Genomic DNA, 57633 nt, shown 5'->3' with positions numbered 1-57633 from the left:
CCCCCCCCCCCCCCCCCCCCCCCCCCGAGCAGCGATTTCAGGAGTTTGTTTTTGCACTAAATTACAAAGACGAGAGCAGCTCAGGTCTCATCAGATTTTACATCTTAGCTCTTTATGGAAATGACTTTTTATGAAATATTTAAAAATATATATAGATAGGAGACGATTTTTTTTATCATCCAAGGGAACATTAATTCATTTTTCCTTTTTCGTCTGAAATTTTAATCTCCCAGCATTGATTTCAATCCAGTTTTTTCCTCTTTGCTCAGCTGAACGGTGTCCATGTAATTAACACGGACTGTTTGTCCAGTCTGGGTTTCTGCATGTCAGGTTGTGTTTCTATGTGCATCCTGGCCAGGTTTCTGCTCTGATGAAGGTCCAGCTGCTCTTCATCTCTGCCAAATGGAGCCAGACCAAGTCTGCTCCTGGACACAGAGATTTGAGAAGAATAGGCCGATAACAGGAGGCCAGAGGCGTTCAGGGAGAAACGCACAATTGTAACTTCAGAGAAGACAAAGAGGCTTGAAGAGAAAATGAGGAGAAAAGAGGAGGTGTAGGTATGGAACAGAAGTTCTGGAGGAGAGGTGGAGATGGACCAGGAGAGCAAAGCAGCACAGGACTCCAGGGTTTTCCAGGCTTGGTTGCACAAAACATTTCCTCTTTCCCTTCGCTGCATGTACAGACTTTTAGCAGCAGCACAGCAGGTTTTAGGAGGAAGAAAGACGTCTGACTGACCAAAGCACAGACTGACAAACGTAAGTAAGTTTCATTTATATCGCGCCTTTCCCAGATAAAATCCCAAAGCGCTGACCAATAGAAATACAATAAAAACACAATCAATTAAATATGATGTAAAACAAAACTAAATAGAAGTAATAAACATGGAATAGAAATAATGAAACCGGTCAGCAAAAAGTATTTTCAAATAGAATTGTCTTTGGTTGACTTTTAAAAGAATCGACAGTCGGCCACACGATGGGACAGAAGGGGGGCATCCCAGAGTCTGGGGGGCTATTGCCTGGTTTTATATTTGGTCTTAAAAATGTTTAAATTCAAATTCAAATTAATTTTATTTTCTATAGCACCTTTCATGTACAAAACAGTTCAAGGTGCTGTACATAAAAACAAGCAAAAATCCCTGTCCATGCAATAAAATAATTAAATAAGACCTGCCCAATAAAATACACAAAAACAAACACAAGTAAAAGAGAAATGACTACGGAAAAAAAAAGCTAAAGAAGAGAAAACCCAGAAGGCGCCGTCCGCCCTGTCCTCCTATTGGCCGGGGTGTCAGCATAGACACAAGCACCCCAGCTAAGGGTGAGAAAACACTCGTAAACAGTCTAACTTGGCTAAAAGACATGAAACAAGTATGTGCTATAATATCATACAAAATATAAGAGCAAACATTTCTAGATTAAACAAAAAAAAACGATGAAATGATGTGATAAAACTTTGTAAAACATAAAAAGAATTAAAAAAAAGATATGACATGAAATCTTATTAAAAAGCTGATTTAAAAAGATGTTTCTTTAATTTCATTTTAAAAACCTCCACAGTGGAAGAGGCCCTCTCATCGTCAGGTAGGCTGTTCCACAGACGAGGCCCGTAGTGTCTAAACGAGGCTCGCCGTGGTTTTTTGTCCTGACCCTGGGGACCTTCAGCAGGCCTGCACCTGAGGACCTAAGGCCTCTGGGAGGTTTATGCGTTAAAAGCAAGTCGGATATAAAAGAAGGACAAAGACCATGGACACTCTTAAAAACTATTTTAAAAAATTGAAAATCAACCCTGAAGCTGACAGGGACCCTCCAACCATTCAGCGTTGTGGTAAGTTGGATTTCCATGCACTTATTTTGAAGGCATGTTTAAACGTTACCATAGCGACCAGAGAGTGTTGTGGGCAGAGAGGATGTTGCTCTTGTCCTAATTCATGTTTATTGTTATGTTTAGAAAATACCACAGTTTTCATGCAGGTCATATCATCTTATTTTGTTGAATTGTGTCGGTCACGCGCACGTTTGGTCTGCTGTCGGACTCAGAGTTCCACAGGCTGAGGAACTCAGCTCAAATAGGGTTGAGCACGGGTCTTTCTTTTTGCCCATGGGTCCTTTCATCTGGCAGTTATGTTGTTTCGCCCTTAGTTGTTTCTTACTGTTGTGTTTACTTCTTTTTAGCACCATGAGTGTGGGAATGGGGGGGATGATGACACCTGTGCGATGTACGATGTTTAGCGTAAGTGCAGAGTACGTCTTATCACGTGTCTGTGCCTTTATTGCAGCGTGTTTCCGCCACACATACGTGTTTTTTTTCCTACGGGACGGGGGAAGACATGAAATCAATCCATCTCTATTATTGTGCGGGAATACATTTTCAGAGTTTTGCAAGTGCGGGCGGGAGTGTAACGGATACGTTGCGCGAGCGGGCGGTAATGGTCAGAAATTTGGCGGGCGTGGGCAGGAGCGGGATGAAGAAAACAGTCGCGTGCAGGGCTCTAGTAGGCAGAACACGTCAATGTAAGGGTGGGGGTCATCTAAGATAGCACAAGGGTTAAACTTGCAATCCCTTTGTCTCACTCTTACCATTTCCTCTTGAGCGCCCCCAGCGGCCGTTAGGAAAAATGCATAAATTAGCCGCATCATTGAATAAGCTGCAGGGTTGAAAGCGTGTGACAAAAGTAAGGGTTTATAATCCGGAAATTACGGTAGAATTTAAACGAGATCACAAACAAGCAACAATATTCACCCTAAAACACGCACACACACACACACACACACACACACACAAAAGGAAGGAGGGACCTCTGATCTTTTGTCCCCTGCCCCATCCCTGGCAGGAGGAACCAGGCTCTCGGCAACGGTGGCCGTGTCCCTTGGGTGCTGGCTTCCTGGGCCCAGCGGCACTCTTCCATGCCGAAAAGTCCAGAAAATTTACGAGATGATCGATAAAAATCCCAACGACAAGTTTACGTTTGTATCGGGTGGTAAAGGTGCTTTTTATGAAAGATTCCAGATGGCAGCCTCTTGCTGAAGTCAAAGGTCGACGAAACTCCAGAGGAGGTTGTAGACTTAGGCCAGTCACATGTGCCTGAAATTTCGTGAAAATTGATAGAAAAAAAGTTAATTTTTCCATATTGTATAAAAACGCAAAAATAGATATTTACGATATACTGGCCTTGTCTTTTTGGGGCTTATACCTTTCCCTTCAGGGCTTTTTGAGGCTTTTTGTTTTTTATGTTGTCATTTTTGCTATAACAATTTGTATGTTTCTGTTGTGATGTTGTGTGTATGTTGTGTATTTTTTTTTAAACTTTTTTACCGTTTTGAGTGTTTGAGCTTCGTTGCGAAAACACTCAAAACAATATGGTCCTTGCAGTCAGTGACTGCTGCTGCAGGCCATACAAATTCTAACAAAATGGTTATTATGCTGACCAAAACATTATATGACAAATGAAGGTGGCATATTTTTTACACTAACAGTAAAGTGAATACCATTTTTTTCAGGGGAAAAAATTAGTTGCTAGAGGACAGAATGTTTGCTTGAGGGTGCCAGTTATTTTTGATTTATTAGTTTGAGATGCTTGATTGTTTAGATCCATTTAACAATGATGAGTAAGGAGAGTTTTCAAGGTTCTACTGAGATTTGAACTCAGACTACTGGATTCAGAGTCCAGAGTGCTAACCATTACACCATAGAACCCTATGTATACTCACATTTCACAGGTTAAAAATCCCAACGACGAGTTTTCATTAAATCCAATACTAATGGTGCTTTTTTTTAAATTCAACATGGCGGCCTCTTCCAGAGGTCAAATAAAACGGATGAGAGCTGAAAGCCTCTCATGCTGGACATATTTTAAACGTTTAGCCTATTTATTTTAGTCATTACCTTTTGAATTGATGCCATAATTTATTTGGTGTAATTAGAAAATGGTCTGAACCGCTCTTAGTCTGGCTCGTCACCTAGGACCTGTCTGGCACGGGAGACCCTACCAGGGCCGTTGGTCCCAGACAGCTTAGGTCCTCAGATCACTCGAGCCCTCAAACCCCCCCACCACGATAAGGTGGCGGTTCACGGAGGGGAAAAATTTGGCCCCTTTTTTTGTAAAGGGGTTTGATCAGTCACTATAAAATATTCCCTGATGTGACTTTATGTGAATTTAAAGTTCTTTTCTTGGTTTGTAAATGTTTTTATGGTCTTGGGCCTTCATGTTTATCTGATATGATTTTAAAGTAGGAGCCCTCGCAGACCCTGAGGTCCTCTGGTACCGGCCTTTAAGTTTACCCAAAAGTAACGGCGAGTCTTGATTCAGTTTTTCTGGACCTCGCCAGTGGAACAGCCTCCCAGCATGCCTCAGGATCACAGAAACTGTTTATGAGTTTAATGGAAGGCTCAAGACCTTTTTAATCTGCTTTTAGTTGAAATTTAGGAATTTATTTGATATCTTAATTATGTATGTTCTCTTTTTACTCATTTGATATGTGTTTATGTATATAAGTACATATATATTTATATTTATGTATATACATATTTTTCTTAAATACATATTTACTGTTTAATATCTGTCTATTTAGGTTCATTTATGTATTTATTTGGTTATTGATCTATTTTAATTTATATTTGTAACTCCAGTGTTTTCCTCAGAGGGATCCTCCACATCAGTGACCGACCCTTCTCAGTGAACGGGGTCACTGCAGTCTGATCTCCCAGGTCTGGCTCTTAAACTTACATCTGGGGGGTCCTGTGTAGTGTATTGTGTGAACTTAAATAATAATAATTTAAATAATAAAAATAGTAGTAAAATAATTAAATAAAATGAAAATAAATAAATTAAGCCATGTGCCCCAATTTATTGGGGCACATGGCCCCCCCAGAAGGCGCCTACCCTGGAACCCTGCCTCAATGCTGGCCTTGTCCAAATGTCTGCTAACAATCTCAAACTAAAGTTTTCTTTTTGCCTCCAATCAGTTTTTGGATGAATTTAATTTGTAAATCTTGAACTAAATGATCAGTAATTCTTGGTTGGGTGGGGGAAACTGAAGCACTCAGAGAAAACCCACACGAGCACGCTAATGTGAGGCTGTAGCTGACCGTCACATTAGCGTGTCGCCCTTTTTTTTATGTTTGGCCTAATTTGGGGGAAAAGTATAAAAGGGGATGTTGGAGGAGTTTCAGTTAATTAGTGACTAATCCAGAAGGTGTGGAAGAACAGCTAGCAGTCAAACAAAGATACAATACTGTTGGTCTTGTCCAAATGTCTGCTAACAATCCCTAACTGAAGTTTTTTTTGTGCCTCCAATCAGTTTTTTTGGGGCAAATTTAATTGTAAATAATGAAATAACAGTCAGTAGTTCTTGGTTGGGCGGGGGAAACTGAAGCACTCAGAGAAAAACCCACACGAGCACGCTAATGTGGCAGTGACATTAGCGTGTCGCCCTTTTTTTTATGTTTGGCCTAATTTGGGGGAATACTATAGAAAGTGGATTTTGGAGGAGTTTCAGTTAATTAGTGACTAATCCAGAAGGTGAGGAAGAACAGCTAGCAGTCAAACAAAGTTACAATACTGTTGGTCTTGTCCAAATGTCTGCTAACAATCTCTAACTGAAGTTTTTTTTTGTGCCTCCAATCAGTTTTTTTTTGGTAAATTTAATTATAAATAATGAAATAACAGTCAGTAGTTCTTGGTTGGGCGGGGGAAACTGAAGCACTCAGAGAAAAACCCACACGAGCACGCTAATGTGGCAGTGACATTAGCGTGTCGCCCTTTTTTATGTCTGATAAAATGTAGGAGATAATGACTACCGTCCAGCTGCCCTCACTCCGGTTATAATGAAACGTTTGAGAGGATCATTTTAGAACATATCAAAGACAACATCCCCACAAACTTTGACAACCATCAGTTTAATTACCGGACAGATAGATCTACAGAGGACGCCATTTCCACCACACTTCACACAACCCTGACCCACTTGGAGCAGCCAAACTCCTACGTCAGGATGCTCTTTGTTTGGAACACCGTGATCCCCATAAACTGGTCCACAAACTCTCCAATCTGGGCCTCTCATCCACGCTCTGTTCATGGATTATGGTCTTCCTGAACGACAGACCTCAGAATGTCAGCATGGGGGGCCTGACATCTGACACCATAATCCTGAGCACAGACACACCACAGGCCTTTGTGCTCAGTCCAGCATCTTCCCACTTTTCACACAGGATTGACCCCTCCCACCACCCCCCACCCCCGCTTTCTACCTCCCCCTAACTCTAATGTCATCTCAGACTTCCCTCAGAATAACTCACCATTGAATGTGCAACAACACTGTTTATATAATATGACATTTTTTTTATTTTGGTTTTTATTCTTTTTATGTCTACTGAATTGCATTTTTTAAGGTAACACTTTTTAGATGTTTTTATTGATTAAATGAAGCCAAAAAGTTTTTTTGCTGGTTATGCATCAACCCAATACCAATGGCATTCTTTGTTCTGTCCTCGCAGGTTATTTTCCAGCTCTCTCTTCAGGTTTTCCAGTCTGGATTTTTCCTTTAATTTCTTCAGATAGTTTTCTTTCATGTTCTGGCGTTCAGTAACTTCCTGCTGTAAAGCTCCAGTTTGCTGTCGTAGAGTCTGAACCTGAACATCCAAATCACTCATTTTTTCCAGTATATCAGGACTTCCCCCCTTTTGGGTCCAATTCACCTCCTTCACAGCACAGATGTTTTCCTGCACGTCGACTAACTGAAGGACTTGGTCTTGCAGCTTTAGGACTTCATTGCCGAGCTCCAAGTTTGTCTTGGTCTGATTCTCTGTCTTTGTTTCTAGTTCCTCACATTCTGAAACCTCTTCTTTCAGATCTTGGATCATTTCTGTCAAATTGTTCTTTTCTTCTTTCAGCTCCTCAGTTTCCTGCTTCAGGTGATCCAAATGTTCTTTTTGCTTTTTGTGTTTGAGAGTGAGGCCCTTGGTTTTGGCAAACTGCTGTCGTTTGGATAGAACCTCAGTTTCAAGCTCTCCCTTTTGCTTCTGTAGGTCACGGCTTTCTTCCAGAATTGTAGTCAATGTTTTCTTCATTTTGTCTGTTTCCTGGTGTTGGTCTTGGAGTTCATGAAGCTCCTGCTGGTAAGCTCTAGTTTGCCGCTGCAGAGTCTGAACCTGAACATTTAGATTTGTGATTTTGTCCTGTAGAACAGAACTTTCTTTTCTTGCATTCAGATTCGCCTCCTTCACAGCACGGATTCTTTCTTCCACATCGCCAAACTGCAGGACTTGGTCTTGCAGCTTTAAGACTTGATCGCTGAGCTCCAAGTTTCTCTTCATTCGACTGGCTGTTTTTGCTTTGACTTCCTCATATTGGGAATCTTCTTCTTTTAGACTTTGGATCATGTCTGTCAAGTTTTTCTTTTCTTTTTCCAGGTCTTCCGTCTCCTGTTCCAGTGAATCTAATTGTTCCTGGTTCAATTGGATTCCCAGCTCTTTGTCCCTCTGCTGCTGCCCCTTTTGTTTCTCCTGGAGAGCTTTAACTTGTTTCTCCAAGTTTCTGATCTCTTTCCTCAAAGTCTCATCTTCCTTCTTCACAGCTTGAAGCTTTTTCTCCACATGGCCTGAATCCTCGCGTTGCAGTTTTTCCACTTCCAGGATCAGATCTGTCTTGATTTGGTTCAAGGTGACGGTTTCTGCTTTAATTTCATAGTGTTCGGATTCCAACGTTTCTCGCTGTTTAAGAAGATCCATCAGTTTGTTTCTCTTCACTGTGAGATTTGTGGTTTCTTCTCTGAGAGAATCCATTTCATCCTTTAGACCCTTAAAGTAAGAAAGCAGCTGTCCTGCTTCGTCTTCCTGCAGTCTAAGTTGTGAAATCTCCTCCTCCAGTCTCTTCTTCTGCTGTTCTAGCAGGCATCTTTGTGCCATCATTTTGGGATAAATTTTCCTCATGTTCTCATGTTCATTTACTTGTTTCAGTAGCTCTTCACGGCATTGCCTAAGTGCAGCAGTTTCCTTGTCCAGAGTGTGGAACTGATCAAATCCATGTTTGTACATCTTTGCCATCTGTTCGTTGCGGTCCATTTTCTTCTGGAGTTTGGGGAGTTCTGCTTTCAGAGCTGCGTTCTCTGATTCCAAGCTCCTTCTTTCAAACTTCATGTCAGAAAGTTCTGCTTCTACCTCTTTGAGTGGCCTTAGTTTGGACTGCAGAGCTGTCATTTCTTCTTTCAAAGTCCTGAAGCTTTCAAAGGCCTCTCGGATTTTTTGTTTTTCTCCCTCACACTCCTCTTCCACCAGCATTTGCTTCTTCATGGCTTTTCTAATCTGTTCTACCTTCTTCATCAGTCTAACCTTTTCCTCAGAAGCAGCTTTTTGTACGTTTTTCAGTTGTTTGCGTTGGTTTTTCAAGGTTTTCATGGTTGGTAAATCCTTGCAGAGTTCTTCCAAGTGTTTGGTGGAAGCAGAATTTTGCTCAAGAATTCCCGCCAAAACCTTGTTGATTTTGTTGAAAGAATTGTTTTGAACTTTCATCTCAGTAAAACTCACGCTGTCTGACATTTTAAAGTGAATTGTTGCTTTAAAATCTCAATCCGTCAGTCAGAATTCAGTTAGGTCTCGATCGTGTGTCTCAATCCCGTTGGCTTAGCTCACCAGCTTTGCTCAAAAGATCTGAAGTTAGTGAGAACGGGGTGTATTCATAAAGATTATTTGATGACCTCAAACGACATCAAACGACATCAAATGACATCATATGACATCATCAATATCATTGTGTCATGGGCCTAAGCTGATGAAATGAGTTAACATCTTTGGTGATGTCATCGTTAGCATCAGGTGGGTGGTGATGACATCATAAAGACAGTGATGTCATTGTGCTACAGCAGGGTGAGACGTGGGTACACAGAGCTTTGATCAAAACCCCTTTTTTTCCAGGGGAGGAATGAACTATTGATGGGGCAATTACCATAACAATGGTGAGTTTAAATATCTGGTGAGGGTCCTTGGTTAAGACTCTTAGCCCTACAACTTACCTCATAATCCATGAGAGACATTGAACCACATGACAGTCAGACGTCGCAGGGACTGGAGGACCAGATGACCCTGTAGAAAAGTGGGCTACTGGAACCAGATGGAAATGGACTAAAGGTTCTGTTGGAATGCTACTACTCACACAATCCTACCCAGAGAGGTTACAGGCAGAGAAAGTGGAGTGAATGGACGCTTTTTGAATCGTGATCGTGAATGAATGAATGAATGAAACTTTCATATTCATAGAGCACTTTCCAACTCCCTAAAGGGCTTCATCAATAAAAGAAAGACAAAAGAAGTTTAAAGTTTAAAGAAAAAGAGTTATTGTGGCCTAACAGAAAAAGTTTGGGGCTCCGCTCTAGCATCCATGTGGTGTTTGAAGATCTGTTGTTTTTCATTCTCGTCATCATTCAAACACCACATGAATGCAGCATTTCTCCAAGTTTTACAGAGATAAATACATTCCGTTGGTGCAACTGGCTCTAAAATGAAAACAAAAGTTTTAACCTAAAAACTCTAAAATGTTCTGTTTTAAAATATAATTTTAATCCAAATGTTTTCATCCAGATTCCATGTTATTTCTTTCTCACTCCACGCATCTGCTGCTGGTCCGGCACTTCTATCCAGTTTTACAACCAAATGTGGGCCGCCAGTCCAAAGGTTTACCCACCCCTGATTTAGAGGGTTGAAAGAATGTTAAATCTGTTTGACACGCCTGCGTCTCCTCACTGTCTTCACGTGTTCGATAAGTGTTCACTACATGCTTTCGCCTGCATCATGAACGTAGAAAAAAATGTGCATGAACAGTTTCTCTCTACAGGTTCACTGAGCGGTCTGTGACCTTGATATTTTGTGCATGACTCGTACAGGTTTGACCTTTGACCCGTGTCCACCTGTACGGGCAGTTGGGACCAAGAGTTTAGACAAGCAAAGAGGGAGTTGAACCTGTGGCCTTGCAGTCAGAAGTCTGGCGCTCTACCTCTGCTAAAAAACAGAGACAAAAACTGAAGGTTCAAGCATGTTTTACTGCATTTGTAAAAATAACTTGCATATTGCAAATACTGTCATCATGAGAAGTTTTAGTGTTTTTGATAGAAACGTGTGATATTTGGTTACGTTTCTCTGCACAGACTTTCCATCTTTGTCCTAAACGTGAAGCTAAAAAGGAGAAAACTCTTCTGTTGTTTCACAAGCAGCACGTTTCCGTTTGCTGTATTCATCAGTGCATCCTGGTAATGAGTTTGTTCTGTGGTCAGCTGCAATTTTCTTTTACACAGAATCAATTAGTATTCATCGAAGCAGGAAATGTTTTTCGCTATCGCTGAAGAAACACGTCTGTTGATGAGTTCAGTCTGCTCACAGTATTCTCTGCTGCCTTTTTACTTTTTTCTACTCACATTCATTATCAGAAACTTTATGTACAAAAACTATTTACAAATTGGTGGGCCAAATGACTTTTTTACTAAAACATTCTTAGGGCTGCAAAGCAAAAGCAGAAAAAAAGTCTTTTTGATGAATATTAAAATGATCTGGTGTTATATTGATGACAGAAAGTGGATCAAAGTTCCTCACACAGACGACAGAGTTTGAGAGGAACATTTTTTTTTCTTTCAGTTTTATTGCTCAGCCCTTTAAGCAATCTTGAAATTGTAATTAAAACTGACATTATTCATCACTAATGCTTGCAATTACTGGAAAGTTTTGCACTAAGAGCAGACGTGACAAACAGCTGTGTCAGCTGAGAGAGCTGCAACAAAGAAAATCATCAGACCTGCAGGCACATGCATCATTTTCGGAGTTTTTAGCTCTTCTCTCCATCAGAGCGGTTTTTGCCACAGACTGCCAGCCCGTGTGACTGAGCCAAACCAACAGCAGCGAGCCAAAACTGTTTGAGAGACGCTGCCAAAGACGGCGGGTTGAACCTTTCACTTTTTCTTCATCTCGTCTCTCACGCCGCATAGCTTCTGAAGATGCCAGGTCAGCGTTCTGCAGGTGGGAGGAAGTGGACAGGTCTGCTGCCATCCGTCAAGGGAAAAATCCCTGAAACCTAAAGTGATTGATTCTCCGTTAGGTTTGGGGTTTTTAGGTGGGGGGCGGCCTCCATGCATCGCCACATTGAGGCCTGAGCGTCCGTCAGTCAGCAGCTCCTGAAACTAAAGAGAGAAAAACATGTTTTCTCCTTTGACTTGAACAAATAAAACATTCAGTGCAGCTGCTATTTTCCACACAGGAAAACATGTTCAATTCAATTCAATTTTATTTGTATAGCCCAAATTCACAACAACAGTCATCTCAATGGGCTTCGTATGGTTCCACATGTGACAATAAATGATCAATTCTTTGGAATTTTTCCTATTTTATAACTGAATAAGAAAAGGTTGTAGCAGAGCAACTAAGGTCATTCTTAGAAGAAAACAATATTTGTGACGTTTTCCAATCTGGCTTTAAAAAGAACCACTCAACTGAAACAGCTCTTTTAAAAGTTTCTAATGATGTGCTCATGGCGGCAGATTCTGGTCAATTCACCGTTCTCGTTCTTTTAGACCTAAAATCTGCATTTGATACTGTCAACCATGTCATCATGCTCGAACGTCTTCACAACGACTACGGTTTATCTGGTTCTGTCCTAAGCTGGTTTGTCTCCTATTTCAGTGGTAGATCTTATAAGGTCTGTGTTGACTCTCTTTCATCAGAAGCAAAAATCCTGTCTTGTGGCGTTCCCCAAGGTTCTGTATTGGGACCCATTCTATTCACTCTCTACATGATTCCCCTTGGGAGACTCATCAGCAAATTTTCAAATATTTCTTATCATCTTTACGCTGATGACATTCAACTTGATTGCTCCTTTGGTAAAAATAATTACACAAATCTTTCAAATCTCCTAGACTGCTTGGCCAGCATTAGAGTTTGGTTAAATGACAACCATTTACTCCTGAACCCAAACAAGACAGAGACAATAATTTTTGCTCCTGATGACAAAATTCCCTCCATCAAAAGACACCTTGGTTCAATGAGCTCTTCTGTCCAGCCCAGTCTCAGGAATCTTGGTGTCTGGTTTGACAAAGCTGTGTCTCTAGACTCGCATTCGAAGCGCTTGGTCAAAAACTGTTTTTACCACCTGAGGAATGTGGCTAAACTGAAGCCAATGTTGACCAGATCTGACCTTGAGCTGATCATCCATGCTTTTATTTCCTCTCGTTTAGACTATTGTAATTCTCTTTTTACTTGTTTGAACAAAAAGTCTTTTAAACGTCTCCAATTGGTCCAGAACTCTGCTGCAAGGCTTTTAACTGGAACCAATAAGCGCACTCATGCCACCCCTCTGCTTTTATCTCTACATTGGCTTCCTGTTAAATTTAGAATAGATTTTAATATTCTGATTTTAGTTTTTAGATCCCTGCACGGACAAACCCCGATCTATATTTCTGACCTTTTAACTCCCTACACTCCTGCACGTTCTTTGAGGTCCACTGAAAAAAATCTTTTATGTGTTCCAAAAACTCATTTTAAAACAAGAGGAGACCTCGCCTTTCAGGCAGTCGCTCCCCGACTTTGGAACGACCTCCCCCTGTCTCTGCGCCAGATTGACTCAGTCGAGTGTTTTAAAGCTCAAGTTAAGACCTTTTTATTTAGGAAAACTTTTAGCTGACTTTTACTTGTGTTCACTTTTGCCTGTTTGTTTATTTCTATGCCTGTGTGCGTTTTATTGGGTATCGCTACTGATTTTATATTGTTTTTACTTTGTGAAGCACTTTGTGAGTCGTTCTCTGTGAGAAGTGCTATATAAATAAAGATTACTTACTTACTTACCAAAAGAACATTTTTTCTCTTCTTTTTTAGTTAATCATTGCATAATTTCATCATACATCGTTCATTTTTTAATACCCAACAGAGGTACAAGCTCGTGTTTGGTGACTTTTGGTGCCGCTGAGCATGCTGGGAAATGGTTTGACAGAAACCCTCTGAGCCAGACAGGAATGTTAAGGTTTCCAAAAGGTTTTTAGCTTTGAAACTGTTGGTTTAACACAAACTTAACAACAGTTATGACACATAAATCTGATTCTCCTAGGAATAAATGTGGTTTGGATTTATGGAATGGATCGGATGATGGTTTAAAAAAAAAAAAAAAGAAGTTTACATGTATTCAAAAAAACCTACAAGAAGTCCCTAATAGTACTGTGTAAGGCCAGAAACAATCAATTAAACAAAAAATGTCACTTTTGCACAGTTGCCATGCAGAATTGTGTCGTGAATGTACCCATCTGTATTAAATATGCACATCGTCAGGTTTTGTAAAAAGGGGTGGGAGCAGACAAGATTTCTCTTCAACCCACTCCTTTTCAAGCACACTGTATTGTTTTATGTTTTTTTAAATCACTGTGTTGATTTTTCATTTGTGTTTGAAATAAACTGAAACAGTTTAGTATTTTTCCATTGAATTCTATGCATTTAACCCTTGTGCTATCATAGATGACCCCCCCCCCCCCCTTCCATTGAGGTGTTCTCCCTACCATGACAAAGGTGGATAAAGGTGGAAAGATTTCATGTAATCCACGGACACCAGTGAAGATCACAAATCATTGAAGAAAAAAGGTTCAGAGCACTGTCTAGTGGGTCTAGATGACCCAACTCCCAATGATAAAGTGCCTAGGACAGCACAAGGGTTACGGTCCTATTTGATTGTATGTTCACTTTACAATTGCCTTCATTTTAAAGACATTAAAGCTGCTGAACAAATTAAAAAACCTGATGATTTCTGTGATTTCAAAAGAATTTCAGCAAAACTTTGGCGAAAAATCATTATTTCAGGTTATGTTACAGGTGTTACAGTGTTACAGGTCTATGATCGAAGACTGAGTGAATAAACTAAAATCCAAAGAAGAGATTAGTAAAAAAAAAAAGAGAAACTTGTACAGCATTATGACGGTGAACATCTGATCGGAAGATTGCAGGTTCAATTCCCGCCTTGTCCGCCCACATGTTGAAGTGTCCTTGGGGAAGACACTGAACCCCACCTTGCCTGGTGGAAGGTTGGCGCTGGTGTTCAGCAGCAGTGTGTGAATGTGACCGTAAAGGTAGAAAAGCACCATTTACCATATAAACCACACCTCTGTCTGAAACTTGTTGAGGTCATCAGACAGCAGAGAAATAAAAAATACATTGATAAGGCTGCAGATGATGGAGCCACACAAAAGCACAAAAGCAGAAAAACTCCACCGTGAAGAACAGGAACGAATCCAATCATCTCCAAAAAGCAAAGATCAACAATCTGACGAAAGCAGGACCACAAAGACCCATTAGATGCTCTTTAGAGCTTTGATTTGGTCACATCTGCATCACCATCTTCCTGTAAAATCCTTTAACAAATTCTCAAGTCCATCAGACAACAAAAGACTCTTCAGTTTATTTAAAAAAACGTAGAGACAGGAAGGAGATTAGAAGATCTAAAAAAAGGACCGAAAATGGAATGAAATAGGCTAATTTAAGAGGTCATCCTGATGTGTTTCCAGAGAGAGAGACATTCTCACACAACAGAAAACCTTCACACAGATGATCAACGCTTACAAACCTGAGGATTCATGAGACCAGAAGATGTTTAACAACGTTCCATCTTTTCTGCGAACAAAAGTTTGTCTGAGGGAAACATTTGTCTCCAAACTCAACCACTGACAGAAAACAAAGCTTCACTTTTTCCAAAGAAGATCCTGAATGTCTTAGACGTAAGAACAGAGGAAAGGAGGATGAGCAGAAGAGCTGATGGTCGCCGACTTCATACTAACTCCTCAGCCTAAAGAACAGCAGGGTGGCAGAGTTTTGTTTCAGGATCCACGATGAAAGAACAGTTTTCTTTGGTAGATCTTCCTGCAGCCACAAACACCAGTTTAGAGCTGCAGCCAGAGAACTAACATGTGGAAAAAGTTAAAAGATCCACCTGAGCGGAAGGATTTCAGGATTTAAAACGTAGTAAAGCTTCCACCTTACAAGTCAAACACGATGCCTTGGAGTATTTTTGAAGTCACAAACTGCTATGAAGCTGAAAAAGGATCCTCTTTTCCAGAGACGCCTCAGGCAGCGACTGCTTTCACTAAGAATGCATTCAGGCAGCATGCAGAGGTGTCTCACCCATGCCTTGAAGACGAGCACAAGGGGAATCTAAAGAGACGGCAGGAGTGTCCCAAAGGAGACCTGGAAGACTGACGGGGACGGCAGGACATCAAACCACGTGACCTTATGAGTCTTGACCCCGTCATCGTCTCGTCTTCTTTGGTCCCTGATCTCTCTGGACCAGGCGCTGCTTTAAACATCTGCACATCTTACTTTTCCTGCTTCTTACCACAGCAGCAGCAGCAGATGAGGCTGCAGGAGCTCAGCTCTGAGTCTGTTCCTGTCATCTGGATCAGGAGGTTCTGAAGCCACAGGCGGCTCTTTCACAGCTCTATTGTGGCTCTTTGGCTATGGAGAAAGAAAAAAAAATCAATAAATAAAGGTTTTGTAGTTCATTCATTTGGTCAGCTAAGTCTTGTCATTTATATTTAGATTTTTAACAGTTCAGATAACTGAGAATAAAGGTAAGAGTGGTTTATTATTAGAATAAGCTTAAAGCACATATAGAATCATTTTAAAACTGGATTTTGCACCATTGCTGTCGTGTTTATATTCAATAGTCAAAGGGAAAATGCCATGTTTGATTTGGCATTCTTGTGTCTTTTAATTCAAGTAAATCTGCTGCACCATGAGGATTCTTTGTGACACAAGGTGTATTTTATTTTGAAGGGAACTTGGGTGTTTTGTTGGCAAAAAAATTTCAAGTTAAAATTGCTATTTTATGAAGTAAATTATTTAATTACAGTATATGTGTGTGCATAAATAAAAAAGGTACATAAATGAATTGCTTTATGGTCTCAAAAACACAAATGTGATTTTCCACTCAGTAAGAAACTGGACCAAAAGGCTCCTTCTGCATTAAAGGTTGCAGATCCCTGGTCTGGATGCTTCTTGAAGCGCTCATCAATCTTCTGTCATATTTTAGTTTTATTTCTGTCCTGTTTGCACATCAAAGGTTTGTGAAGCGTTTTGATGCTGTCACTGAGCCCCTCGTCGTAATCATGTAACGGCTTCAAACAGAGGAAATCGCATCTAAAGAAACGTTTTCTGTCCCCTTAAAGAGCAGATGGAAAACTTGAGAAAACATGGCGATTCCTTTGCCTCTGCCCTGCAGATGACAGTCCTCTGCCGGTCTGAAGGAGTGAAAACAGCATTTTTACAACCCTGTTTGGGTGCAACACCCGGTGCTGTGCACAGAGGTACGGCGTTCATTTACAGTGAGGTCAGGCTCATTAAACAGGATGGGATTTCCTTCTGGCTGACGTTGATAACACATCTGCAGAGCAAAAAAGCACAACAGGGAATGATTGCAATGATTTTACGTCCATATTTCCTGTGTTTTGGTATTTTCTCACTTTGTGAGGCGTCCTTCAGGAAGGATCCACATCTTCCAGCTCGGTGCGGATCCCATCATGTTGTTTCCTTCAAAGATTGATGAGCATCAGCAGCTTCTTCTTTAAGATCATCACTGAGCCATTTTGGAATAATTGAAGACATTTCCTGGTCCACAGCAGCTTTCACACACGTCTTCACGCTCCACGCAGATCAGTGCACTCATTAGAAGCTCTCAGCTTAAATCCTGTCTGCCGGTCATCAGACTTTAGTTCCTTTATAAGATCTGCAGCAGAAGGCGGTTGAAGCGTGAATCCCCACCGTCACAACCGTTTGTCTTAGAAGTCTCCTTTTTGCGAGTTCTAACTGCCACATGTTTAATATGCACTTCAGAAGTGGGACACGGCCTTATGGGAAGCAGCGGCTCTTTCCATTTCAGCAAAAGCTCCAGTGATACCAAGCAAATGAAGCCGAGACATTAAAGAGCGGCGCTGCTCTCTGCGGAGCCGTTTCACTCCTGATCCTGTCAACCGTGTCCGGTAGCGGCAGAGGAGTGTCCCCCATCTTCCCCCTAGCCCCCCAGCTTCATGTCTGTCTGAAGAGGATCCATGTCTCCAGCCGAGACCTTCATCCAAAAAGCAGCGAGCTTTAGCCGGGCTCCTGTTTCCAGCTTTAAGGACAGATCAGGGACTTGGTTCAGGGCTGGAGGACTCTCACAGACCAGGGGGTTTTCGGGGGTCACAGGAGTCCTTATGTCTGCTGAACGTGCAGAAGAGAAGTGTTTCCATCAAACAGTAAAAGAGATTTTTGCATAGTTTTAACAATAAAAAGTTAAAATATAGCTAATTGAAGATTATTTAAACCTTTTAAAAGAAACCTTCCCTCTGAATTTACATGAACAGATTTTAAAAGTTTTTTTTTTTTTCCAAACCCAGGTTTGATTAATCTCAGACAGCCAAGTTATGATTAAATAATCCATAAACGATTAAAAATAGTCAAACTTCCAGCTAACATGTGAAGAAGTGAACGGGTGAGACCGTTTTAGGACTCAGTGGCAGTTAGAACCTCCAGAGGACCGAAGGAGGAATAAAAGACGTAAAGACAACGAGGACGAGTGTGGAAACACAAAAGATTTGCCCCACACGTCACTAAAACATTCAGATTATCCCCAGAACCTCTGCAGAAATAATCTGAAACTTTACAAACTCTGACTAACAGACTTGACAAGTCCTGAGTCAGACACGGAGGTGGGAGGACGATGATGTGATTTGAAGTTTTAGCATCTCATCAGCTTCTCACTAACAGAAGTTTAAATCCCGAGCTCTTCAGAAAGGTCTACAGCAGACAGTTTTCTCTCAGCTCATGACTTTAAAATCAGCCTCAGGGACTTAATTTCTGCACTGACATGAGAAAGTCTCAGAGACAACTCAAACGTTTCGTGGCTGCTTGCAGAGACAAATTCTCACATTGATGTTCTTTTCAAGCATTTGAGAAACCTTCATGGAGAAGATAAACCAGGTCCAGAGGACAGCTTTTACTTAGCACTTTGCTGGAATCTAGCTGGATGAATGAGATTCTACACAGACGAACAGGTAAATGGAATCCTTTGCAAACTAATTTTTATATTAAATGGTGACAGAGACAAAAAACAAAGAAGTCACACAGTTGGGACATTCTGTGGTGGATTTAACCTCAAAAGCTTCACCAAACAGTGAAAACAGTATGAACTGAGTAATGAAGTAATGAAGGCTGGTGTCACAGATGAGGGGTCAGGCAGAGCGGGGGGGGGGGGGATCTTAAACCGCTGAAGGAGGAGGCCGAACCTTCAGCTCTGATCTGCAGAAATCCTCTTCTTACACTTTGAACTGCTTCAGCTACAGCATGAGAGGAGCTCAATCTGCAGCTCATTTCTGCTAAATGCCAACAGGAGACGGACTTGGTTCCAGATGTGGAAATGCGATGGATCCGGACACTTCAGCTGAGCCGAGCCCCTGATCCGAAAACCAGAATCCGGTTAACGACACAAAGTGCGGAAGACAAAGCTGATTTTTGGACACAAAGCGCTGAAGTAAAGGTAAAGGTAAAGGTGAAGTAAACGAAAGTCTTGAGGTTGAGTCACAGCAGCTGGACTTAAAAATCTCCTTCTTTAAAGTCCAGTTGCCATGACTCAACCATCTGGAGGAGTGAGAACCCCCACCGCGACAGAACATGAGCGAAACAACAGAAACTAAATGAAATCATTAAAAAGACAAAATGGAGAAAAACGTGAGTGGGTTTGTGCAGGAAGACCTGCAGCCGACTGCGGATGCAATCGAGAGCAGACGCTTCGTCCTCACCTTGATTTTAGATTAGAAGAAGATTTTCTGGTTCCAGGAAATGCTAACATGATTCCTTCTGAAGGTTTCCAGACATTTATTTCTGCTTAACACTCAGAATGATGCTGCTAGGAGATTTTAAATCAGCAGCTTTATTCTTAAACTAAAAACCTGGTCGGTGTTTTTCTTCCGTTATGAATCTCTCCATATGAAACACAAAATGACTTTGACATTTCTGTACAGAAACTGGACACGCTGGTCTAAAAGGTTCCAGAAGAATCCTGATCTCCTGCCTTCCCTCCTGTGGTATGAAACTGGATGATAATCACTGCAATGATTGGCAGAAGCAACAATGAGAGCATCAATAAAGAAGCATTTTTCTGCAACAACCTGAAAACTTTTAAGCTTTGTGCTAAATGAGATCCCAGACCACCTGAAGCTCTGTGAAGTCGGGCCGCTGCAGAGATGCTAATTGGACCGTGTGCATCTCCAACCAGGCGTCGCCTTGTGTTGGATGATCAAGGTCTCCGTTGCAGCAGATCGGTGGCGTCGGGGAACAGCAGGACCAGTAATGATGCTTGTTTTTGTGGCAGACAGACAGAAGACGGAGGAATAATTAAAGGGGAGAGAAACTACAGATAAGGGGAGAAGCCGACCTCGAACGAGATTTAGTTATGAAAGGCTGAACTGGAAATTCAAAGTAAGACATTGTTCAAATCAGAGATAAACAATAATTAAAAGCTTTGAAATTCAATAAACCCGGGTTCAGGTCTGAGGATAACAGCACACTAGAGAGCTTTGATTATAAAACCAAAATGTTTATTGAAAAAGCTGAGAATTAATCATACTGTAAAAACATCAGAACCAACTGGAAACCAGATTTTCAACAGATCTGTAAAAAAAAAACCTGCTGAATGCGGTATCAGGAAATCAAAGGCAATATACGGTGAAACTTCTACAAATAGTTAATCTGTAGGAAAACAAACTGTTTTTTTTTTTATCAAGTAGTGAGGAGAACATTAACGTTTATGCTTTTTTAAAAACAGTTTTAGCCTTTAAAAGCCCAGCGAGACGTGAAATTTCAGAATAGAAGCGTCTTTGTGAGTCTCCTCCTGTAGGGGGGCAAAGCCCTCCATTAGAGAAGCTCAGTCAGACGGAGAAAGTTCAGAGTAGAGCCGCTGCTCCTCCACACGCAAAGGAGTGGGTGAACTCCTCCCTGGGGAGGCGGGGAAGACCCGGGACGCACCGGAGGGAGCAGCTCTGCAGACGAGGAGCTAGCGAAAGTGTCCAGGGAAAGGAAAGTCTGAGCGTCTTTGTTTTGTTGTCCCTGTGACCCGGTCCAGGAGAAGTGGAAGAAAATGGATGGATGGACCTCTGTGACCCCCCATGACTAGATTTCGGACGGAGCAGGCGTAGGAAATGGGTGGAGGGTTTGTTGGATTCCTTGTTTTTCCTCCAACCTGTGTTTGTCCCTCAGGAAGTTGATGGTTCCGATTTTCTGAACCTCCATGTTGGTTCTCTTCAGGGTGGTTTGTTGCCGTTCTGTTTTTACGCCACATTTCAACTCGTTTATTAAAATATTCTCCTTTTAGGACATTTCGGCTGAACTCTTCTCCGGAGAGCAACGGTTTGATTCTAAAACGTCACCCCAGTTTGTTCCAGATTCATCGTGAAGTCCATCAAGCTGAAGATCTCATCTTTCTTTAACCCTTGTTCTATCCTAGGCACTTTACCATTGGGAGGTGGGTCATCTAGACCCACTAGACAGTGCTCTGAACCTTTTTTCTTCAATGATTTGTGATCTTCACTGGTGTCCATGGATTACATGAAATCTTTCCACCTTTATCCACCTTTGTCATGGTAGGGAGAACACCTCAATGGAAGGGGGGGGGGGGTCATCTAAGATAAAACAAGTGTTAAGGCGGCGACAGACCAGCAGCTTCAGGCAAAGCTGAAGAAACGCAGCAGCTGGCTGAGCTTCTTTTTTTTTACCCAAAACAATGGCTTCATGGCTGGAAGATGATATTTCTCTCCTTTTCACAAAGTATCAGCATCATGACGAGCAGAGCCTCACATCTCTGTGATCAAATTTATGAGGCTTCCTGAACGTTCTACTTCTTTGAATCATGGATGTCAAACACAGTTCGGAGGGGCAGAAAAACATGCAACTGACAGGAATTTGCATGTCATTAAAAAGTCCTCTAATTCATTTCTCTTATCTTTCAAATTGTGCTCCCCTTCATCAAATTTTGACGCATTTAAATGAAGCGGTTCTGGTCTCTTTGTGGTTCTCTGCGACGTCCACTCTCACTCTTCTATTTATCCGTTGACTGGAAATTAAATTTACTTTTACGTTGAATGAAAACTGAAGAGCGTTCATAAAGCAGAACATGTGTTCCCATTGTGTCTCTGTCTTTTCAATAATCAACCAAACGACCTGCGTTCCTCTGGAGAAAATGGATTGCGGTTGGACGGGTTTGTGTGGAGCGCCGATGCGCCTCACTGCACAATCATTAGAACCCGATCTGATCCTGTTATTCCAAAGTCCTGATGGGTGTCCTCTGTTTAATGCTTTTATTTTTAGTTTATCCTGTTGTCTATGTTGCAGAATAAACTTTTAATTTAGCTTCATGGAGATTCCAGTCTGCAAAATCTTTTAACATACGGCACAGATTAAATGTGTGTGTCATCTGTGCAAAATGGAGAAAAATAAATAACCTAAAAAACTGCATTGAAAATAGATATGAGTAAAACTTTTACATGTGTTTACCTGTGAGAATAACTGGCTACATGAGACAATAGTTGTTAAAATAGTCAGTAACAAGAAAAATCCCAATGATTTTAAATCCCATTGAAAAGGCGTTTTTTGGTTTAAAGTCCCGTCTCGACCATCTTCTGATCTATTTTCAAAACATCCTCAGTGGTCTCTTTAAAATTAAAAATCTTAAAAAAAAAACCTGTGTTGTTTTCTAGGACATATTTTCTTCAGAGCGGCAGGAGTTCATTAGAAAGAGCAAACGCACACCCTTGACCTAACATTATCCAACAAAAACAGCAGCAACACCGTAGATGTCCATCCGTCAGTTCTGATCCAGATTCCAGCTCAGACCAAGAAAACAAAGACGGAATGTCTGTTTGTCTGCAGGTGGATGATCAGGATGGAGCAGAGCAGGGAGCTTGTGGCCCCGCCCCCATTCATTTTTTACGATCTTTTCGTCTGCTGCTGATTCACAACAATATAAATAAAGAAATACTTAGAAATGCAGTTTTGAGCTTAATTATGCTTAGACATGCTAAAACGTCATTTCCTTCAGAGTGGGTCTTTAAGTTGTTTGATCATTTCTGAAAAAAAAAATCAAACTAGCTCGTCAGATTCAGATGTCATCTCTCTGACCCAAACAGAAAGCTCCTGATTACCTGGATCATGCGAGTCCGGCCAATCAAAAGGTAAGGCTCCTGGTGCAAGAGTGGCCTCGTTTCCACTGAGCGGTACTGTCCGGTCCGGTTCGGTTTAGAACGGTCCAGGGAATTCAGGTGAGCGTTTCCACTCAAAGCAGGACTGTCTCAGGGTGCAGCTTTGGGTCATAAAAGTGGGACTACAGCAAAATCGACGCTTTCAACGACAACCATGGAGGTCATCCAGCAGCTGATTTCCCCCCCCGCTGGGTTCTTCGTATCTATAAGTCGAAAAGGAAAACAGCCGAAAACGTTGGTGTCATTGTTGTACTGACCTTCCGCCAATCAATGGGCTTCATCAGTAGCTCCGTCTTAACATGTCTGGTCCATTTTTCTATGGACCTGCAACCAACAGGGCCCCAAACTGGTACGCTTTGGACCCGCTTAATGGGTCCATTTGATAATAGAGACACTCAAAATACTGTACCGCTCATTGGAAACGAAGCTAATGTGTCCCTGTAAGTGAAATTCTTCACTCACTGAAAGAAACTTCCTCTGGAATTAGGATTCTGAATTTTTAGCGTTTTCCTTTTTCCATCTTTCTCCACTTTTGCTGCATTTTCTGGGAGTGTCACGTTTTTATGTTGATGACACCACCTTTCCATGTCCACCCAGTCGGTCCTCCCTCACACCTGACAGACATGAAGCACCGCGATCGTGTTTGTGTGTTCATTTTAATGTCACATGTTGACATGAGCGCAGCCGTGCTGTTACTCCTCGGACATGCGTGGACGGCGGTACGCTCGGTTTGTTTCCTCCTCAGCTTGACAGTAACACTGAGATCATGTGCAGTGAAGCACATCACGCGTGAGGCACTTCACGTGTGCCACATTTGGCCACGACGACGGCCGAGAAACAAACCATCTTTTTCTTCTGCCTGTCCCGCTCTGGCTGAACGTCCTGAACCCATCCAGCCAGTCAAAGGAATTTCCTCCGGCTGAAATGAGCTCGTCCTAATGAAATTTTAATTTGCTATTATGAGCACAGTTGGTGCCTAAAGCGCCGCCTGTGAGCCTGAGATTCAAAACCCTTCAATGCACTCGACTTGAAAACAAATGCGTTCCAGGCAGGATAAGAAATTGGACGTGTCTATTTAAAGGGTGTTACCACAGCTGCAAACGCGAGCTGAGCTTTTTACTCAAACCCAAACACTGATATCAGCTCGGTTCAGCGTGGCGCCATCAGAAGCAGATGATAAGGATTCCTATGACAATATTTATGGGATGCCTCCTGCAGGTCAATGTCTGCATTTGCCACAAGTGCTTTGGCTCAGGTTGGGATATTTTCTGGCCACAAAAAGGACAAGAAATCCATTTTATTTGGAATGAGATTGGAAACAGACCAACAGCAGGAATTTTATTCTGTAGGAGAAACTTCTAGAGTGCCATTGTTCTAGTTAATATCAGGCTGTTTTGTCCTCACTTAGCCCTGGATGCTTCACATAACCTCAAGCTGATCGACTAAAACGGTTTGAGTTTCATAATTTTCTCTTTTTAATGAAATGGATTTAATCCTCCCTGATGGATCCTAAAATTCTCGCCAGTCCTGCAGCTTCTCGTTGGTTTCTGACCTTTTCAATCCAATTATCTCCATTTTATGGTTTGAAATTTGGTCCCACTCAAAAGGCTGAAGTTTCAGCGAGGACTCAGACGTTAGGGTCTTTCTCGATGGAAAGGTGACAAATTTCCAAGGATGTGAAACCCCGAACTTAATGTCCGTGATTTATGGATTCACATTGATTACAGGGAAAGTCAACTGTTAATGAGAGGATCTCCTAGAAAGTATGACAGCTCCAACAAACTCACAAAGCGGCAGTTCATGTTTTAGAGTTGCTCTGCCCTCTGCTGGCCACAGAACCGCCGCAGCAGCAGAATCCCGTCGCAGCTGGTTCTGATCCATCAAGCATGAGTCAAATCTTGCATGAGGAGATGCCACTGATGAGGAAGCCACAAGCCTGTTACTGTCTGATTCCACTTGTTTGTCAGCCTCCTTTTTGATGTGCGCGCCGCCTTTCTTCCTCTTTGAGATGAATGCCAGCCACAGTCGCAGTCGGTCTCCTGCAGAATCAGACAGTTAGACACTCTTTTGATGTTACAAATAGCATCTGTGACGCTAAAGTCCATCCAAATGATGAGCCCGTGCTCTTGCATAAGACACTTTGACACCTCGGCGGCGGCGGCGAGGATGCAGCTTAAACAAAGCAGCTGCTTCCAGGGCAATGCAGGGAACGGGACTGAAACCATTCTGTCCAGTTGTTGATGTGAAGACAAACGGCGCTAACATGCCATGACTCTGCCAACTGTGAATGTTGCATCTGTAAGAGTCTAAACTTTAGTAGATGGAGACTAAGCCTGTTTCTTTAAAAATAATACTAAACCACATGTGGATTTTCTCTATCGTTAAGACACGGCTGCTCAATCCTGGTCCTTTAAATCTACCACCCTGCCTGTTTTCCAGCTCTGTGTGCACCTCTTACTAGTGATTACCTGGATCAGGTGTGTTCAGTCAATCAGAATGAGGAGACACCCGAGTCAGCAAATTTGCAGAAAGCAGTAAAGAGAGAGCTAAAACAGGCAGGGCAGCAGATTAAGAGAAACATGTCAGGAAATGTCTTTAAAGTTGAGACAACTGATTTGTTGCAGTTCTTCTCTATCTGGTCCATTGCAGAATCCACCTCTTCTTCACTGTCTTCAGGTGGTTCTATCGTGCCTTTTACAGCAGATCTACAAATAAAAAAATGAAGTTTCCTTCCTCTCTGATATCACTTTAAATGCTGTCATTCAAAAGCTGAAAGATGAAAGTGCTTGGAATGAAGAAAGCAGATCCGGGCAGTCGGTGGGGGATGAAGAAGAGTGTGTTGAGAGGAAACGGTTGGCGGGACGGTGAGAGGACAGCAGTAAAGGACGAAGGCAGCTCAAGGTGAAGGTAACACAGACCAGACTAACGGTGTAAGACGGGTTAGAGTCAAAGGAGGGAGAGGTGAGGCCAAACGTCCAAGATAAAAAAAAAAAGGGGGGTCCAGCTCAGAACCTAGAGGGACACCAAAGTACTCTGACGCGAGCTGGTGTAAATAAATCAAGATTTTATCATCAAAGTAGACATTTCATGTAGAGTTTTGCACAAAAATATTTTCGGATCAGATACATAAAAAAACTGGCTGCTGTGAAGATCTCAGCTTCTAGATGTTTATCCCGTCTGCTTTGTGTCCCAGATCTTTTTAAAACGCTCTTGATCCTCCTTCCACAAATATCACCGCAGGTTTTTATTTTTTTATTTATTTACCAAATCCAGCTTTTGAGACGCACAACCACAAAGAAACACTAAAACCCTTTAGACTGAAACAGACGGCTGACCCTCTGGAAAACATGACCTCCACTTGTCTCTCTCTTCCTTTAACTGTTTTGCGGGAGCTGTCAGATGCAGGACGAGTGGTGCTGCAGGGCGAGCGGGGCTGCAGTTGGGGCGGGGCTGCAGTTGGGGCGGTGCTGCAGTTGGGGCGGTGCTGCAGGGCGGGCGGTGCTGCAGGGCGGGCGGTGCTGCAGGCGGGCGGTGCTGCAGGGCGAGCGGGGCTGCAGGGCGGGCGGTGCTGCAGGGCGGGCGGTGCTGCAGGCGGGCGGTGCTGCAGGGCGGGCGGTGCTGCAGGGCGGGCGGGGCTGCAGCCTGCGGCAAACAGCTCCTTCTGTAATTTCCGTCAGGTGTTTTAATGCCACCAGCTGGCATTTATACATGTTGCCTTAAGTTCATCAATGCTGCGCAGAGTGACGTGACAGAAATGCTCTGAGATTAATGGAACCGAATCAGCAAAACTACATTCTTCCCTACATGTTTACCGTAACGCTGTGCCACGCTTGACATGTCTGTGCCTGAAAAAGATTTTTTTAACCAGAGCAGATTTGTTTATAACAAACCTTCACAGTTAAAGGATCAAATCCTGCATGATTGGACCATCTTAGAGCAGAATTAATGAATGCGCTGCAGTAGGTTGGACTTTTACAGACTAGAAGATGGCAGCAATGACATTTAGCGGTTCTTCATCGCCCCACTTCTTCCCTTCTTTCATTTAAAACTTAGAATTGATTTTAAAACGTCGTACAAGCCGTGCACGGCCGCTCCACTGAAGTAAGTCTCTGATCAAGGCCTCTTATCGGTTTTGTTCTCCGCTTTTGAGAAACGTTCAGGTCTTTGATCCGAAACTTTGATGCACAAACAAATCTGATGAATATACAAGGATGACAGCACGGCTCTTTATGGAAGCTCTAATGCTTTGGTCGTAAATTCACCCGTCAAGAGATAAAAAAAGAAAAGAAAAGAGATGCTCATCAGTATTGAACATCAGATTTGGTCTAAACTCTCAGATACATTTTGACTTTAATTACTTTAAGCCTTCTGTTACATAAATAGATAAAGTAAACAAAAATATAACAGTTTTCTTTCACAGACAGAAAAAAACCCAGGAATTTTTTATCCAGGAATGTATCATTTTTTGTGCATAATTGAAGAAACAGCAACTAAAATAGAAGAAAAAAATCATTTCAAAGCTCGTTTTAGTTTCCAAACCCTTTTCAGATATGTTAATCCTAAAAATTTACTTTTGATACTTTGCTAAATTTTTTGATAGTTTAAATAAAGTGACTTGTTGGGCCGTCGCCTGATGGACCGGATTGTTCGGGGCCACAAATGCTTCATTTCCTTATATGAGAACATGAGCATGAGGGTATTTCATCACTGCTGCATGCGTTGGTGAGGATGATAAAAACTGTGCGTCTCCAGCAGAGGCAGAACGATGACAGGAACATTAATATTCTTGTTGTTTTATTGCTTTCCTCTGTAATTGTTTATAAATGGGCCGTGTTATCGGAGACGTTTTTAAGTGTTCCAAAGTCTGCAGCGTTTATTGGAAGAATTAATCATCGTGACGACAAGAACAAATAATCTGTTGTTTCATTCTTTAGGCGAAGAAAAAGATGAAGATGTCAAAAACTTTTTAGCTGCTCGCCCATATTCCACCAAACCTGAGAGTTAATAATGGACAGAAAGCTTTTAAGCGTGGTGGGGGCTTCACAAAAACTGGTTTGGGATCAACTGAGTTGGAGCTCCAGTGTTGACGTTCTTTGACTACCAATACTCTTGAACTGTTTACGCAGTAAAATAGATCCAGCGGATTCTGAAGTGGAAAAAAGCAGCTGATATTTCACAGCAGCAAAGTGTTTGGGCCATCAATCAGCTGATTCTTACACGGAAAAGAGCAGCTATTCTGTCAGTCAGAATCCGTTGGATTTACGTTAATTACAGTCAAAGAGTTGTGGTAGTGCGCAGAGTGCGTGTTATTTTGCCGCCGACATTGCTGGTGTTAAAGGATTAAGACAAAAGCATATTTTAATAAGTACAAGTAACAAATGTATAAAGAAAACATTTTAATTTCCACAGTCAAACATGGTGGTAGTAGTTTCATGGTTTGGGCAGAAATGAACGGCTGACGTGCTTTAATTTCCATTAAACTTTCTATTATTTGTTTCATCTAAATAAACGAAATGATGCTTTAAAAACTACAGCTGCTCATATTTTCCTTCAGGTTATTTTTGTGTCTCAACATTAGAACGATGATCTGAGCCATTTTTACAGCACTGCATTCTATGGAAGTCCTTTCTCTGCAATGTGATGTTAATTCATTTTTAATGAGTTCTCAGAAGATCCAACCAAAGTGACCCACTATTCAGACACAATTATATCTGGATTTAATTACATATTAATAAAATAGGAGTTGTTAAGATCAAGAGTAGCTGTGAGGTAATCTCACTGCATGAGCCTCTGAAGTAATTACAGGTACGTATGCTGATCTAAACTGTGCCATCAAACGGACTCAGCTTCCAGCTCCTCAGGGAGGTTTCCGGGTGCAGATGGAGGACGCGGCGTGTGACCTTCCTCCAGGTCCTTCCACGTGACCTCTGTTCTGTTACAGTTTTTCTGCCTCATTAAGAACAACTCTCCCGAGGACCCCTCTTTCTGGGTCCACGCCTCTCCTCGCCTCGCCGGCTCAACCTCCAGACTTTGAAATTAAAGAAAGATTCTTTTGGGAGGCAGCAGCTCACATTTAATGGTGGGAAGTACAGAAAACTAGCGTGAGGAGCGACTTTCAAACTCCTCAAGACGTGTCATTTGACATTTTTTGAGCTCTTTTCAGCCCAAGTCACGTGTATGCGTACGGGGAAGGGGGTGGGGGGTGGGGTGACCTGCACAAGTGTTGCTGCTTTTTGGGCGGAGGGTCGTTGATAGGAGAGGCTGAACCGTAACCCTTTAATGCAGGAGCTCAAACCATAGTCCCAGCTGTCCTGTCAGGTGAAAAACGGTCAAACCTGTACGCCGGTGCCCTCCACAAAAATATCAAGGTCGTAGAAACTGTTCATGACGTTTTTTCTGCAGATAAGCTGCGGGTAACAGGTGGCAGTGAACACTTTTACAACACGTGACGGTAAGTACGGGGGAGGTAGGAGACACGAATTTTTCATTTATTACCCCCCCAAAATCCTGCAGACTATACAATGAGCCCGTTAGCGCCGTCCATGTTATACGTGCGCGCTCCTTGCTGTTAGAAATGAGGATGTTAGCCAATCAGAGTGTCGTGGACCGACCAGCTTTCATGAGCCTTACGAATACTTCACCACAGACTTACCACACGCACAACAACGGTACGTTCCATTTCCCTGACCTCCCTTGAGGTGGCTGTGTGAGCCTCAAGGGTAAGACACACCTATGCTCCCCTGAAGTTATGGCCGCTCTTCTCCACAACACTCCACGGGCCGGACGTCCCAAAAACTACCAGCAGAGGGGGCCAATGAGTCTGTGAGCAAAAAGCCACTTTTCTGATCGTCAGAATCAGCCGATTTTCCGCTGATCGGGTCGCAGACGTACAGCATGTCAGAGTGTGTGTTATTCAGTGGTGTTAAAGGGTTAATCAGTTCGATTAGTTGAACCTGTGATGTCATTTCAGTTTAACAGAATAAGAATTAAAGTCAGTGAGTCCACACACAAGATAGTGTGGAGAATGGAAAGAAGAAAATGGTGCTAATCTCCTGTCATGATGCTTTTGTACTGGAGTTCAGAGGGCGGGGGTGGTGGGGGGTCTTATCACTGAATGCAGATTTGTCATTTCATGTTATGACAAAGCAGTGTTTTCTGGTCTTTGTGGTCACATTAGCCTGATCCCGTCTGGATTTGTCATCGTCTTCATGCATCACCGATGCTTCATGCAGAACATCTGGCCTCTCATCTTCCACTGCAGCGCCGCTGTCATTTGATCCAGTTTAACGCTCGCTGCGTCTCGTTATTCTATTGACTGGAGTATTTGCGTGGAGATCAGAACTGAGATTGGGCCTCTGAAAGATGTCACACTCCGTTAGACGTCCCCTCGTTCTTTATTCCGTTTGTTGTTAACGACGGTTGAATGATTTATCTTTTCATTCACTCTCTGCTCATTTGCTGTGATTTATTGGAGAGCACATAGAAATAATTTAGCACGGTTGTACCGCAAAGCAGTTGGACCTTGGGCAGGATGGGGGGGGGGGGGGTATCAAGGTGAACATCAAAGCATTTGGCTCTTCCCATCAGCAGCCAGACTAATATATTAGACTCAGGTTGAGTCCTGCGCCATGCTGCTAAAGGAATGAAACGTATTCATCCATCTGTCTGGATGCGTTTGTCATTTCATAAATAAAACACATTCATGAAGGGCATTCTCATTAAAAGAGACCATTCTGCTCTGGTTCAGTTCAATTATTCATTTATTAAAGTAAAATCGACTCATTTGGTTGGTTTTTATTTTCAGTTCTAATCATGTCAAAGAATCCAGAAACGGGGATTTGTAGAACTCCCACTGAACCTTTACATGTTTTATGTTTTACGTTGGCGATGTACAACTGTTCCCGTCTGTCAGAGACAAACAAACATGAACAAGAGACCGTTTAGGAAAAGAAAGAAAAGTCTGGATGACTACAAAAAAATTTCAGACAGAGATCTTTGTCCAAACAGGAACAGAGTATTTTCCTTCATCCAAAGGATGAAGGAAATGTTTGGATGGAAGGATAAATGTTTGGCTAATGTTCAAATATCATTTTTTTTTTAAATGCTCATGCTTACAGTGTTAGAATACGCATTAAAAAAACAACAGACAGCGGCAAGTGGAGGATGCTGGAAACAGAAAGAAGGCGGAGAAACATTTTCATTGTTTGTGTTGCTTAGCAACAGTCCAGTTGGGGAGCTCCAGAAAAATAAAGGATGAGTTCTGTGAGCAATGTTCCTTTACTTATTGCTGACTTACTTTTCCGTCTAAATGGAAAAGGTCGGCCATAGACGGGAACTCGGAGTAGAACGTCTTCTCAACATGAAGAAGCAGCAGCTTGGGGGTTTGAACATCTGACAGGTGAGATGTTATGGGGTGGACATGAAACCAAAGGTTCAGGTTCATCCTCACGGGAATAACTTGTTTGTTTCTTTACACATCAAAGAAAAGTGCATTAAGAAAAAGGAATGTTGAGAACGTAGAAATGAAAACTTGTGATGTTTTTGACAGAAACCCATTTGTGCAAGTGCTGCCTCAGAAACTGATGAGCGGAAGGTGGTGGTTTGATGGTATGGGCAGATGGGTTCTGCTCATGCGTTGCTGAAATTTTACTTTGATTTGAAAATTCACAAAATAAAAAAACACTACACATTTGGAGTCACTGCAGTTGTCCCAGATTTGTGTCAAACCATTCTTGGGTTAGTTTAATCTAACAGGAGGAGCAAAAAAAAAAGGGAAGAAATTATCAATCTTTCAGAAAAAAATGTCAAAAATGTGCTGTTTGGGGCGTGGTTTAAAAAAAAGCTCAGTTGCCAAGCAAATTAAAAAATATGATTTGTAGATTCTTGTAAAAGTGACATCGACCTGTTCGTCACACCAGGGTAACTAAAGCATTTAATGGTTGCTATGGAGATAAACCAACAGAAAAGCAACAACTTGGAAAAGGTTGTACATGAGTTTGTCACGTGCAACTCTGACTAGGGTGGCTGACTAGGGTGGCAGGGGCAAAAGAAAGAGTGAGGGGCAGATCTCAGGCTCTTAACCAATGGGGGCAGGTGGCACCTGGGGGCCATGCAGTGCCGCTTTAATTTACATTTTTATCACAAATTCTCGACAATAATCTCACCTCGTTGTAGTTCTGGGGCACCAAGTCCTCAGAGGTACTTTAGAAGAAAAACAAGGTTTTCCTTTCTAGAACGAAACCCCGGACTGCATTTTGTTCTAGTGGACCCCCGACCCCCCACACCCCAGTTAAGGTGCAGGTCAGATGAGCTTGTCAGCTCTCAGATAGAACGCATTTGTCTTGGGGGGATGCGGGTGAAAGGCGCTGCGGCCCGCTGAAGCAGCAGGCCAGGATTTATTATAAAGAAGTCAGATTCAATCACTTCAGCTGCAGCTCTGGTGGAGGACACCTTGTTTTGGTCTTGACCAGCTTGTATTGAGTTATCGATTCCCCAGCAGCACCCTGTGATGCTCATTAACCTCGTGCGCCGTCTCACACAGAAAGTGGAAACGGCTGGATGCCTCCGAGGAGAAGAAGAGAAAGGAGGGAAAAAGAAGTTCAGCAAAGAAACAGGGAAATGAAAAACCCTGCGAGAACATCTCCAATTATGTCTGAGCGAGGCATGCAAAGGTGGAAAACCTCAGCACAGATGTTCTCCACAGTAAAACCAATGGGCTTCTTGCAGAACATTAATATCAAACCTTTTGACTTTCACTTTTAGTAATGAGGACACGTAGATCCCAACCAACAGGAACGCCCCGTCACTCGTTAGCAGGTAAGAGTCTCCACGTAATCAGGTGAGACTCGTTAGCTATCGCCTGAAGTCTGTCAGTGGACACCAAACGCAGAGAAGCTGAGATTTGATTGGTGCTAAGCTTGGTAGCTTTTAGACAGATTTAAGACTAATAAAGACAACAGGGCTGCAGATTCAATGAAAAAAGACGCAATGATAGAATAGAATAGAATAGAATAGAATAGAATAGAATAGAATAGAATAGAATAGAATAGAATAGAATAGAATAGAATAGAATAGAATAGAATAGAATATTTTTTGCGTCATTTCTCTGGTCTTTGAATGATGAGCTAAGAACGGCTCCATATGAGTGGATGAGTCCCCCAAACGCAGACTATTTTAGGAGGAGATGTGTTTTAACCGTCACAAAGGCTGTGAGACATTTTGGGATTTCCTCCACAACTGTTGTTGTGCGTTTAACCTCAGTGACAGTGAAACGGAGAGGACTTCAGGCCTCTGCAGCTTCTTGTCTTCTCAAAAGAGGCTTTTAGAAGCAGGTGGATGTCAGAATGAATGAAGATGCTCACATTCAGATGTTTGGAGACTGAATTTTGGACAAGAGGAGAGGTAGATTTATGTGGTTATTTTTTCTCCATTTCTACCAAATTGAACACAACTGTCTGTCATGTTTCAACAGAAAAGTGCATCTTTTTCCTTCTTCACATCATTTTAAAACCATTTACTTCAATATTGTGGCAGCTTCTACTTAGAGAGAGCTCTCTGGGTTCTTTTGAGACTTGGATGAAGGGAATAACTGCCTTTCAAGTCAGGAAAGTTTCGGCGACTGATGTTTAACAATGAACTCCATCTAACAAAAATTCAGGCCTCAGAGAAAAGCTCAAACTTCTTCCCAAAGGTGGAAAGTTGCTCACTAAACTGACACATCTTTGGATCTGGTTTTGGCACAGAAGCACCGCCATGCTTCACTTTGCTAGTAAGATATGCTGACAGGGGGAGGGGGGGGGGGTCTTAATAGTAATTCCAGAATGTAAAACCCAAAGCCCACCTGACAAAAATCGTGTCTTCACAGTCCATCCGGACGTGCAGCATCCAGGCTGCATCACTAAAAGCCTCGTTCCCCTCATGTGTGTCAGAGTTGATTCATGTTTGCAGACTGTGAATGTATTCCCACTGATGAGCGCGCTCCAAAGAGGTTCTTCAAAGGCACGGCAGACCCAGAAGAGGCTCCTCTTGTAATTCACCTGCAGCCCTGACTGCTCTGCTCCTCTAAACCGACACGTCTGCTCGGGTAGAGGCTGCGTGACGGCACGCTCTCAAAGACGGGTGGAGAGGAAACAGCGGCGTTGACACAGTTTCCCGCTCTTCAAATCCTCATGGAGCGACACGCAGGCTGACGTCTTTTCTGCATGTGCAGCAGTTGAGGGGGGGGGGGCGGTAATGAAGAAGGTAAATAAAGCGAGTGTCTGCAATCCATGAGGGAGAACAGCTGCTTCAGGCGTTGGATCATCATGATTACCGGGCTGATCTGACCTGCTGGCTGCTCTGCACTTTAACAGCTTCTGCAGTAAACAAACCTGTGGAAAAAAAAGACTCCATACCCCCCCCCCCACATACATCCATCACCTGCCTCTTTATGAAGACCCGAGACAGCATCCAGAAGGGCTTTTACTTCATTACAAATCCCCCTTTATCAGGTTTCCTGAAAATGAAGTGAATTAAAGTTTGTTTTAATCCATAAAGTTCTCACAAACTCAGTTTGCTCAAAAACTGCAAAGTAAAACACTCGATTCTGAATATCCTCCAGATACGAGTCGTTCTCCTGCTGTGTGCCATCAGCAGCATCTGCAGTTTTATTAAAACAAATGTCATTTTTAAAATTCCAAATTCATTCATATTCAGACATAATTGCTTAAAGTAATCTGAAGCAGCCATGTTAACTTTAAGTTCTGTCAATAAAACACAACATTTTGGAATTAAAAATTCACAGGTCCATTTATTTTTTATTCTTCTGCTGCCTTTTAGTGAGATCGGCTCCAATCTCACCGGTTTATAAAGATTGATTTTGTCTTGTTTTTCTACTGGAACCAAAAATCTTTAAAAAGTGATTCTCCTTTGTAGCCAAAAAAGAAAGTTTGTTCAGGAAGATAAACAGTTCTGAGAGTTAGAAGATGCAACTGATTTCAGTTATTTAAATATAAATGCAGGAAATATATGAAACAAAGATCTGTGGTCACAGGGGAAATCCAAACTTTCTGGTGTTCTCAGTCATAAACTTTCCCTCCACGAGGGAAACACAGCCTTAAAAAAAGACAATCAACTTTTCAGAGCTGCAGAAAACGTGATTTCCTCTCCTCTCTTCATCTGATGCACGAGTTGATTCGGCCGGGAAGATGCAGGAGATTTCTCCTCAGAGGATCACGTAAAACCCTGTCGCAGCCCGTGTGCATCTTTGTGCCTCGGAGCAGAGTAACCCAGGAAAAGTGTGCGGCGTGTTTTTGAATCCTCACGGCGGCGAGCAGCTGCCTTTGACAGAAGGTCGCTCCTAAAGCTTTAGTGGCATTTTTAGAGCAGCAGAGAAACTGGATTCAGCACTTCCAGCTCTGCAACAAACTCAGTCCAGGTATAAATCTGTAGTCATAGCTCTGCCACAACAACCCATCTGTTCCAGTAAACCTGACTGTGACCTGTGACCTCTGAGAGACGTTCTTAGTCCAGCATCAAAACAGGGAGGAAAAACACACGGAATGCATAGATATCTAATGTCCAGCAGCCCTCCTGGACTGAAGGACCAGACTCTTTTCACGATTCTTCTTTCTTATGGCAACCCCAGATGCTTTAATCATCTTAAATTCTTAGGACATTCTGCAGAATTTTCTGCAACCAACATATTTACCCCATCACATTAGAAAAAGGGAGTCCTCCAAAAACCAAAAAGCTCAAGAGGAAAGAATTCACGGATCAACGACTCACAGATGAAACCAAATTCTTCCTATTTAATAATCCATTTTGTTTAAAAGCGCCTTTCAAGGAACCCAAGGACACTGTATACGAAACAAAGGTAAAAAATAATCATTACAGGCACAATAACTAGAAATGGACATTAAGGTATTATTATATATGTGTGACTTTTTACTGGATGTGTCCAGTCAACCAATAGTGCCACCAAGTACGTAATGTAGAATCTGAACAAAACCCACACAGAGAAAATACCAAATCAAATAATCCCTTATGGTTAACAAAAATCTCAGATGAGACCCAAATTTATGCTCCGCCCCTTTTTCATACGTCATGAGGGACCTGGAGGAGCTCAATATGAAAGTCAAGTTTGTGCCAATTTAAAATAATAACCAAAATACCAAATATAACATACAAATATAACAAATGTATTTAGAAATGAATAAATAAAAACCAACAAGAACTTAGCAAAAAGGCTTCAGGGTGAACCAGGGCCAAAACAAAACCCCACCTAACTGAAATATGAACCTGTAAATGAAAGAAAAGGCAAATCAATGACCAAGCACTAACCTCCCCAGACTAACGAAAACAGGAGAAAACATTTGGAAAAGGAAATGGCAGTTCAGCCCTGCAGCTTCACTTAAACGTAACCACAGACATTTTGAATGCAGTTCTGTTTTCAGATGTTTTGGGTTGAACTTCATCTCCTTTTGGTCTCTCCAGGTTTTGTCCTTTTAAAGCCTCGGGAAAATAGTTATCTAAAGTGAGATTAATCATTTGTTCTGAAAAACCACCAATCATCACATTAGAAGAGGAATTTTTAGTTAAAATAACTAAATAGAAACTGAAGCCAGATCTGACAAACGAGAAAAATGCTGGACTTTGATGACGTTTAAAAAAAAAAACGTGTAATTCTCTGAAATGATGCAGGAAAGTCATACAACACGAGGGGGAAGAGTGCAATACAAAGTTCAGGTATCGGTCAGTTTTTGAGAAACAGCTTTAATGAATAAAACTTGAGTAAAGGCAAATATTTTGGAGCCAAAATTCAATCAGGAAAAAGTTTTCATTTAAACAAAGTGAGATCATGAGCTGGAGTCCGCGCAGCCTGCTGGAGAGGCTTTGACAGGAAGTCGTGCAGACGCCGTCCTCCGAGCGCTGACGGCTGAGCCTGTGGAGCTTTGACTGACATCAAACATATTTACTGTATGAAGCTTTTTGAGGTGACATCAAATGATGCAGCCTCAGGCTTTAAAACATCTCTTACGGATGCGGTGGGTGGATTTTCCTCTAAGAGCCAAGCAATTTGGTTTATAGGACTCTTTTTAAAAGAAATCTTCAGATGCTGACAGAAGTCTGCAGCCCGGCTCTGACTCTCTGCAGATTGTGGAGACTTACATGGATGAATGAATGTACACTACACCACAGTTTAAGCACAGGAGCAGACGCAAACTGAGAAGCTGTCACCCTCCTTTGACTTTCAGGGCTTTGACACTCCCAGCACGCCGCATCCGTTTCATTTTCCTGCTTACCATCATCTCAACTTGAACTTCATAACAGCATTTTGCTCAAGCAGCAAGGCTAGGGGGTTTTTTCTTCACAGGGAGGGTGCACACATTAACTAAAAGACTTGACCTCCACGAATCCAGTGAGGTCTTTAATGACCCCGATATGGTCGCTGCCACGTTCTCGATTTTCCATCAGTGTGGGACAGCGCAGCGGGCCAAAGCCTTAATGCCTGTGAGGGAGCGGGTCACTGGTAATTATTCTGCTGGGAGGTAATGAGCGGCGCCGGCCTGTCACAGCTCTCCTGGCTGCCTTGAACCTGAAGACTCCGAAGCCGGAAGGAGGGAGAGGATATTAGTCACACTGGCACGAACCATCTCCCCCGGGAGGGAGAAAAGGAGCTATTAGTGCTCAAAGATCACTCACTTATGTACATTTCTGCTGCAGACTCAAAGGCCTGCATGCCTGTGATAAGCAGTCAGAACACAATGACGGCACTGAAACCTTTGTCAAGCCAGGACGGAAGCAACCAACTGGAAAAACGACTCTCCATGTCCATTTTTTATGTTTTCATGTAAACGCTCACGACTGATTGGTTCATAAGAATATCACTTACATGAGCAATGCACTCTGCCTTAATGCCTTTATCCTATGCATAACTTTATGACAGCTGAATTCTGGGTGGAATCAGGACCTTAAAGCCAAAGATCAGAGCTCTTTTCAAAAGGAAAGTCTTGTTTGATTAACCTGACAGATAATGTAGACCGTGTTCATGATACAGTCTCCATCCAAACACTCTCCTCCTCGACCACGAGATGTTCACTGGCTGAACATGTATGGAGAAAGGCTGTGGGGGGGTTCTTCATGGTAAAGTCAGCTTAGATGGTTTGGGCATCTTTCCAATGAGCTGTTGAGGGCACCTCACCTGTAGACGCAGCACACGGAGACGCTTTCTAATGGCTCGTCTGTAAAGGTTTTTGTCCTTTGATCTATCAATAGATCACAGGCTGTAGGTCGTTTTTGTCTTCCATCAACTATGAAACAACTCTAAATTCGCCCGAATGGAAACACGAAAATTTGGAGAAAAAAAACTGTTTCTATCAAAATAAAAAAAAAGGTTTTGCGCTTGGAGGAGGTGGTTTATCAAAATTGACATATTTTACAAAATTCCTATGGAAACCCTTTTTTCTGAATTAAATGAGTCAAGTGACCAACCAAGATGGCAGAGTGGCGGCTTGGGCACAGCAGGCGCCACCAGAGGTCCCACAGCGTCACGCAGCTCATCAGAAGTTGACCATGTCATGTGGAATTGTTGGATCCACAGCTCCTCTGGAAAATCACCAATCACCATTTCCCAAAACGCCTTCACCCAGACCCACTCCCACGTGTAAGGAGCTCGCCACTCCACGGCCTGAAGAAGACGTTGACGCCTCCATTGATAGATGATGATGAGCGCTAGAGCCGTGGCAGAAATGTATCTGCTGTCAAAAGGATTGCTCACATCAGTCGCCATGTTTGAGTTGGTTTGTGTTTAACATAATTCAGATTTATTGGAAACAGTGTAATTGCCAAATAGTTTTTTAATGTTTTAATTGTACAAACAAACGCTGACAGACATATTTCTTGCCAAAAGTCCTTCTGTAGAAGAATCGCTGTCCCACATACGGCGCTGGAGGTCTCCAAGTCAAACGTGGGAATTTAAGTCGTTAAACATTTAAATGACGGCATGACGGAAGTGGCAACACGCCAGAGGAGACCGGCAGCAGCAGCTGCCTCACATCTGTTCTTGGACCACTTTTGAATTATGAAGCAAAATGTCAGTCACACAGCTGTGCTTCCAGCTGCTGATGCTGATGCCACAATCAGCATCCATCATGTGAGAGCTGGTGGGGTATCCCGGTTGAACTCAGAAGTAAAGGTGGATTCTGAAAACTGTTTACCGGGTGTGGAGAAGCCGCCTTCTGCTTTATTGACTCACACATCTAATCAAACAAAGGACCGAGAAGGACCAAAGTGTTACACTCACAAAAATTTGTTACAGCATGAATGTGCCAGTGAATAACCGGCGACGGGCTGCACAGAGTAAAAATAAACAGACAAAAGGAATGGAGATCCTAAATGATGACAGTCGGAAAAAATGTGTTAGTTTATTGAAGAGTGTCTAAGCTCTGCTGCTTCTCCACTTGAGGCTGTCACCAACCACAACTGTGCTGCCGACAGCTTCTTCAGCACAGACAATTTCACACATGAAAGATTTACACCTGAGCAACAGGAAATCCATCCATCACAAGCTTTGGGCTGTACAAGATTAAAGAGAGAAAGCGCAGCCTCTGTCACACGAGTGCGCTGCAGTTAGCAGGCAGAAATGAACGGGAGGACAGGTGAGGTTCAGACTGGATCTAAGTTCCTGCACAACCCGTTCTCACCAAGGTAAGAGATAAAATGCTGCCACTCAGACAACGAAACACTGTTCAGGATCGACATGAGGCAGACCAGAGGCATTTCACGCTTATATAAGCTGTCACTGAAATACAGTTGGGATTTTCTGGCCTCCATGGAATAATCGGAGATGTTTGGAATAAAAAAAGAGTGAGATCAGACTGGACACGTTTGGTTTGCTTAAAGTGAACCAGAGTTTGTTTCCCCTGATAATCCAGAACAAATCTTCAGTCGGAATGACTCTGGTCCGGGACCAGGAACCGCTCTGGGATCCTCCTTTGCGGGTGGTCTTGGTTTGTTTCCAATCAGACTGGTCTTTGGTTCGCTCTGAAGTTCCTCAGTCTGAATACAATCCGTCCTCAGAGCTGAACAACTGGACCAAAACAGCCACTGTGGCCGACGTAAACAAAGTAGGAATGTAGGAACTGATGAGCCGCGGACAAATGTCAAAGAGAAAAAATGGTCCAACTGTTTACTTGTTAGAACATTTATTTGAACACCGGCAAAACGCTTCTACACGCTTTTCTGTGTCTCGTTACACTGCGCTGCTGTGAGGTCATTCTAAAAGCTACCTTGTAGTTCCTTGACAGAATTCTCTTAAAACAAAACCATAAAACCACAACGATGAGATCTATGCATCATAAACACTTATCCGCGAACCGTCAAACCCGACGTCTCCTTAACGCTGCCGTTGCCAGCATCCTCCGAGTTAAAGTCCGCCTTTCTCGTGTTGTTCTGACCCGCCCTCTAAGTTCCTGGCCAATGACTGTCGAGATCTTCAGTCACATGGCTTTGTTTTCAAGCTTTAGTCCAGAACAGAACGGTCCGCTTGATGCCAGTCTGAATACAGACCAAACACAAGGTTCAGAACCCGATCCAGAACAAATTAAACAAACTCAATCCGGAAGAAAGGATTTTCCCAGTCTGAATACATCCCAAGATTATTTAGATCAGTTTATTGGCTTCTCAGCAGCCCCTTGAAACGACTTTGATTGTAAATTAATGCTTTAAAAACTGATTGAGTAACTCATTACAATAGTACTGAATTACATTTTGCTGTTTCTGTACAGCATTAAAAATGAAGTTTTGGTTTGTTAGGTGTTTAGTAACTTGAGGCCTTAACAGATGAAGAGCACTGTTCCTGTGCAGCGTTAAACTCCTTTTATTCATTAAGACTCAACCATTGAGCTGAATTTCCTGTTTGACAGAGTCAACAGGTCACCTGTTGTTGGTTAAGTGAAGTTATTTTAACCTGCTTTTCCAAGAGTTGACTGTTTTATTAGGAATCATTATTAAACCCTAATGTCCTTCATTTAAATGTCAAATACTCACTTGTCATTTTATCTTGTTATGCTCTACCTGCACAGGGGAACATAGAAAGTACCCCACTATAATACAGGAGAGTCATGGGGTAATCTATTACCTTTGAAGAATCAAAGCAGGTCGTCCCCTCCCCTCACGTTAAGAGTCTGGGTGTCATCCTTGACAGCAGCCTTTCCTTCACATCACACGTCAATAGCATCACCCTCCTGCCCATCTCCACCTTCCCAACATCCGTCGTCTTCGCCCTTCCCCCGCTCCTCATTCCACTGCCGTCCTGGTCCAGGACCTCGTCAACCGGTTCAAAACTCATCTCACCAACCCCCATCCATCCAACACATCTCACCTGTTCTGCCCATCACACATCAAATTACTTCCAAAATCCTTCTCCTGACCTTTAAATCTATCCACAATCTCCCCCCCCCCCCCCCCCCCCCCCCCATACCTGTTCATACCCTTGTTCGTGTTGTTACACCCATTTCCCTCAGATCCTCCTCTTCCCTCCAGTTGGTTGTCCCAACTGCTCACCTCGTCATAGAGGGGGCAGAGCAGCTGAATGCTCCGCCCCCCAGCTCTGGAACTCACTTCCCTCTGACCTCTAAAACATTGATTTACTCTTTCACTTCATTAAAAAGTTAAACACCCACCTTTTCTGACTAGTATACTTCCCTCTGACTTAATTGCACTGGCCTATTTACACCTGTATATTTTTAATGCTGCTGTGTTTTTAAGTGTCACAACCCATTGTGACACTTTTTTGGGTTCCAAAAAAGGCACCAAACAAAGTTTTTTTTTTTTTTTCCAGAGTGGAGGGAAATTGTAAAACATTGTTTAAGAACAAACTTAATACTTGAGGAACAACAGTTGCTGCTGACTTTCTCTTCAGCTGCTAAACATTTGGTTTATCAACTATAAGTGCTGAAGGTCAACTAGAAGATGGTGATTTCATGAAGAGCAGATTCCAGAGATGACTCTGGATTCACAGGAATGCTGGAAAACATTGTCCACAGAATCACTGCTGCTACTTCTGATGTTCCGTCTGAATTGATTCTGAAGGGTTAAACCCAAACGTAGGATTAGGGTTCAGCTTTGATTCTCAAATCTGACAAAGTAGCTGCTTTCAATAGAAAGGGGACGACAAAAAAAAGATGAAATCAACTAAAAATCAATTAAGAGATTTCATTAGAATGAAAAAAACACCTCAGGTCTTGTTTTACTTCTACATCCATGTGATATTTCAACCAAATAAACATGAAAGCCACAGAGTGTAATCATGGACGTGCTGTTAATAATGACTCACTTTTATAGTCGTTTAGGAAAATGACACTTTAAGACAATTTAGAATCAAGATGATGAATCTCCAACAGTTGCCATAGTAACAAAAGAGCCAAACTTTTACCAAGAGCTTCCCCTGGAAGACTGCCGTTCCCGCAAAAGGACCAAAGATTACTTTATATATATATGATAGAGAATATGATAGAGAGATAAAGAGAGAGAGAGACATTTATTTATTCATTATAGATATTTATTCCAGACTCAGTCTAATTAATAAAACAATACAAAGACATTAAAAAGGCACAGTGTCAAGAACACACAAGTTAAGAAGCAGTATACAAAAAATTACAATAGTTATGTTTCCATAAATTTGACTGGCAGCGTATGACACTAAATCTAATGTTACTTACAGCCAAGATAAAATTAATAACTAATTATTAAAAGTATTTAAAGGGAAATGTGTCTACTCAAATAAACGAGGAGATTTAAGTCTAGAGGACCACCATCATCAACTCCATGACCTCTACTTCTTGTGCTGTCTTAGATGACCCCCCCCCCCCCCTTTCATTGACATGTTCTCCCTACCATGACAAAGGTGGATAAAGGTGGAAAGATTTCATGTAGTCCATGGACACCAGTGAAGATCACAAATCATTGAAGAAAAAAGGTTCAGAGCACTGTCTAGTGGGTCGAAATGACCCTACTCCCAATGGTAAAGTGCGTAGGATAGCACAAGGGTTAATGTTTTTGCATAGAGCAACCCTTATAGACATGGTTTCATGAGACCAAAAGCATTTTAGTGGAGGCTAAAGGCAACCTGGCTTTTGACAAGAAAAAGACTTTCAAAAGGAACTCAGAAAAACAAAACCAAGACCCCTGCAGTGTTTTCCACGCTGCTGACCTCCCATCAAATCCAGAGGACTCCAACCACAGCAGAGCGTCTCCGTCACTGTGAGCCGATTAATGTGACCGAAATGAGACGACTGAAGCAAAACATGCATCAGTGAAAACATTCCTCTGTGGACAGGCTTATTGTCAGACTAGTTAGTATTCAGAGATTATTTAACTTAATGTTAATTTGTTTAAATTAAACTTAATAATAATAACTATTTGTTTTAAAAGGCTGCTAGAAGTTGAAGCTGGGGTAACTATGGTGCACTGGGGTTCTGTCCTCTTTCCTTTTTTACTTCTATCCTTCCTCTCCTCTATTCTTGATCATAATTCATCATTTAGTTCTCCATGCCTCTGTTTGGTGCAGTGTGATTCATGTATTGTCCCTCTTTTCCTCTCCCCTCCTGGGGAGTGGGAGTGCTTCCAGACTCCAGTTGTTTCATCCGTGCTCCAGTTCCTGACTGTTTACCTCGTCTCTGCTCCTGCTCCTACACCTGGCTGTGGTTCCTGTCTCCGGCTCGACTCGCGCCTTTGACTGTCCCCACAACCACGGCTGGATGAAGCTCGTCTGCTGGACTTTATATATGTAGTTGTAGATTTAGATAAGTAAATTCTTCTCTAAGAGTTCTGGTAAATCGCCTGTCCGTCCTGGGGGAGGATCCCTCCTTCATGTGGACACCCCTGAGGTTTCTTAGTTTTTTCCGGAATTCGTTTTTTTTTTTAGGAGCTTTTCCTTACCGCGAAGGGGGGTCTAAGGGCAGGGATGCCAGTATAGCTTAGTCAGTTTGTTAGTTCATTTTTAGTATTTTCCTATTGAAGTCTTTGTATTCGTGATCCTTTTGAGTTCATGTTTCACTTCGAAGCCCATCGAGACGACTGTTGTTGTGATTTTGGGCTATACAAATAAAATTGAATTGAAAACATGCAAAAAGGATAAAAGTTCCTTCTTCCTCAAGTTAAACATGCCTCTAATTTCATTAGTGCTCTGAGGAAATTGGATGTCTGGTCTTTATTGTTTGTTAAAGTGATGCTACTCTCACAGTGACATCATTATATTCTCCTTCAGCGCACCGCCTCTGGTGACACAAACGACACACCTCGCTGTGCAGAGTTGTTTGCCTCAGGCGTGTGGCGGACGCCCATCTGCACCGCTGCGCAATCTCGCCTTTCAGTTACTAACAATCTCCACAGCTCGCTTGGCTCCACGGACGCACACACACGCACACACACACACTGGTGCTCAGGATCGTCGGTGGCCTGGCGAGAAACTGCAGCCTCAGCTGAGGATCATTATGTGGCTCAGCGCCACAGTCGTACAGACAAGCTAATTGGTTTTGTAGCACTCTCAGATTGATTACAGTCAGATCATTTAAAAAAGAAACGCTCCCTAACAGCCCACATTACTCACAATAAAGCAAACCGCATGGCTGACATGAACCCAGCTGAGCTCCAACCTCCTTCAGGATCTATAATTGGTCATAATGAAAAAATTAACAGTGTTCATGCAAATGTGGGCTCAGCAGGTCTCTGCATTATCCCCATTTCCAGCTGTTTGACCATCTTAACAAACTGCAAACTGAGAAAAATGTAGAGTAAAAGTCTGAGGCAGCAGCAAAAAAGCTAAACACGGAGATGACGCCGGTCTGCTGGCAGCTCTTACAGGGACTTATGAGCTGTTGAGGCTCTGCTGGTCGTCTTTCTGAGTGTCGTGTGATCCATACTGCTAAATCAGAGTTAAAAAAAAGTACCTGTAGAAGGTAACTTCACGTCTTTGGCTCTGCACAACTTTTGTTTATGCTCCACAGCATACCTCCAAGCCTGCAGAAGGAGCTGTTCACGTGATACGTGCACGCTCCTTGCTGCAGCCTAACTGTGAGAAATAACAACAATCAGAGTGCAGTTTGTGTGGACATCCTACAGACTCTCAGGTATCACGTGCACACCCCGTGCATGCAGGATTCACGCTGTCAGTAAGGAGCCAGCACTCACACCTTAGTGACGACTATAGTGTGGCGTAAGGACGTAGTACGACAGAATAACCTGTACGTCATGAGTGCGTGAACTTCCATTAGCCTTACGAATATTTCACAATACACTTACCACACAAGACAATGGTACGTTCAATTTTCACGCAAGACACACCTACACCCACCCAAACATACAGCCACTCCCCTTATGACCCCCCATGGACCTGGGCAACCCAAAAACCCACAACAGCTGTACGGGTCGACCCCCTCTACAGGTTCAGGTGACCAAGAAATCTGTCTTGAAGAAATGTTCTCAAAACGTTGTGTGGGCACTTCAGAGATTAGATTCTAAGTTGTCCAGGATCCTCTCACAGATGGAATGCATTTATATTTCTCATATTTTATATAATTGTTTCTTAAAACTAACATCTCAGTTTGTGTTGACGTTGAGTCCTCCCTTCTGGACTTGTTGTCGTCTTGAAACATTTCTCCCCTCCTCCAAATAGCTTCAGACGGATGGAGGCAAACCGGGCGGGAGGTCAGCACCGACGCAGTCATTCGTTTGTCGTCTTAGTTAGAAAAGGAGGTTATAAATTGAAAGTAAATGATTTATCCACGATAAGTTCAGTTTTTCATGCGATTAGAGTTGAAATGACCCAACATGAAGCAGCTCTGTATGTTGACCACCTCCAGCTAATATTTCTCAAATGAATCATAAAAATGATGCCTCCACTCCCCAACTTCTTTTAAAAAGTTAAGAGTGAAAATTTTCAACCAGTCAGAGGGAGTTTCCACTCATGTCTTGACTCCTCTGCATCTCTCCAAGTTATTCCTTTGAAACGTTTTGAAACTGTTGTTGTTTTTCCTGAGATCGTTTTCACGTAAAAGCAAATAAAATACACAAATTCAGAGGGTAACTGTCATAAACAAGCAAACTGGCTGTTTCAGTCACCAGAACAGCCAATTAAAGTCCTGCAATGTGATCGGTTTCTCCAGTAACACACTTTCAAACACCCGAAAGATCTGCAGCAGGTGCACACAGGGAGCAGGGAGACTTAGTAATGTTCTACACCAACGTTCTGTTAGTTTGTTTGGTTTTGTTCATTAAGAAACAACAGCATATCTGCCATATTTGCAGAAGCGCTGATGAAGAAGGAAGCGCTCCAGAGTGAGCTGGTTTCGCATCATGAGGGATTGCAGCTTTTCCAACAGACACATGAACACATTTCACCAGAAGTCTCGATGCAAGCCTGTGGACAGAAGACGGCTCCTCGCTGCAGCTCCTCTGACATTAACATTTCACCTCATGTTCCAATCATTTAGACTGAATATTGTGCTCCACACCCAAGATTTCCCTCATCCATCATACCCAGAAAAACACATTAGCTTATGTTTCTGACTTCTGTTTCAGTATGAATTATTCAATGAGCTATTCATTATCCTGCCTGGACCTGCACATAGAGGACGAGTCCCATCTGCAGCATCCTCTTCTGCCATCTCTGAGGGCTTGAGAAAGCTCTCAGAATGATTGAATTTGTGGTTTCAGAGAGAACGGCTCTTCACTTTCCATCCCACTATATTAAACACAAAGTCAACTGAATTGGCCTGCGGCGACAGATTTGGACCCGTGCTGTGTTGCATGGCTGCCAAAACCCCATCAAGGCAGAGAAAACAGCTCAAGACAAAAACCTTCATCTGTATTTACAGTGAAGCAATGACATTCTTGCTAACATAAAAGCGCACACGTGTAACAACTTTACTAAAACACACACAAAATCATGTTTGCTAAAAAACAGCATGAAGTTGGAATTGCTGCAGATTTGTATTAAACTTCATTTGCGTTCAAAGTTCACTTATGCTGGAAACTGTTATTTCTGTCTTTTTCTACGCCGATGACACTGCTCCGTTGAAGCGGGGCACCCTGGTTCCTTAAGATTGTTTATTTTAGGAGTGTGTGCATTAGTGTAGGTTAGTGAGTCAGCATCATTTCATACAAGCAATAACAACAAAAAGGGCGGGACAGGATCATGCTGACACAACACAAAATGACAGAAAACACGCAAGAAAAACCCCTGCAAGAAAACAAGATACGAAGTCTAGTTTCAGTCATGAAAGGAAAGCAAAAATAATGTGAAGAAAGACCACAAAGTTATATTTATCTAAATAGAACTGGTAAACAGATCCAAAAAGAGCAGGAAAGCTGCAGAAAACAACTAACCTCATTATATGTATTTCTAATATTATTGTCTGTTATTTTAGAAAAATTCAAAATTTAGACAAAAATTATTTACAGATGAAATTATTCTATTCTTTCTTGGTTCCTAGATATTTATTTCATTTTTTTCAATAATGCACATTTTCCTCTTGTCCATCAACAAAAACTCCCCCCAGTTTCCATCCAGCATTGCAGGTGTGGGTACCGGATGTTCTCGGGTTGCCGGATGTTCTCGGGGTCCTTCGGGGTCCTTCGACCAATGATGACGTCACACTATTTGATTGGCTGTAAGTTGCCACGACCAATGAGTTAACGTCGCTAAGTTTTTTTAAAAAACTTTATTGACAATTGCGGTATCATACATTAACAATGACATTAACGTTAACAACGAACAATAACGATGTAATCAATATTGCCTCGAAGATCAGTCACCATTGCCAAATATAACATATTGACATAGAAAATAAAGAATAGAGGGGAAAAAAAGAAACAATGAACATAACACACAAATAAATAAAAACATAAGTAAAATAAAATAAAGGAACATAGAAAAAATCTAAGTAGTCTAATACTAGTTAAGTTAGGGGTACTCGTGAAGTTTTTATTTCTGAACAAAACTAAGCAATTTCAAGCCATTCTTCTTTTTCATATAATGAAGTGATTGAAAGCAAAAACAGAGCTCTTTATTAAATGTTATAAAAGTGGTTTGGTCTTCAAAACTTGACCTCACCAAGATGGCGGTGCTCTCCTCCCATGAGGAACCACGTGATGTCTCCTCTAGTGATAGAACTCATTGGAAGGACCCTGAAGGACCCCGAGAACATCCGGCAACCCGAGAACATCCGGTACCTACACAGGAATTCTCTTCCTCCCACTCTTCCAAACTCAGAACTTTCTTTCTTCAAGTTCTGCTCTGCTTGTTTCCGATTGGCCGGTCAAAGACTCTACTCCAACCCACCGAAGCAGTGGTTCAAGGAGCCATGGCAGATAATCTCAACTTGTGTAAAAATCCATGGAATCAATGTTTAGTGCAGGCAGCTGTGACTGCTCCACAGGATCCACAGATGAGTGGGCGGAGTCACAGCCAACCTGCAGGGCAAATGTTAGAACTAAGGGAAAAAAAAAAAAAAAAAATGAACTAAGGGAAAACTAACAAACACAAATTATAACAGAAAAACAGTCTGCAAGAGAAAAACAATAAATACTATAATTAAATAAATCATGTTATAAGTGACAAGGAAATGTTTGCTTTATTTTTCTTTCATTCTGGAATTATGTAAAAATGTTTTTGATAAATCATCTGCACTTGGACTCATCAAAAAACTTCAAATATATATTAAGAATTGACTTATAATAACTATGTAAACTTTAAGTAAAGCATAACAGGAGTTGGATTCACTCACAAGCAATTAATCAAACTCCTAGTAAATTATTATATTTAATTTTGTCTTTTTTGTGTTTACTGTAAATGTGAGTAAATGTTTATTTCTATAGCGCTTTTCTCAGACAAAAACCACAAAGTGACGTGTTCTCCCTACCATGACAAAGGTGGATAAAGGTGGAAAGATTTCATGTAATCCATGGACACCAGTGAAGATCACAAGTCATTGAAGAAAAAAGGTTCAGAGCACTGTCTAGTGGGTCTAGATGACCCACCTCCCAATGTTAAAGTGCCTAGGATAGAACAAGGGTTACATAAAATGAGACTAACCAGAGAAAAAGTAAAAGACATTAAAAACAAAGTAAAAGACAAATAAAAGACTAAATTAGATTAACTACAAAGATGACATTGACTTTTCTTTATTTTCCAATTTTATTTTTTATTAATTAAAATGTTTAAAAAGCTGTATTTGTGCATATTTTTTTATTTTATGCTCTTTTTTTCTTTGTTTTTATTGTTTAAAATAAACCAATAAACACATTTTTTAATGACTAAAAGGGTTTTCCACACTGTTCTCCTTACACTCTTGTAACCCTTGTTCTATCCTAGGCACTTTAACATTGGGAGTTGGGTCATCTAGACCAGTGTTTTTCAACCATCTCCCACGGCACACTTGGGAGATGGTCAAGTGTGCCGTGGAGAAATTGCCCTCATTCACTGACTGATCTAAAAACATTTTCCATCTCCAGGAAATCAGCTCTTTGTTCATCCAAATAGGCCCTGATAAAACACTGAGGAGTTAGGAATAAAAGAGATCTTAAAATTACTTTTTCTTTGTGTTTATTTAATTCTATTAAAGACATTTTGATGAGAATGACAGTACCGCGATTTAGCTGCAGCTATAACTGTCAGGAAAAGTCCCGCACCTTTACCTGTCTCCGCCAATCATTCTTGAAGGCTTAATCACATGTCATCAGTCTGACCAATCAGAAGTGCTTAAAGTCTTCACTTCCTTGTTATTAATTCTGCTGATAAAGTCGCTCAGTTCTAACAAAAATACCAGCTAAAGTTCGTCTTTAGCGGTGTAGCTTTCCACAGAGTCCGGTGTCAGACCGTGGAACAAGTGAACAAAACAATGAAGCTCAGAGACGCGAGTCTTTCTGCCCCTTTTCGGCAGATTTAACACTACATCTCCCATGATGCATTGGCTTAAAGGGACAGTGTCCCAGCGCACAATGAGTTGTCCTTGTGAAACGTCTTGAAACCACAACAAACAAACAAACAGTTTCTAAATTTTTCTAATTTAACTTTTATTTCATCTCTTAGAAAAAAACAGCCACAACTTCCTACTTTTTCTGCCACATTTATCACAAAAATCCACGTGAGATTGCCGATCAATACAGACCATGAATTTCTGCTTTTTTTTTTTTTGGATGGTGGTGTGCCGCGGGATTTTTGTCAAGGTTAAAGTGTGCCTTGGCTCAAAAAAGGTTGAAAAACACTGATCTAGACCCACTAGACAGTGCTCTGAACCTTTTGTTCTTCAATGATTTGTGATCTTCACTGGTGTCCATGGATTAGATGAAATCTTTCCATCTTTATCCACCTTTGTCATGGTAGGGAGAACACCTCAATGGAGGGGGAGGGGTCATCTAAGATAGCACAAGGGTTAATTAAAGGCTATTGACCATGTTTTATTTTGCTTCTTGCTTTCTTAATACTTTTGGAGTTTGAACCTCATTTTAAAAAAAAATCTGTATTTTGTACAACAGTTTAGTCTGAATGTGGATCTTTAGCTGTCATCATCATCATCATCCTCATCATCATCATCTGTTTTCAAACCAATTACTGTCATTCATTCTTTATTTAGGAGGCCCAAAGTGCTGGACACAGGAAGAACAAGGAGAACATAATTCAGTCATAAAACATAAAGGAATGAAAAGCACAAAACCAAGGAAAAACAGAGATTCAAAGCATCACTCTGATCCAACAGATCTCTGAACTAGAATCTATTGCTGGGCGGTTCTGCAGAACTTTGTCCCGCTTTACCGACAGCATTTTGGCTCTGTGCATTAGCCGCTGTGCAGCTGCACTTGTAACAGGTTCAGTTCGGTCGCCGATGCACAATGAGGAGGGGGAGACTCGACTCTGGTCACTGCGTCTTTAATTCTTTAAAACAGCGCAAAAGAAAATAACATCAGTGGACATCACAACTGCAGCTCCCAGCTTAGACCGCTCACTCCAACTGGTTGTTTACATTCATCCAAAAAGTTCAATAAATGTACAATTTTCAGAATAAAATATACTCAGACACAATGCCATACAATAATAAAACAAAAAGAAAACACACATTTGGTAAATACAGCATTTAAAATAAAACATTGTTAAACAGAATAAGACAAAATGGCGGAAACCAACCTTTAAAACAGCGCAAAAGAAAATAGCATCAGTGGACATCACAACTGCAGCTCCCTGATCAAAGGAAAAAGAGCGCGATCAAAACCGGCACCAAAAACCACATAAAAATATAGTTAAAAGTAAATGTAAATTATTCGAGAGCAGTTTCTTGTCAACTGCATCCATTTTTAAACATATTTAAGAAACTTATACCCGTTTATTTTAACAGCTAACTAAAAATATTGGGAGACTGCAGAAAACGCGACTCACCAGCTTAGACCGCTCACTCCAACTGGTAAGGGAGGGGCAGCGGCCGCATGGTGAAGGCAGGGTGTGTCCCACTAATTGCCTTCCCTGCGCAACAGGTAACCATGTGGAACACATTTTTCTTGTGAAATAATGAGATTAACCAAATATTTATATAACGTGCTAACTCAAAATAAAATACTTTCAAAATTAAATAATCACTGAAGGTTTGAGAATGTTCATTAAAAAAAATCAATTTGCTACATACTCCCCTCTGAACTTCTCAAAACCGTTGCATATTCATCAAACTGGACAATAAGTAAGATTTTTTGCCAACAGAAATAATGACTCCTTATACTACTGCGACATATATGTCTTCCTCTATAAAAGAAAAGCAACACTGTAAAGCTGGCCAAACTTCACAATGTACACTTGCAACAAAGTAGTGCCGTAAACACAACTCCACAAAAGGTAAATCAGTGGCTGTTACTTTCCCAAAATACGTAATCAAATTTACAATATGCAGTATCTACAGTGACTCAGACCTTTTCATTTACCTTACAAAAATAAACTTCTTACAAATCCAGAGAACACTTCTCGTGCTTGTGTATCTTTTTTCTGTGTCATGTTTTGTATCAGTCTGTTAACTGGTTTGACAATCCTGCCAGCCCTGGTTATGATGTGGTTTACTGTATCATTTTGGAGCCTATCATCCTGTCTTGTAGCAACTGCTTCTCCATTGGTTTCCAACTGTCCATGTGGGAACTCTGAACCTGGGCATTTGGAGCAGTTTTTATTGCTCTCCACAAGACTCTCAACACTAATCCCATCTGATTGACAGTCCATGCCACAGCTCTCAACTTCACGATGGTCTGCAGGATCCAAAGGCACAGTATTTGCCACCCAGTCGGCTGTCCGGTCCAACTCATCACATTCTGAGTTCACAACTGAAACATCCTGATCAGCACTGTTTATATCACTCAAATCTGGAGTGGTACTGAATGAAGACACCGACCCTTGCTCTTGATCCAACTCAATTGGCAGGAAGTTCACCAATAGGAGCAAGTTACGGTGGACAACTTTCTCCTGTCCAGTGGCTGTGTTCCTGATCCGGTAAATGTAACACTTGGAGTCTCTGGACACAACGGTATAAATGGTGGAGCACCACTTATCGGCTAGCTTCCTTTTGCCACGCACACACTTGTTTGCCAAGAGAACATGGTCTCCCTCATCAATGTCTGTGCCTTTGGTTCTCATGTTGTATAGACGGGCCTGACGTTGCTGGCTGGTGACGGTGTTAGCCTGGGCCACGGCAAGAGCTTCTTTAAGGTTCTCCCTGATTCTTTCAACGTAGTTGTTATAATCCGTTATCTCGTCATTTCTTTCCACATGGTGAAACATGACGTCCACTGGGAGCCTGGGAATCCGACCAAACATGAGATAGAAGGGTGCGTAACCGGTTGACTCATGGACAGTGCAGTTGTAGGCAAACGTCAGTGTTTGCAACATCTGAGGCCACTTGCTTTTGTCTCGGGGTGGTAAGGCTCTGATCATACTGCCTAAGGTTCTATTCAACCTTTCGGTTTGGCCATTACCCATGGGATGATATGGTGTGGTCCTTGATTTCTTGACTCCTGCTACCTGCAACAACTCCTGAATCAACTCACTCTCGAAGTTTGCACCCTGGTCTGAATGGATTCTTTGTGGGAAGCCATAGACACAAAAGTATCTGTCCCACAACTGCCGGGCCACCTGCTTTGCTGACTGATTGGAACACTGAAAGGCGTGGGCCATTTTGGTAAAATGATCGGTTACCACTAAGATGTCTACACACCGACCCTTCGGATCTTCTGCGGACCAAAAGTCGAGGCACACCAGTTCTAAGGGACTTGTGGTCTTTATGCTTTCAAGGGGAGCTCGCCCCTCAGGCTCAGGAGTCTTGCTCACCACACAACGCTTGCAGCATTTTACATACTCGCGCACACCTTGCTCCATGCCGAGCCAAAAGAATCGCTGTCTAGCTAAGTGTAATGTCCGACTTTGGCCTTGGTGTCCTGCTTTGTCGTGCACACCCTGAAGCACTTGACCAACCAGAGACACAGGTGTTACATACTGGTGTCGCTTTCTTCCAGTTGTCAAGTCCTTACATACCCTGTACAGGATGTTATCGAGTATTTTGAGTTTGTCCCACTGTTTCAGGAGTTTCAGGGCTCTAGGAGATAAACTGCACTTTTCTCTCCGTGATGGACGTCTACCTCGCATGACAAATGTGACAACAGCAGCTATTGTGGTGTCATTTTGCTGCGCCTCCTGAAGGTCTTTGAGAGAAAACACAGGTAAGGGAACTTGACCACTTGGCACAAGTTGCTCCAGGTCTTGAACGAGCCAGGTGATTACTCTTTGCTCAGGACCATGTGCCCATTCTACATGCCCTGACAGGACAGCAGATACATCATCTTCACTCATTGACATGTTCTCTGAATGTTGGGAAGACTGAAAGTACTCGACCTCTTGATGGTTGGCGCTGGCCCTAAAAAGCTCCTGAACTGTGTCCTCCTGTACTTGCTGAGACTCCTCCAACAGGGCTTCATAGGGCTCCATTGTCAGCCTGTGAGAGACACGGCCTTTGATGAAAGGCTGCCGGCTCAAGGCGTCAGCGACTACGTTCTTACTGCCTGGTATGTACTTGATGTTGAAGCTGTAAGGTGACAACTTTGATACCCATCTTTGCTCACAGGCATCAAGTTTGGGTTTGGTGAGGATATATGTTAGGGGGTTATTATCTGTCCATACTGTAAATGGATTCCCTCTCAGCCAGTGGCTAAATTTATCGCAAACTGACCACTTGAGTGCCAAAAACTCCAAACGGTGGGCTGGGTATTTGCTTTGAGCACGGGTAAGAGCTTTACTGGCAAAAGCCACTGGTCGTGCTTTTGTCTCACCTTCTTGAACTTGTGACAGCACAGCACCCAGTCCATCAGTTGAGGCATCTGTTGAAAGGATGAATGGGCGATTGAAGTCAGGGTGAGCAAGGATGACAGATTCCAGAAGTGCTGACTTAAGGCGCTCAAACGAGTCACTGTGTTCTTGTTTCCAGTCATTGGCATGTAACTTTCTGAAAGCAGCAACGCCACGTGAATTTCCTTTCCGTCCCTTTGGAGCAGCTGTGAGTGCAAAAAGGGGTCTGGCTATGCTGGAACAGCCTTGAATGAACTGCTGATAGTACATGACCATGCCTAAGAATGACTTGATTTTCTTTTGGGAAGGTGTTATTCCGTCCTCCATCATGAGGTCAATCACAGTCATCGCCGTTATGGCTTTGACCTTGTCGGGGTCTGTTGAAACTCCCTTGCTGTCCACAACATGTCCGAGAAATTTAACACTCCTTCTTAGCAGCTGACATTTTTTAGGGGCCAACTTCAATCCATGGGCTCTTAATCTGCCAAAGACCATTTCGAGTCTTCTCAGGGCCTCTCCCTCATTAGGTGCGTAGACCAGCACATCATCCAGATAGCAGAGGAGTGTTAGGAAGTTTTGGTCGCCAAATATGTTCATCATGAGGCGCATAAAACTTGCTGGGCTATTGCACAGTCCTTGTGGTAGTCTGTTGAACTCATAAAGCCCCATAGGCGTTGTAAAGGCCGTTAGCTTCTTGTCCTCTTCAGCCATGGCAATATTGTAGAAGCCGGAAGTAAGGTCCATGGCACAGAATATGGCGTTTCCTCCCAAAGCTGCAAGACAGTCTGCTTGGTGTGGTAAAGGATGAGCATCTTTTATTGTGCGAGCATTCAACCAGCGGTAATCCACGCAAATCCTGAGATCTCCATTCTTCTTCCAGACAGGGACCAGTGGCGACGCCCACTCACTTTTTGACTTACGGATGATCTCAAGTTCTTCCATCTCCGTTAGCACTTGCCTTAGTTTATGGTATTGCCCTGGTGGAACACGGCGGTATGGCAGCCTGAAGGGTCTGGAGTCAGACAGGTGAATCCTATGAACTATGTCCTTAGCTGACCCACAGTCAAGCTTGGTCTTTGAGAAGACATCTTCATACTTCTGAAGCAGCTGCAGGAGCTGACCTTTCCAGTAGTGGGACACCTCACAGGAATCAATGTCCAAGCTTCCGAGTCCAAGCTTGTTTAAGGCCTCTTGGTAATCTGTTGGGGCAGGGCCTTGGGCATGGTCTGCAGGTTCACTGTGCATGATCTGATTTTGCACCTTAATTGCATTTAAGTTGGGGGCCTCATCCAAATCTTCTACAGCAATGCAGGCTGACACCTTTGCCAACTTCGTATTGCGCCGGAGGGTGACTGCTTTGCTGGACGTGTTTAGCACCCTGACTGGGATCCATCTCTCACCATTCATGGTTGCTACAGACCTACAAACGATCACATCATTTTTATGGCCCAATCCTTTTGACGTTTCAACCAGAACAGCACTGCCTTCAGAAATGGCTGAGGTGGCTGGCAACTTGCTCCACACGAGATGTTCCTGCTTTGGTAGTAAAGTCACAGATTGGGTCAACCTAGCTGTCCCAATAACATCAGGGATGGTTTCACCTCTCCACCTGTTAATGCCAGACAACATGTTGAGGAATTGTATTATCTCAGGCACATCTGTTGACTCTGGCTTATTCAAGACCTGCCAAAACTGTGGACTCTGTTTAAAGTGTTTAAGGAGGTGTTTAATGACATTCGTCCCCAAGATCATCTGGTCTCGCTGTCCAGGGACGACTAGGGTTGGGACCTGAAAGGTACAGCCGTACACTTCCATCTTTAAGTCATAAATGCATTTGGGCTTGACTTTGACTCCACCACAGCCAACAAGCACAACATCAGGGCAGATGTCATGGGATGTGGGCACTGAGCCAGCACTGCTTAACAGTCGTTCGGCCTCTTCACTCATAGTACATGACATTGAGCCTGTGTCAAGCAAAACTTCAAGGGAGACCACATCCTCCACCAGTGCATTTGTGTAGAATAAGCTGTCAGCTTTCCCGAGCCTGGCAATGTTTTGGAACAGTACAGTTGTGTTAGGTGGTGATGTCTGAACACACTCAGAATAAATAGATTGTGCATCATCATCGAGTTTGAGGGCTTCATCATTAACACTCACACTGTCCCCTCCAAGGTGTGAGTACATTAGTTTCCCTGACACTGAGTATTGCTCAACTGGGCTGTGGGAAGCTTTGAACAGTCTTTTCTTTGGTGCCCAACTTCTAAGCAGCCCAAGCACCTTTTCTCCCTCATACAGTGAGTACGTGTCGAATGTGAGCTGTGTCCACAAACTCGGCAGGGGGCATCGCGGGTAAATGGGGCAGGTTGCAGCCTAGCAGTAGAAGGGGTGGGCTGACTTGTCCGTTCCAGCACTCTTTCCAACATGGTAAGAACTCTCTGCAGTGCACTTGACTCTGAAACAGCTTCATTTGACTTTGTGGGATTAGATAACTTGGCTGTGTTAACACTAGTGTACTCTGCGTTACATTCAAGGGTCTCGCTGGCTGTTACAGCAGTAGCTACGTGGAGGGCATGTGCTTTGGGCAAAGTTGTGACTGACCTTTTAGCTTGGTACTCCCTCTGGTGTTCATCAATTGCCTCTTGCACTTCAGTAAGAGACCATTTACTTATGGGCTTACACTTGAACACACAAGCGAGGTTGGGATCTGGACAATTTCTGATAAACATCATGGCAATTTCTGAGTCCATGTTATCCATCCTACCACCTTGGCATTTTAGGTGTCTGTCGGCCACTTCAGCAGCTGTGTTCAGCCTGACCCAGTAGTCCACTGGTGTTTCTTTAACTGTTGGCTGAGTGGCATAAAAATCAGCCAATGGTAGACAAGAACCTGGAGTCTCACTGAAGTAGCGTCTCAAAATTATGTATATTGTCTCTGGTGTCACTGGGGTGCTGCTAGCGGTGCTACTTTTCAACCCCACTTTAACAATGCTCTTTGCTCTACCAAGAAGATGGCTTAAAACCTCCTCTGCTTGTTCACTCTGGGGGAGATTTCTTTTGTGCATGTATGCTTCCACAATTTCAATCCACTCCTGAATGGAGTACTTGTCTGTGCTGTCACCACGATACATGGGAGGATCTTTGACATCAGGTTTAACAATCAGACTCACTTTTGAGAGGTCAGCGGTTGCATTAAGCATCTCAGTTCTAGATGGCTTGGTGTGAGGGGACTGTGAGCTGAAAGATGGCTGATTGGCCATAAGGCGGCCAGCAATGGACTCGCCTATTTGATTTCCTAATTCACCAATAAGTTCACGTAACTGATTTGTGGTACTCTCACTGGAATCAGTGGGTGTAGAATACATTGGTTTGTGTTTCTCATGAACATCATCTAGTCCAAACAGGTTTTTCGTTATAGCCCCTGGAGTGTCACTGACAGAGGTTTTCCCAAGACTAAATAAACCTCTTCCCCTTCCAACAGTAGGTGAAAACACAAACTTTTCCTGGCTGTCGTCTGCCATAACTTAAAGACCAAAACTAAATATAAAATGTATAATGCAATATGATGAACAGAAACAAAATTCACAAATCACAAATATGTCTTTTCTTAATACTATTCACAAAAGGTTATGTAGTTCAAACTTTGTCTACTCAAAATGACTTGCTAAAATGGCGACCACGACTGAAGTCCACAGACCCACTTGTCAACCAACTTGAACTCCGGGTGTCACGAGCACACAGCAGAACCTCGGCGATCGGCGGCGGCTGATCAAGGGATCCGGGTCACGGCACCAGTTTTATGTAACAGGTTCAGTTCGGTCGCCGATGCACAATGAGGAGGGGGAGACTCGACTCTGGTCACTGCGTCTTTAATTCTTTAAAACAGCGCAAAAGAAAATAGCATCAGTGGACATCACAACTGCAGCTCCCAGCTTAGACCGCTCACTCCAACTGGTTGTTTACATTCATCCAAAAAGTTCAATAAATGTACAATTTTCAGAATAAAATATACTCAGACACAATGCCATACAATAATAAAACAAAAAGAAAACACACATT

The 57633-nt window shown here is 42.4% G+C and overlaps 1 protein-coding gene, 2 long non-coding RNA genes and 1 other non-coding gene across 4 annotated transcripts; 1 reads left to right on the top strand and 3 right to left on the bottom strand.

Annotated features, from left to right (window-relative positions):
- Positions 1-3624: 3624 nt before the first annotated feature.
- trnaq-cug (transfer RNA glutamine (anticodon CUG)) lies at positions 3625-3696 on the bottom strand. Its single transcript has one exon. It is a non-coding gene; the product is annotated as a tRNA-Gln (tRNA).
- A 2751-nt stretch (positions 3697-6447) lies between these two features.
- On the bottom strand, positions 6448-8725 carry LOC111948654 (uncharacterized). Its single transcript, XM_023962588.2, has one exon. It carries the CDS (start codon positions 8533-8535, stop codon positions 6448-6450), a length of 2088 nt encoding a protein of 695 aa, XP_023818356.1. The 5' UTR covers positions 8536-8725.
- Positions 8726-30419: 21694 nt separating this feature from the next.
- On the top strand, positions 30420-33766 carry LOC110016343 (uncharacterized). Its single transcript, XR_002291613.3, has 4 exons — positions 30420-30630; positions 31774-31903; positions 31995-32048; positions 33180-33766. It is a non-coding gene; the product is annotated as an uncharacterized LOC110016343 (long non-coding RNA).
- A 16357-nt stretch (positions 33767-50123) lies between these two features.
- On the bottom strand, positions 50124-57409 carry LOC144983719 (uncharacterized). Its single transcript, XR_013647488.1, has 2 exons — positions 57276-57409; positions 50124-50727 (listed from the first exon to the last, which is right to left on the bottom strand). It is a non-coding gene; the product is annotated as an uncharacterized LOC144983719 (long non-coding RNA).
- Between the last annotated feature and the right edge of the window lie 224 nt (positions 57410-57633).

This window comes from Oryzias latipes, chromosome 14 (assembly GCF_053564925.1).
Source record: "Oryzias latipes strain Hd-rR chromosome 14, Olatipes_Hd-rR_3.1".
Classification (NCBI taxonomy): domain Eukaryota; kingdom Metazoa; phylum Chordata; class Actinopteri; order Beloniformes; family Adrianichthyidae; genus Oryzias; species Oryzias latipes.
This window is presented reverse-complemented; position numbering and strand designations above follow the sequence as displayed.

Bases quoted from the DNA above. Each gene is read 5' to 3' on its own strand.
- LOC111948654 (XM_023962588.2), bottom strand. From the start codon at position 8,535: ATGTCAGACAGCGTGAGTTTTACTGAGATGAAAGTTCAAAACAATTCT.